The 72,089-nt window shown below is 44.3% G+C and overlaps 1 long non-coding RNA gene across 1 annotated transcript; it reads right to left on the bottom strand.

Moving 5' to 3' along the window:
• Window positions 1-20,852: 20,852 nt before the first annotated feature.
• LOC121006023 lies at window positions 20,853-48,709 on the bottom strand. The gene is made up of 3 exons (XR_005780009.1): window positions 48,698-48,709; window positions 33,315-33,323; window positions 20,853-20,942 (listed from the first exon to the last, which is right to left on the bottom strand). It is a non-coding gene; the product is annotated as an uncharacterized LOC121006023 (long non-coding RNA).
• Window positions 48,710-72,089: the final 23,380 nt, after the last annotated feature.

Genomic DNA, 72,089 nt, shown 5'->3' with positions numbered 1-72,089 from the left:
GTCACCAAGCATCTCCACAATGTCCCACAGAAGCATTCAGCTGTCCATCTCCCAAACACTGGAGAGGAAGAGGAAGTACCCCCCTACCCACCCGCGATCCCTAGCCCTAAATGTCAGCATTTCTAAATTACTGGCCTTTGAATTGCTGTCATTCCGTCTGGTGGAGATGGACAGTTTTAAAGGCCTTATGGCGGTGGCTGTCCCACAGTACGTCATGCCCAGCAGCCACTACTTTTCCAGGCGAGCCATCACTTCCCTGCACAACCAAGTAGGGGACAAAATCAGGTGTGCACTGCGCAAAGCCATCTGTGGCAAGGTGCACCTCACTACGGATACGTGGACCAATAAGCACGGTCAGGGACGTTATATCTCCATAACAGCACACTGGGTAAATGCAGTAGCGGCTGGGCCTGAGGCGGATAGCAGTTTGGCGCATGTCCTTCCACCACAGAGGATTGCAGGGCGCTTCAGTTTGCCTCCTGTTGCTTCCTCCTCCTACTCCTCTTCCTCTTCCTCTACCGGTTCCTCATCCGGTCAGCGTAACACCTTCACCACCAACTTCAGCACAGCCAGGGGTAAACGACAGCAGGCAGTTTTAAAACTTATCTGTTTGGGGGACAAACCCCACACTGTACAGGAGCTGTGGATGGGCCTTGAACAACAGACCGATGAGTGGTTGGTGCCAGTGAGCCTCAAGCCCGGCCTGGTGGTGTGCGATAATGGGCGAAATCTCGTAGCAGCTTTGGGACTAGCCGGTTTGACGCACATCCCTTGCCTGGCGCATGTGCTGAATTTGGTGGTGCAGAGATTCCTTAAAAATTACCCCGATATGTCAGAGCTGCTGCATAAAGTGCGGGCTGTCTGTGTGCACTTTCGGCGTTCTCACCCTGCTGCTGCTCGCCTGTCAGCGCTGCAGCATAACTTCGGCCTTCCCGCTCACCACCTCATATGCGACGTGCTCACAAGGTGGAACTCCACCTTTCACATGCTGGCCAGACTGTGCGAGCAGCAGCAGGCGATAGTGGAGTTTCAGCTGCAGCACGCACAGGTGAGTCGCTCTGCGGAACAGCACCACTTCACCGCCAATGACATGTTAATAAATTTCTGTAATTTTTCTGTTACATTCTTGGGTTGACATTTTACAATTTTAGATGTGAATAAACCCCTGCTCTGCATAGGTGACAGGGAATACAATTTCTGAAATTCTTCTTTAATTGATTCGCGCCACCTCCTTTCATTCAAAGCTTAAACTTTAACAAGTTGTACCACATTTGCGCTTCAATTATTTGTCCCACATTTCCACTTTACTCATTTGGACAACATTTGCTCTTCAATACTTTGTCCCACATTTCCACTTTACTCTTTTGGCCAACATTTGCGCTTCAATACTTTGTCCCACATTTCCGCTTTACTCTTTTGGCCCACATTTGCACTTCTGTAATTTGTCCCAGATTTGCGCCTAAATAACTTTTCCCATATTTCAGCTAGATCCCAATTTTTTTTCCATAAATTTATCTCCCTTAAATTTGGTCTCTTTTTCTCACGCTCCCTCTCCGGCGTGGAACCCTGATTCGCCGATAACCGTGATCAACATGGTAGGCTCAGAAGAGAACATCGAAAGTTGATAGAGAAGATATCCAAATGGATGGTGGATGTCACTGGGGCAACTCTACATAGGTGACAGGAACATAAATTTTAAAATATCATCAATTACATTGTCAGGTGACATTTTCAAAATTTTGCCGGATAGAAACCCCTGCTCTGTATAGTTGACAGGGAATAAAATTTAAGAAATTCTTCATTAATTGATGCGCGACACATCCTTTCATTCAATGCTTAAACTTTAAAAAGTTGTCCCACTTTTACGCTTTAATACTTTGTCCCATATTTACGCTCTATATTTAAAAATTTGAAAAAATTAATCCTCCCTTGGATGTGGTCTCTCTTTCTCACGCTCCCTCTCCTGCCTGGAACCCTGATTTCCCGCCACCCGTGATCACCATGGTAGGTGCAGAAAAGAAGATCAAAAGTTGATAGAGCAGATATCAAATTGGATCGTGAACATCACGGGGACGTGCGACATGGTGGGGCAGTAAGTGTGCACATGCCTACACGAACTGACTGACAGGGGTCAGCCCCTGCAACTTCTGGGTCTCCAAATTGGGCACATGGCCTGAGCTTGCCCTTTACCCCTTGGAGGTTCTGGCCTATCCTGCAGCCAGTGTATAGTCTGAACGTGTGTTTAGCACAACTGGAGGGGGTTATCACAGGTTATATTTCCCAATGTTTTGGGGTGTACCCTAATTTAAAAAAATAAAAAATACATTTAAAACCAAAAAGCAGTGTAGGCTACCTCCTCCTCCTCCACCGCTGCTTCCACCTACACCGCCACATCCACCGCCTCCTCAACCTCCTACTCCATATGGACCTCGTCCTCCTAGATCAAAATTATTATTTTTTATTTTTACATATTTTATGTTATTTAAAGTCATTTCCCTATCCACATTTGTTTGCAGAGCACTTGCCATGCTCTTAACCACATTTTAATGCCATTTACAGCCCTCTAACCCCTTTCATTACATTTTTACAGCCATTTTAGTTCTCAAAAGTTTGGGTCCCCATTGACCTCAATGGGGTTCAGGGTCAAGTTCGGGTCCTGAACTCGAACTTTTTTCTGAAGTTCGGCTGAACCCGTCGAACCCGAACATCCAGGTGTTCGCTCAACTCTAGTTAAAAGATATTAACACTATCCACTATAACAGTGACATCTACAGCATCCTGCCCCAAAAACAGTGACCTCCACATCCCCCACCCCTTAATACTGCCCCCTCCCACAGTGCCCCGTCCCTTAAAATTGGACCTCCACAGCAGCCCACCCCCTTAACTTTGACCTTTACTGCAGCCTTTTCCTTTAACAGTGACTTACAAACATACCACCCCCTTGACAGTGACCTGCACAGGGGCCCGCCCCCTTAACAGTGGCCTTTCTGGATCACTCCAGAAAGCAGCACTGTACTGTTTGAGTGTGAGCTGCAGGGAGAAAGTCACTCTCCCTCCGACCTTTGCAGCTGACAGAATGTCACGGGACGCCGGGGCGCTCACTCGTCTCAGCGCCGCCGGCGTCCCGTTTCTGTGCAGGAGCGCATGTCTCCTCCGCGCGGCCGGCGTCCCCAGTTTCCCCAGCAACCAGGCGGGGTCTGAGCACCGAGCTGAACACTCGGTGCTCGGCTGTACTTCCTACTGCGGGTCATGTGAAGCTGGCCACGTCACATGACCCCAGCTAGTCAGTATTTAACAGGCAGCCTGCTGGCCACAGGTTGCCTGTTAATTCTAGGTTCCTGCCGATTTGTTGGACTACTGAATACTCACCTGGATCCTGTTCCCTGAAGATCCTTTGCCTGCTCCTCCTGTACTGCATATCCCTCCTGGTATTTTGACCTCGGCTCCCACCTGACTCCTCTTTGCGGACTCCTCTGGTACTTCTCTACTCTCCTGGTATTTGACCTCGGCTTCTCCTGACCATTCTTTGCTTTATCCTCTGTACTGCGTAGCTCTCTTGGTTCTGACCCGGTCCATTCACGTTCCGTATTTTGTCTTGTCTGTATTCCCTGCACATATCCTAAGTAAGGGACTGTCGTCCAGTTGTCCCCTGTCATCAGTACTCGTGAGGCAAGTAGGCAGGGCCAGGGGTGAGGGTGGAGCGCAGTGGTCACTATCCTTCCCCCTGTGTGTGTGTGGACGCGACCGTTACACAGAAGTAGATTTTTATCTTCATTTTTTAAATCCCTGTCGGCTGAGGAGTGGAGGGGGCGTGGCTTATCGCGACCTAGAAGTTGATTTTTTACTTCATTTTTTCAATCTTATTCGGCTGAGGAATGGGAGGGGGTGTGGTCTAATCTGATCTGGGGCGTCTCCTTTTGAACAGCTCACTCTAAGACAGCAGCACTATGCTGTCTGAGTGTGAGCTGCAGGGAGAAAGTCACCCTCCCTCCGACCTCTGCAGCTGACAGAATTTGATTTTTACCTTCATTTTTTCAATCCCCGCCTGCTCAGGAGTGGGAGTGGGCGTGGCCTAACCAGATATGGGCGTGGCTTAGCGGGACCTAAAAGTTGATTTTTAACTTCATTTTTTCAATCTCAGTCAGCTGAGTGGGAGGGGGCATGGCCTAACCAGATCAGGGGCGTGTCCTTTTGAACAGCTCACTCTAAGATGGCAGCACTGTGCTGTCTGAGTGTAAGCTTCAGGGAGAAAGTCAACCTCCCTACCACCCCTGCAGCTGAAAGAAGTTGATTTTTACCTTCATTTTTTTCAATCCCCGTCAGCTCAGTTGTGTGAGGGGGCGTGGCCTAACGAGATAAGGCATGTGGCTTAGTGGGACTGGGACGGAGTTTTAAGTCTTTTGAGGGTGGACACATTGTGGCTGGGGGCGTGTCTGGGCTCCTTCCTGCAAGAGTGACTCCCCTCTGGGCACCTTACTGGATCATTTGCATATCAAATAAACTGGATTTTCAGAGGATAAAAACATCTATTGCTGGAATAAAGGCACATCTTGAAATAAGGTACTAAGTGCTATTAGGCCATGGATTTACTTCAATAGCGATTATACAAACGGATTCCAAAAAAGTTGGGACACTATACAAATCGTGAATAAAAACTGAATGCAATGATGTGGAGGTGCCAACTTCTAATATTTTATTCAGAATAGAACATAAATCACGGAACAAAAGTTTAAACTGAGAAAATGTACCATTTTAAGGGAAAAATATGTTGAATCAGAATCTCATGGTGTCAACAAATCCCCAAAAAGTTGGGACAAGGCCATTTTCACCACTGTGTGGCATCTCCCCTTCTTCTTACAACACTCAACAGACGTCTGGGGACCGTCTGGGGACCGTCTGGGGACCGTCTGGGGACCGAGGAGACCAGTTTCTCAAGTTTAGAAATAGGAATGCTCTCCCATTCTTGTCTAATACAGGCCTCTAACTGTTCAATCATCTTGGGCCTTCTTTGTTGCACCTTCCTCTTTATGATGCGCCAAATGTTCTCTATAGGTGAAAGATCTGGACTGCAGACTGGCCATTTCAGTACCCGGATCCTTCTCCTACGCAGCCATGATGTTGTGATTGATGCAGAATGTGGTCTGGCATTATCTTGTTGAAAAATGCAGGGTCTTCCCTGAAAGAGATGACGTCTGGATGGGAGCATATGTTGTTCTAGAACCTGAATATATTTTTCTGCATTGACGGTGCCTTTCCAGACATGCAAGCTGCCCATGCCACACGCACTCATGCAACCCCATACCATCAGAGATGCAGGCTTCTGAACTGAGCGTTGATAACAACTTGAGTTGTCCTTGATCCTCTTTGGTCCGGATGACATGGCGTCCCAGATTTCCAAAAAGAACTTCGAATCGTGACTCGTCTGACCACAGAACAGTCTTCCATTTTGCCACACTCCATTTTAAATGATCCCTGGCCCAGTGAAAACGCCTGAGCTTGTGGATCTTGCTTAGAAATGGCTTCTTCTTTGCACTGTAGAGTTTCAGCTGGCAACGGCGGATGGCACGGTGGATTGTGTTCACTGACAATGGTTTCTGGAAGTATTCCTGAGCCCATTCTGTGATTTCCTTTACAGTAGCATTCCTGTTTGTGGTGCAGTGTCGTTTAAGGGCCCGGAGATCACGGGCATCCAGTATGGTTTTACGGCCTTGACCCTTATGCACAGAGATTGTTCCAGATTCTCTGAATCTTCGGATGATGTTATGCACAGTTGATGATGATAGATGCAAAGTCTTTGCAATTTTTCGCTGGGTAACACCTTTCTGATATTGCTCCACTATCTTTCTGCGCAACATTGTGGGAATTGGTGATCCTCTACCCATCTTGGCTTCTGAGAGACACTGCCACTCTGAGAAGCTCTTTTTATACCCAATCATGTTGCCAATTGACCTAATTAGTGTTAATTGGTCTTCCAGCTCTTCGTTATGCTCAAATTTACTTTTTCCAGCCTCTTATTGCTACTTGTCCCAACTTTTTTGGGATTTGTTGACACCGTGAAAATTGGAATCAATGTATTTTTCCTTTAAAATGATACATTTACTCGGATTAAACGTTTGATCTGTCATCTACGTTCTATTACAAATAAAATATTGACATTTGCCATCTCCACATCATTGCATTCAGTTTTTATTCACAATTTGTTTAGTGTCCCAACTTTTTTGGAATCCGGTTTGTAATTGTGACAGATTTACTTTAAAGGGATCCTGTCACCTGGATTTTAGTGACAGAGCTTTTAAAATCATCACATCAGTCTGCTCGTTTTTGTCACGGCTGAGGATGGGGGAAATCCTCAGCCGTGCGATGCCAGTTGATGTTTTGGCTGCTCGGCCAGGACAACAAGATTAGGGAGCAGGTCACCTCCTAAAGCGTCCTTAACCTGACCCTAACTCCTAGCTGCATGGGCCGACCTTGAAGGTAGGAGGACCCATGCTCCGGAACCTCGGATCCCTAACTCACCCTCCGACCGGTCCCTGGACTAGGAGTCAAGGTAAGACGGCCTGTTCCTACTGGACACGGAGGAACAGGGGTCTCACTAGCCAAGCTGCAGGAAAAAGGGGAACACAAACAAACTTACGGATATGGCAGGTGAACTATCCGAGTTCCACCTACCTGCCACAGCCCTGCTGACTGGATCCGTGTGCAAACAGGAATCCAGATCCATAAGCTGCACTAACACAAGATAGAACAGGAAAACATCAAATAGACATCACACATAAACTTAACAAAACTAAAATGTGACATATGGTTTATGAACCACAAGGGTGGCTCTCACAGGCAGTTGGTATACACAGGAGGTTGCTATCAGCAAGCATGCTGAAGCAACCTACTGAACCCTGCCAAACACCAAGGCTATATAGGCCTAAGAGGCCACACCCAACAGTCAGATCCAGCCAGTGACATCACACACACTGGGAAGGGAGTTAACCCTTCCAGAACCAAAGAAGGGAAACACACATACATAAAGGAAAGTGCACACAATAACATACAACACAGTGCACACAACACACACACCTAACAAAAAGGTTGCTAGGTGTGACCGCATGCCAGGGCAGCAAGCTGCCTAGCAATGCTCAGGCTACTCTGCTGCTAAACCCCAACACTGGTTGCCCGCGGCAACCACAAGTGAGACCACAGACAAGCGGCCCTCACCCGTGGTTGAAGACCCATGCAAAACCGCCGGCAACTGCATGCGGTAAGAAGTCACGGTCATGGGCCTGGCCGTGACAGTTTTGTATTAAAATATACTAGTATTACTACCCTGTGTTGTCCTTTGTCTAGAAAATCGCTTTTATTAATATGGTAATTGCCTGAGTAAGGAGCCCAAGGGGCTGTCCCTCTGGCCGTTGGAGCCCAGACACGCCCCTTCTCCTGGAGCCCAGCACTGCCCCACTGCTAATTTATTCACTCATTGCCGGCTGGCGCATGTGCAGTGCGTCCTGTGAGGCCGATTCCAGGCGCTGACATGTGTATCCACGGCGCATGCGCGAGCTTATGGCGCATGCGCGAGCTTATGGCTCAGCGAATGCATTCCGTGGATCCACATGTCAGCGCTCTTGTTCAACACAATTTTTTGGAAAATTCAGGTTGAATTCATTTGAACCAGTCAATACTTACTACAAGTAAAGTAGAAGAAGAGACAGAGATACCATATTTACAAATTTATATGCCACTTAGGGACAGCAGAAAACTGATTGGAAGCTACTATATGTACTGTCATACAGTAGAAGAATAGAGCAGTTTGATAACTAGGGATGAGCGAATCGACTTCGGTTAAAACATCCAAAGTCAATTCGCTTAAAACTTTGTTCTAATACTGTACGGAGCAGGAGCTCAGTAAGCGTATTAGAATGTATTGGCTCCGATGAGCCGAAGTTATTGGTTCGCGAAGTCTCGCGAAACTTCACGCAATAACTTCATAAAATTAATTTGTACTGTAAAAAAACATTTCCCGGTTCCAAGCTACCACTTGGAACTGAACCCAAGTTCGGGAAATAGTCTTTTACAGTACAAATTAATTTCTGAAGTTATTGCGCAAAGTCTCACGAGACTTCCAAAGCAATAACTTTGGCTCATCAGAGCCAATACATTCCAATACTCTTACTGAGTTCCTGCTCCGTACAGTATTAGAACGAAGTTTTAAGCGAATTGACTTCGGATGTTTCATCCAAAGTCGATTCGCTCATCCCTGCTCCGTACAGTACTAGAACGAAGTTTTATGCAAATCGACTTTGGATGTTTTATCCAAAGTCGATTCGCTCATCCCTAATGATAACCTATAGATTCTACACTCTACAAAATGTTAAGAAGAAACACAAACAACTTGCAGACGAGTGCAATTTTAGTAAAGAAGTCAAGATATGCTACATTTCAAAGATTGATATAAAAGTTACTCCAATAATAACATCTAAAGTAACCATTTTCAACAGAATTGCTTTGGTAAGGAAAACAAAGTCAATGGTGCCCCCTAGTGGATTTCCTAAAAACTTTATACAAAAAGTGACTATTACAAAGAAAGGTGTAGCAAGTCAGTATTATTAAATGCAGATACATCTCTGAAATGAAAGAACATGTTGAAGCCAAATTGTGTATGGGAGGTCCAAGTTCATATACCAAAACTGAACTTACAAGAAGAGGAATAATGTATTACTTAGGGAGGTATAAATTCTAGCATGTTCTGTTCTCTGCCCATGTCTATCAAGTCTCTTCAGTTTAGGGATCTTAAATTAGTCCAACCTATCATCTACATAGTCGTCATTTTGTCAGTATGATATGATTTGTTTTTCTACATTCAGATCTGAAGCAGAATTAAAGGGGTATTCCAGTTATATAAAGTTACCCCATCTCCACAGGGCAGCACAGTGGCTCAAGGGTTAGCACTGGTGCCTTGCTGAACTGGAGTCCTGGTTTAGAATCCGACCAAGGACATCATCTGCAGATAAGTAAAGAAAAGGTCCCGGAGACAAATAGAATTCCTCTGTCAGCTCTTCTTTATTGTTCACGTATGGTTGACAGACATAACCACCAAGTACACGGCAGGAACATTGACGCGTTTTGGGTGAGTACATACGACTAAGGGTACTCACCCGAAACGCGTCAATGTTCCTGCCGTGTACTTGGTGGTTATGTCTGTCAACCATACGTGAACAATAAAGAAGAGCTGACAGAGGAATTCTATTTGTCTCCGGGACCTTTTCTTTACTTATCTGCAGCCTGCTACAGGAACACTCCCCTAGGGCCTCTGGAGCCGGGACTACACATTTGACCAGGGAGGTGAGCTGGACAAAGTTTTTCATATTTTCAAGGACATCATCTATCTGAAGCTTGTATATTCTCCCTGTGTTTATCTGGGTTTCCTGCAAAAACTTCAAAGACATACTGATAGGGAACTTTTATTGTGAGTTCCATTGGTGACAGCAAATGATAATGTCTGTAGAGTGGTGTGGAATATGTCAGCGCTATATAAGTGAAAAAAAAATAAAGATTGGTGGGGGTCCTACTGCTGGGACATCCACGTCTCCCATGAATGAATGCAGCAGCTGGTCGGGCATGCATGCAGTGGCTCCATTAATTTCTATAGGATTTCCAGAGATAGCTGAGAGCAATGGCTGCAAATACACACGTGTGGACATGGCCTAAGTTGACTATTAAAGATAAACAAATTGATTCTGCACAAATTGAATTCATTACAAATTTAAACAAAAATTTAAATGTTGGTGAATCCAATAGGGATTGATCAAAATGGTGGCTACCATTTTAAAGATCAGAAGACAAAGAAAACACATTATGCCTAAAAGGGATAATTTTCAGACTATGAACACAACTTTACAGGGCAATTGGGGAACCTTCAAGTAAATTTATTGGGACTCAATCAAATCTAACTGCCGATTCCACCAAATTGGACCAAAAAACATATTTTGAGAAATTTGCTTGTCTCTAACGACCATGCATTCTTCTTAAATTTAAATAGTTTTACTTTGCAAAGGGATCCGTTACGTCATGTATTGCCAATATAAAGAAAGATGTTAATAATTACATCCAAATTTCAGGCCCTGCGTTGATTTCAGAAAGCAGGTAATATACAGTGATCAGCTAATTGCGATTTTACCTGAAATGGGGTTTTCTAGATGGGAAACCCTAAGCTTTCTATAACATTTCCTCTGTTTATATTGTTGCGCAGCAAGCCCTGTTACTAGAAAAAGGGGCTCAACATGTACATCAATGCTAGAGGCAGGCCACATGACCGCTATAAGTCACTGGAGAGGAGGGCTAAGATATTGTCTGCATCCTTCATTTTAACACTGCAGGTGGTTATGTCATCTAGGGCTGCAGGTATCGACTATTTTAGTAATCGAGTATTCTTTTGATTAATCCAACAATTAATCGAGTACTCTAATAACAAAAAACTAATTAAAAGAATGTTTTTTTTTAATATAAGCCCCCCACCATGCCATCAGCTGCCCACCATGCCATCAGGTTCCCCCTAGTGCCATCAGCTGCCTTCTCAGTGCCATCAGGTACCCCCTCAGTGCCATCAGCTTCTCCCCAGTGCCATAAGCTTCCCCCCCAGTGCCATCAGCTTCCTCCCCAGTGTCATCAGCTTCCCTCCTAGTGCTATCAGCTGCCCCCAGTGCCATCAGCTGCCCCCTAAGTGCCATCAGCTCTCCCATCAGGGCCATCAGCTGCCCCCTCAGTGCCATCAGGTGCCCCCTCAGTGGCATCAGCTTCTCCCCAGTGCCATAAGCTTCCCCCCCAGTGCCATTAGCTTCCTCCCCAGTGTCATCAGCTTCCCTCCTAGTGCTATCAGCTGCCCCCAGTGCCATCAGCTGCCCCCTAAGTGCCATCAGCTGCCCCATCAGGGCCATCAGCTGCCCCCTCAGTGCCATCAGGTGCCCCCTCAGTGCCATCAGTTTCTCGCCAGTGCCAAAAGCTTCCCCCCCCAGTGCCATCAGCTTCCTCCCTAGTGCCATCAGCTGTCCCCCAGTGTCATCAGCTTCCCTCCTAGTGCCATCAGCTGCCCCGTCAGTGCCATCAGCTGCCCCCCCAGTGCCATCAGCTGTCCCCCCGTACCATAAGCTGCCCCCCAAGTGCCAATATTTGTTCCCCAGTGCCACCATCTGCCCCCCCCCAGTGCCACCAGCTGCCCCCCAGTGCCACCCGCTTGCCCCCCAGTGCCACCAGCTTGCCCTCCAGTGCCACCACCTGCCCCCCAGTGGCACCGTCTCCACCTCCTAGCCATGTCCCCAGAACCAGTACTTACCTTTCCTGTAGGGGCACCTCTCTACAGCTCCTCCATCTTCTTCTCCATGTGCTTCACTGTCTTCCTGACTTCACACAGCGTCGGGTCATAGTAAGCGCTGACGTGCACTATGACCTGATGATGTGTCAGGATACAGTGCAGTGCGGTACGGGACAGCGGGTGACCAAGGTGCGGTAAGTAATAGCAATCGCATCACTCCTGCTCCTTAGTCACATGACACAAACAAATTCTTACGATAAAATTGTCGAGGAAAAATTGTTAGGAAACATTCTTTCCTGTATATTTACTGGTATATAAAGTGCAAGTGCTGCCAAAAATTACAAGGAAGAGGCACTCCGATACAACCTGTATATCACATAAAGGAGGGCCTCATTCAGATTGTGGTACAATCGTTCAGGTAGTGGGACTCATACACTCATAAAGCCTATGCACTAAGGGAAAGGGCTGCCAAAAATTACAAGGAACCAGCACTCCAATACACCCTTTATTACACATAAAGGAGCGCATCATACACACCCTTGAAAAATTATGATTGCTGTCCTGCTGGTGACCCTCAAAAACATTAGGAGCAAAGGCCTGCTGGTGACCCTCTAAAACATTAGGGGTGAGGGCTTGCTGCTGATTTGACAATCTAAAACATTAGGGGTGAAGGGGCAAGGGCCTGCTGCCGAGCTGTTCATCTAAAGAAAATTGGGGGCGAGGGCCTGCCGCCGAGCTGACCATCTAAAACATTATGGGGGAGGGCCTGTTGCTGAGCTGACCATATAAAAAAATTGTGGGCGAGGGCCTGCTGCCGAGATGACCATCAAAAAAATTTTGTGGGCGAGGGCCTGCTGCTGAGCTGACCCTCTAAAACATTATGGTTAAGGGCCTGCTGGTGACCCTCAAAAACATTATGGGTGAGGGAGGGCCTGCTGGTGACCCTCTAAAACATTAGAAACAACTTTAGGAGCAAGGGCCTGCTGGTAAACCTCTAAAACATTAGGGGCGAGGGCCAGCTGCTGATCTGACCATCTAAAACATTAGGGGTGAGGGTCTACTGCTAAGGCCTCTTTCACACTTGCGTTGTCCGGATCCGGCGTGTACTCCACTTGCCGGAATTACACTCCGGATCCGGAAAAACGCAAGTGTACTGAAAGCATTTGAAGACGGAACCGTCTTCCAAATGCTTTCAGTGTTACTATGGCACCCAGGACGCTATTAAAGTCCTGGTTGCCATAGTAGGAGCGGGGAGCGGGGGAGCGGTATACTTACAGTCCGTGCGGCTCCCGGGGCGCTCCAGAGTGACGTCAGAGCGCCCCATGCGCATGGATGACGTGATCCATGTGATCACATGATCCATGCGCTTGGGGCGCCCTAACGTCACTCTGGAGCGCCCGGGGAGCCGCACGGACGGTAAGTACACTGCTCCCCCGCTCCCCGCTACACTTTCCATGGCTGTCAGGACTTTAGCGTCCCGGCAGCCATGGTAACCACTCTGAAAAAGCTAAATGTCGGCTCCGGCAATGCGCCGAAACGACGTTTAGCTTAAGGCCGGATCCGGATCAATGCCTTCCAATGGGCATTGATTCCGGATCCGGCCTTGCGGCAAGTGTTCCGGATTTTTGGCCGGAGCAAAAAGCGCAGCATGCTGCGGTATTTTCTCCGGCCAACAAACGTTCCGTACCGGAACTGAAGACATCCTGATGCATCCTGAACGGATTACTCTCCATTCAGAATGCATTAGGATAATCCTGATCAGGATTCTTCCGGCATAGAGCCCCGACGACGGAACTCTATGCCGGAAGACAATAACGCAGGTGTGAAAGAGCCCTAAGCTGACCATCTAAAACATGAGGGGTGAGGGCTTGCTGCTGAGCTGACCATATAAATAATTTTGTGGGCGAGGGCCTGCTGTCGAGCTGACCATCTAAAGCATTATGGGTGAGGGCCTGCTGGTGACCCTCTAAAACATTTGGAGCAAGGGCCTGCTGGTGACCCACTAAAACATTAGGGGAAAGGGCCAGCTGCTGATCTGACCATCTAAAACATTAGGGGTGAGGGTCTACTGCTAAGCTGACCATCTAAAACATGAGGGGTGAGGGCTTGCTGCTGAGCTGACCATATAAATAATTTTGTGGGCGAGGGCCTGCTGCCGAGCTGACCATCTAAAACATTATGGGGGAGGGCCTGCTGCTGAGCTGACCATATAAAAAATTTGGTGGGCGAGGGCCTGCTGCCGAGCTGACCATCAAAAGATATTTGTGTGCAAGGGCCTGCTGCCGAGCTGAACATCTAAAAATTTAGGAGTAAGGGCCTGTTGCTGAGCTGACCCTCTAAAATATTATGGTTGAAGGCCTGCTGGTGACCCTCAAAAGCATTATGGGTGAGGGCCTGCTGGTGACCCTCTAAAACATTTGGAGCAAGGGCCTGCTGGTGACCCACTAAAACATTAGGGGAAAGGGCCAGCTGCTGATCTGACCATCTAAAAAATTAGGGGTGAGGGTCTACTGCTGAGCTGACCATCTAAAATTTGAGGGGTGAGGGCCTGATGCTGAGCTAACCATATAAATAATTTTGTTGGAGAGGGCCTGCTGCCGAGCTGACCATCTAAAAAAATTGTGGGCGAGGGCCTGATGCCGAGCTGACCATCTAAAATATTTTGTGGGCGAAGGCCTGCTGCCGAGATGACCATCTAAAAATTTAGGACTGAGGGTCTGTTGCTGAGCTGACCCTCTAAAACATTATTGTTAAGGGCCTGCTGGTGACCCTCAAAAACATTATGGGAGAGGGCCTGCTGGTGACCCTCTAAAACATTAGGAGCAAGGGCCTGCTGGTGACCCTCTAAAACATTAGGGGAGAGGGCCAGCTGCTGATCTGACCATCTAAAACATTATGGGCGAGGGCCTGCTGTCAATCTGACCCTATAAATACCTTTGTGGGCGAGGGCCTGCTGCCGAGCTGACCAGCTAAAAAATTTTGGGGGCGAGGGCCTGCTGCCGAGCTGACCATCTAAAACATTATGGGAGATGGCCTGCTGCTGAGCTGACCATATAAAAAAATTTGTGGACGAGGGCCTGCTGTCGAGCTGACCATCTAAAAAATGTTGTGGGCGAGGGCCTGCTGCCGAGCTGACCATCTAAAATATTTTGTGGGCAAGGGCCTGCTGCCAATCTGACCATCTAAAACATTATGGTTGAGGGCCTGCTGGTGACCCTCAAAAACATTATGGGTGAGGGCCTGCTGGTGACTCTCTAAAAAATTTACTAATTTGTCACTGATATTTCGGAAACTCAAACATTATACAGGCGATGTAGCGCAGGTAATGTAACTGTCCACAGCGGACACCATCTACGGAAAAAGTACACTGGATGTCACAGATATTTTTAGGCTGCGCACATGTTAGACAGGAGATGTAGCGCAGATAATGTCACTGTCTGCAGCTGGCAAACAATTGCAAGCTATTTAGCGCAATATATATTGCTGCCACACACAATAGTCCTTAAAAGGACTTTTGGGTCTCTAACGAGTTTTAGCAATTTAGCGCAGGTTTCGCTAAAAATATATATTGCTGCCACACACAATAGTCCTTAAATGGACTTTTGGGTCTATAACAAGTATAAAAACAAAAATATTGCTATTTCAATCCCTACACTATCTCTCCCTTCTGCTATCCAGCTCTCCCTGACTAATACTGAGCCGAACACGTGTCTTTGGGTGCTATTATAGCACCCGATGACGCGTTCCGGCCAGCCAATCACTGTAATGGCAGCAGCCAACATGGCTACGTCATTACAGTGAATAGCAGTACTTACCTGCACATTTATTGGCTCGTAGCATCCAACAAACGTGCGGGGAGGAGACTCGGGCATCGCGCTCGAGCACACTAGTAGTCATATCAGTATATTAAGTATGCACCCCCTATAGCCATGCCTCTGTAGTGAATAAAAAAAAAAAAAAGAGGATAAGTTGTATGTGTAATTTTGACACTTTTACGATACATACCAGATTTTGGCTTTCAGAACTGCATGTAGAAACTTGACCATGTGGCCATACACTAAGGCTTTAAGCACATCCGTACTTTGGTCCGCAAAAAAACTGATTCACAAAATATGGATACCTTCCTTGTATAGTCAATTCACTCCTATCAATGAAAAGTACTATTCTCTCCCACAATAGGTGTCCGCAATGCTTGCTCATAGACTTCTATTATGATGGATGAAAACAAAATGCCGCTAAAGGTTTCCATTTTGAATTTTGTATTACCAATTCCGTTATTTTCCATAATAAATATGTTATAACGGAAAGCAATAATGGCATTCATAACAGTGATGTGAACCCACTCTTGTGGCAGCAGTTGAGCAAGATGCACACAGCGATACATTAGACCACCCTTTAATACTGAGGCACAGTAATTATTATTATTATTATTTATTAAAGCGCCATTCATTACATGTACAAATGAAAAGCTGTATACGGTACATACATAATACAAACAATTGCAATAAGCATAAACAAGATGAGTTGCAAACTGGTACAGAAGGAGAGAGAACCCTACCCACGAGGGCTTACAATCTACAAGGTATGGGGGAAGGACACAGTAGGTGAAGGTAAAGCTGGTCATAGGGGTATAGCAGCAACAGGGTTACTGTAGGTTGTAGGCTTGTCTGAAGAGGTGGGTTTTCAGGTTTCTTTTGAACGTTTACACTGTAGTTGAGAGTCTGATATATTGGGGTAGAGAGTTCCATATTATAGGGGATGCACAGTAGAAATATTGGAGGCGATTGTGGTAAGAGGTGATAAGAGGAGAGTAGAGTAGGAGGTCTTGTGAGGATCGGAGATTACGTGTGGGGGTGTATCAGGAAAGTAGCTCAGAGATGTATGGAGGGAATAGGTTGTGGACAGCCTTGTATGTATTTGTTAGTATTTTGAACTGAATTCTCTGGGCAATGAAGAGCCAGTGAAGGGATTGGCAGAGGGAAGAGGCAGAGGAGTAACGGGGTGAGGGGTAGATTATTTGGACAGCAGAGTTGAGGATAGATTGGAGGGGTATGAGAGTGCTAGATGGAAGGCCACAGAGGAGGATGTTACATTTGTCTAGGTAGGAAATTATGAGGGCATGTGCAAGCATTTTTTCAGACTCCTGGTTGAGGAATGTATAAACTAACAGTATAACAGGGATTGTGGCAGCAGTTTAACAAGATAAATGCATCAATATTAGACCACACTTTAATACTGAGGCATAGTAATTCTATGTATAAGATAACTGGGATTGTAGCAGTAGTTCAACAAGATGCACAAGGTGATTACACTCAACCTGCACTGTCCCTGCACTGTCCTACACTCTCCCTATGCAATGTTCTTTAATAAATAGCTTTCCGAAACACTATCCCTAGCACACAAGTGCTTTTCACATCTTTACCTATGCTCAGCTCACATTGAAATGGAGGAAACCGCATGAGATGTGGCTTTTATAGGGCTTTGACAGGGGATAGCTATCTACTGATTGGCTGGCTGAATGGCATTAGTGATGAGCGGGAGGTGCCATATTCGATTTCGCTATATTTTGCGAATATTCGAATGAATATTCGTATTATTTTCGTCGAAATCGAATATTCGTAATTATTTTATTTTTCGCTAATAATATGCGATTAAATTATTCGTACGATTTTTTTTTTTTTTTTTTTCCTGTATAAGGCAACGTTCCTATGACTATGGCTAGGCTAATATGTGTATTTTACGAAATTTCTTAATATTGCTCTAACTTCGTCTTTTAGAATATTCGCAATATTCTAAAAGACGGAGTTAGAGCAATATTACGAATATTCTAAAAGACGAAGTTAGAGCAATATTAAGAAATTTCGTAAAATACACATATAGATTGTAATTCAGCTAATATAGTGCTATAAATAAAAAAATTGCCACTTTTTTTGCCTTTTCTGCACTTTAGTTTTGGGAAATATGTACACTATTAAAAAAAAAAGAATATAGCACTATATTAGCTAAATTGCAGTCTATATGTGTATTTTACGAATATTCTTAATATTACTCTAACTTCGTCTTCGTACGATTAAATTAATCGTACGATTTTTATTTTTAGATTGTAATTTAGCTAATATACTGCTAAAGTAATTTTTTTAATAGTGTACATATTTTCCAAAACTGAAGTTCAGAAGAGGCAAAAATAATTAGACTAAAGGAAAAAGGATTATAGCACTATATTAGCTAAATTACAATCTATGTGTATTATACAAAATTTCTTAATATTGCTCTAAGTTCGTCTTTTAGAATATTCGTAATATTGCTCTAACTCCTTCTTTTAGAATATTACGAATATTCTAAAAGACGAAGTTAGAGCAATATTAAGAAATTTCATAAAAAACGAAGTTAGAGCAATAATATTCCACTTTGGCATACTGCTCCCCGACAAGCGTCCCCGTCACCATATGAACACCTGTGGGTTAGAATATACCATCGGATCTGAGGTTTTACGATCTCAGGGAAAATTCAAATCCGATGGTATTTTCTAACCCACAGGCGTTCCCATGGTGACGGGGACGCTTGTCGGGGTGTTTGTTGTATGCTGAAGTTGATTAAATAACGATTTTGTCATGCGCTCGGGCACACATATTAACCATTACGATTTTTCTGTTGTAATATTCGTGAACTCGAATATTATAACCGAGATTATTGGTTTCGATTAGAATAGGACGGATATTCTAAAATTGAATATACAGCAATATATTCTTTATTTCGAATATTCCGGTCCATCTGAAAACGTGATTCCTTCCAGCTTCAATTCAGTTGCTTGTGGGCCAATGGCTCATTGACCCACAAGCAAGAAGCAGGGAGGAATCATACACTGCTCAAAAAAATAAAGGGAACACAAAAATAACACATCCTAGATCTGAATTAATTAAATATTCTTCTGAAATACTTTGTTCTTTACATAGTTGAATGTGCTGACAACAAAATCACACAAAAATAAAAAAATGGAAATCAAAGTTTTCAACCCATGGAGGTCTGGATTTGGAGTCACACTCAAAATTAAAGTGGAAAAACACACTACAGGCTGATCCAACTTTGATGTAATGTCCTTAAAACAAGTCAAAATGAGGCTCAGTAGTGTGTGTGGCCTCCACGTGCCTGTATGACCTCCCTACAACGCCTGTGCATGCTCCTGATGAGGTGGCGGACGGTCTCCTGAGGGATCTCCTCCCAGACCTGGACTAAAGCATCTGCCAACTCCTGGACAGTCTGTAGTGCAACGTGACGTTGGTGGATAGAGTGAGACATGATGTCCCAGATGTGCTCAATTGTATTCAGGTCTGGGGAACGGGCGGGCCAGTCCATAGCATCAATGCCTTCGTCTTGCAGGAACTGCTGACACACTCCAGCCACATGAGGTCTAGCATTGTCTTGCATTAGGAGGAACCCAGGGCCAACCGCACCAGAATATGGTCTCACAAGGGGTCTGAGGATCTCATCTCGGTACCTAATGGCAGTCAGGCTACCTCTGGTGAGCACATGGAGGGCTGTGCGGCCCTCCAAAGAAATGCCACCCCACACCATTACTGACCCAATGCCAAACCGGTCATGCTGGAGGATGTTGCAGGCAGCAGAACGTTCTCCACGGCGTCTCAAGACTCTGTCACGTCTGTCACATGTGCTCAGTGTGAACCTGCTTTCATCTGTGAAGAGCACAGGGCGCCAGTGGCGAATTTGCCAATCTTGGTGTTCTCTGGCAAATGCCAAACGTCCTGCACGGTGTTGGGCTGTAAGCACAACCCCCACCTGTGGACATTGGGTTTTCAATTCATGTATGTGTAGATCTTGAGACACAGATGGTCCGTGCTGACTATGCACCTCATAAAAAAATATATATATAAATAAATAAAAAACTTTTTTTTTTTTATTCTCTATCTAAAGTGGAAATGAATAAGGGAATTTTGCATACATGTGAGAGACTATTGATACAGATACATCAATTCTACATATTAGGGACACTGTTATGGGGGGGATCTGTGGATGACACTGTTATGGGGGGGGATCTGTGGATGAAACATATAAAGATGCTATATATGTGTCATCCACAGATCCCCCCATAGCAGTGTCATCCACAGATCCCCCCATAGCAGTGTCATCCACAGATCCCCCATAATAGTGTCATCCACAGACCACCATTAGTTCAAAACCTACCGAAAGCACACCTTTTGGTTCAAAATATTTTTTTTCTTATTGTCCTCCTCTAAAACCTAGGTGCGTCTTATGGGTCGGTGCGTCTTATAGGGCGAAAAATACGGTATATGTTTTTTTTTTTGGAAGAGGTGCATTGTCAGCACGGGCCATCTGTGTCTCAAGATCTACACACACATGAATTGAAAACCCAGTCATTTATAGTCTGAGCACCTACCAAGATTAGGGTATTAATTGATCTCTGCCTAGATTTGGAACTAAGAGACTGTTCACACATTGCGGCTTTCCTGGAGGTGCTCTTTTTTTATTGTATTCAAGATACGCCGTGTATCCCTCTATGCAGATGACATACTGGTTTTCATCCATCAAACAGACACCACTCTCCCTCGTATAATGGACCTGGTTGGTCTCTTTTCCGATCCGTCTGGATTGGAGATTAACTGGGATAAGACCGTTCTCCTCCCTATAGATGAGCTGCGAGGTGAATGGGAAAATCAGTTAACGATCTCTGACTCTATAAAGTACCTGGGGATAACAGTTTCTGCCAAACCTCAGGAATATTTACAGCTCAACCTGATTCCCTTGCTGATGAAGTTGAGAGCTAAAATTAGGGTATGGCAAAAAATTCTGCCAGCAAGAGCGGACAGAATCTCATTAATAAAAATGGTAGTGCTGCCCCAGGTTCTTTATGTCCTGCGCAACTCGCCTGTATGGATCGCAGATAAGTATTTCAGATTGATAGAGCGGATGCTCAATGATTTACTATGGGGGAGGAAGCGCGTGAGACTGAAGACACTTTACTTTTCCATGCCCTACAATCGGGGAGGTCTTAACCTTCCCTACTTCAGGGGCTATTTTGTGGCCTCCCAACTCTGCCTTTTTAACGACTGGGAAAATAGCCCTTTCTGTAGTAAAGTGGTGAAAGATTCTGGCCTTTCTGATTTTTTTACAGTACTGGAATCTGACTACTTATCAAATACATTAAGTGGGTACACACTTTTTTGCAGAATGGCTATAAAGACTTGGCTGGCCATAAGGAGTTGGTGTGGAGTTAAGGCATCACTTATCTGCACCCCATTATGGCATAACCCAAAACTTTTTAACTTAAATGACCTAAGCTGCTGCCAGTATTGGAGGACCAAAGATGTTCAGTACTTACATCAAGTAGTCAGTGGTGGACAAATTTTGCCCCTCACGGAATTTAAGCAAATCTAGGGGAGGTGGCTTGGTACGCATATTTTCAATTGAGGTCAGCACTTTCTAGCACTCCAAATAGCCACTTTTTTACTATAGATACTCCCGTATTTCTACAGGATTTAATTTGTAAGAAAATTGTCACGAGAATTATATCACATTGTTATAGACACTTAATGGATAATTTCTTTTTGGATGTTCTCTCTCCAGGACAGAGAGCCTGGTCTTCTCTTCTTTCAGAGGTGGGCCCTCCAAACTGAGAGAACATAGGGGAAAACTTAAAGTTGGTTTCACATAATTTTAACCACACCGTTGTACAATTTAATATTTTGTACAAAATTTACGTGACACCCATATGGTTATATAGAAGAGGACTCAGGGCCTCCTCTGACTGTCCACGTTGTGGTGATTCCGAGGCAGATCACTTACATCTGTTCTGGGATTGCCCAATGGTGAGTAGGTATTGGAGCTTGGTCCAAAAGAACCTGGCGCATAAACTTAAAATTGTTGTCCCTTTGTCCCCCAGGATATGGGTCCTGGGAGATTTATCTGAGGTTAATTATCAGCCTATAAAATGCCATCTGTTGATTAAGGTGATGTTCTTGGCTAGGCTCCTTATTTCTAGATCTTGGTTTTGCTCTTCCGCCCCAGATTGCAATAACTGGCTGGGCTTGGTTGAGAAAGTGAAAAGTTATGAGAAGATCCTGTACAAACAAAGAGGATCCTACTTAAAGTGGAATAATTTATGGAAAGATTGGGATACGGTTAATTAATTAGGACCCTTCCTCCTTTGTTTTTGTTTTTTTTGTTTTTGAAGGGTGAACCCTGCCATCCTCCTCAGTAGGAGACCTCCACTTGATTTTTAAATGTTCTCACAATTACGGACACTTCTATGTAATTATTGTTAATTATGTCCATAGATTAGAATTGACGGACTTATGGACTTTATATGTAATATGGATATAAATTTTGTATTATAATAATAAAAAAAGATAAAAAAAAAAAGATACGCCTTTGTATTTTTATATTGTGTTTTTAATTTCACTTGTCTGCAGAGTAGCTTTGTGTATATGAGCAAGCTAGTTAGCAGAAAATGGTATTAAATATATGCACCGAACTTGAGATGTTAAATATCATGTTGGTGGTGGCAAGTAGATTTTGAGGTGTGCGACCCGGGGTTAATTGTTCCTCTGTCCACATACATATGTGGTGGAGGGTGGTGAAGTCTTACCTATGTACTTTTAACCGGAATTGAAATAAAGACTACGCAGATTCTCAATCTTTTTCAAGCTCTTTACATCAAGACAGCATTAATTATAAGAAGGTGACAGTGACATTTATGACTGTGGGTAAACACATTGTAGTCGTGATATCAAATAGCCTGTGTAAAAACACAACGCACTGACGGATTTCTTTCTTAATTAAAACAGTCTCTAAAAATGATCTCTTTTTGGTGGCAGATGTCTTCTGAGCCTGGAGAATTGTGTCCACCATTTTGGGCATATTGAGTGGGAAGAATCACAAAAGTTTCAGTTTTGCTGAAATTAAAACCTTTTGGGGAAATAATAATGAAATTGATTTGTGTAGAATTAATTCACCGGTCTCTAGTATATGTCCTAATTTTAGTTCTACAGATTTTTTACAGCCTATATTTTAACATATTTTGTTCAGGATATTAACCCAAGTACAGCCTAAAACTGAGCAGACTGAATAAAAATAGCACTAAACTGTCCAGATGTCCCTGAGAACAGGAGCTGCAATATAATGATCTAGAAGACCTTACATATACAGAAAGATGCACACTATAGGGACAGGGAGTTTGGAGTGTGTAAATTCAAGCATAATGTACTCGCTAACCTTGACTTTTTAAAATTCAGTTGCTTCATACCTCTAAGGCCTCATGCACACGACCGTGCCGTTTTTTGCTGTCCGCAAACCGTTTATCCCCAAAAAACAGAAGCCGCCGGTGTGCCTTCCGCGGACCGGAACGGGCGGCCCATTGTAGACATGACTATTCTTGTCCGCAAGACGGACAAAAATAGGACATGCTATATTTTTTTTGCTGGGCCTTGGAACGGAGCAACGTATGCGGACAGCACACTGAGTGCTGTCCGCATCTTTTGCAGCCCTATTGAAGTGAATGGGTCCGCATCCGAGCCGCAAAAACGGCAGCTCGGATGCGGACCATCACTACGGTCGTGTGCATGAAGCCTAAAACAGATGGAAGAGATTAAAGTTAAAGGTGTTCTCTGGGATTTTAATATTGATGACCTATCCTCAGGATAATTTATCTATATCAGATCGGCGGGGGTCTGATCAGATGTATGAAGGGAAGGCGCGTGCAGTGTGCGCATGCTGTCTCCCTACTCTCTTCCTGCTCACTGCTGCTATATCTATGGTGAGCAGGAAGAGAGAAGGGAGATGGCACTGCACACACTGATCATACAGCTGATCGGCAGGGGTGCCGGGTCTCCAAACCCCTCTGATCTGATATTGATGATATTGAGGTCATGAATAGTAAAAGCCCAGAGAACACCTTTAACAAAAGTAATGTCACAGTATCTAAAATTACTTATGGTAAGTTGGTAAGTATGTGGTAAAGGTCTAAATACATAGTGAATCTGGTTGTCCAAATGCATGTATGTATGGAAACAGAGAATATTTTATAGTGGAGACTGTGCTAATCCATCTCCACTGCAGCAATATTTTCTTTTATTAACCATCAGCTTACTATTTCCTAGTCTACTAACATTATGAGTGTGGGTTATCTACAAATGCTACCGTCTATTCTTTATATATATATTGTGGGGATTCGCTCTGGTAGTTAGGATAAGCAGGCGCAGTACAGAGGCAAAATACAAGTTCGTAATTCAAACTTCAGTGTTTATTCACACATGATGCCAAAAACAAAACTTCCCTTTTGCAGTGTTGGTGTTACTTCACACCCAATGGCAAGTTAATAAAACAGAAGTCACCTTGGTGGCAGTTCTGCTTCAGAAAGTTCAAATACAGGTTTTAGGCAGCCTGTTCCCCTGACACACGGTTCTCTGTGCAGCCAGCCAGTAGCGCAGGGACAACACGCGAGGTGCACGTGGACCGATGAGGGGTCAAGTAATAAAACACAGTTCATCAGTTTACTCACGGTTAGCAGAAAGCCTCCCTGGGCTGGCAGCACAGTGTTGAGGTGGACAGCACAAAATCCTCCGGGGCACGCACTGTGGTAGGGAGCATCAGCCAAGATGGTGGTTGAGGTGCCCTTTATGTTAAGAGTGCTTAGGGTGCTTGTTGCAGCTGAGTCCCTTGATGGTATTTGTCGTGACGCCAGTACCGTTAATGGTGGTACAACCAATAGTGGTAATAATGAGGTAGACAGTGGTAAGGTGCAACTCACAACTTTTACTGATATTGACTTTGGTTGCAGCAGTACAAAATACAGTCTCTTGTTGATATTAGAGTTAATCTGCAGATCCACTGTTCCTAGGCTTTCTTAGGCTTGATTTGAGCTGTAGTTAGGGAGTACCTTATTCCTGTTGATGTGCTCAGTCCTATACCTTGTCCTTTCCCTCCAAGCTGAATATTGGGACAGGTAGCTACTCTGTTTCCCAGAAGTATGGTGTGGCTGCCAGAAGCTATAAGTCCTCCACCATGCGCAAAGGTGTCTGTGGCCCTAAATAATGGCTATTATCACCGATGAATCTTTAGGAAGCTTGTTTCTATTCCAGGGAGGCAAACTCTCTCCTACTGATCAGGGATGCAAGGGTATAGTCCGGCCACAGAATGAAAATGCTCTTCTGCCCCTCACACCTTGGTACTACCTCATAGCGAAGTTGGGTCCACTCACTAATCTGTGGTGTGGAGTCTTCACTCTGCATTCTCTCCCACTAATCTAATCTGATCTACTCAGATCTGCTCTAAAACTGTCTCACTAGGCCTGAACTAGGTATATATAGAACCTAAGTTTTATCCCCATCTAGTGGTGGGATGTATAAATTACACCTAATCTGCCTGGTAACAGGGATTTTGCAGATAAATTAGTACAAAGTCACATAATACAGCATAATACAATTTTTAGGGTCAAAAGTGCTTTTAAGCAGTGCCCACACACATGTAGTGGGACGCTGCATCTGCTCTCCAGCCCAGCACAGGCCTCAGATCCCAGCACACAGATCTCCTAAGCTCCACTGTCATACGGAGGTAATCCTCCCCACCTGGCAGTTCTGGCTGTCTTTTATACCTGGCAAAACCCGACCTGGAAAGTGGGGAGTAGTCACTCACCCAGCACTTTGACGACTCCAAGTAAGAGCCGTCCCGGATCAGCTATTACAGCCATGCTTAGTATGAAGGTGTCAAACAACAACTGCTGCTGACACATAAAAACCGGCCAGGAACCTCTGTGACACGTACCTATCATCCACGATGATTCCTTGTACCTTCTTACTATATATATTGTAGGAAGGAACAAGTAGTTGTCATTGATGGGCGGTATGTGTCACCAAGGTTCCTGGACTCAGTGAGGTAAGAGGCGTTTTTAGTTTTTTTCCTGAAATGTCATTATTGCAGTCTGACACTACAGCTGGTTAGTATGGCTGTAAAACTGATCCAGGACGGCTCTTACTGGGAGTAGCCAAAGTGCTGGGTGGGTAGCTACTCCCCACGTTCCAGGCCAGGTCTTGGGAGGCTTATAAAAATCAGTCTGGACATGGCCTCTTCAATGAGTTATTTTTTATTTTACTTCTAGGGATCCCTGTACATTTCAGATACTAATAAATAAAATGTATAGTACTATTTATATCTAAACGTGTACTATGTCTATTATATACTTTGCCGTTAATTCTTTAAACGCGCCTGTTAGCACTGTTCATTATGGTTCATGATTTGATTTAAATGCTACAGTAAAGATTCAGACTTACTAGTGACTGATGAGCAAATTTCCTGAAATTTGATTCGGATTCGATTTGGCTGAATCAGTGGACCAATTAAGGTCAGAATAAGTTTGATCCAAATGAAAGTGCCCCAATTGCCCTGACAAGTTGTGGATAACATTATGGGGTTTCCTATGACTCTTTAGACTCTTGATACATTTCTAAAATTCTGATTCAGTTTTAACACTTTTTTTTTTGGAAATTCAGGTTGAATTCAATTGGAACCAGTCAACACTTACTACAAGTAAATCAGTAGAAGAGACAGAGATACCATATTTACAAATTTATATGCCACTTAGGGACAGCAGAAAACTGATTGGAAGTAGTGATGGACGAACATCGGCCGGAACGTTTCACGAACCGCACATTCGCGGCGGGCCTCATTCACTTTAAAGGCAGGGAAACCTGAAAAACCTTCAGGTCATATTTGCAGCCACAAAATACTTACTAGAAGTGCACAAATAGTCCCACAACATGGACAGTGACATACCAGAGGGGGATCAATGACAAAAAAATATATTTTAATCAGGGGCCATTTTTATGCATCTTAAAGGGAAACTCTCAAAAATGTGCCCTCCTGGAGCCTAGAAATTTTAAATTTTAGGCCACAGGAGTACAGGCCCCAAAAATTAGGCATTCACCTAACAGAAAAGGTATTTTATGCCGCTGTATATACATAAGACAAGGACCATTCTTTGTTCTGGGTGGTGGCGGATATGTATGGGCTGGCATGAGGAAATTCAATTACACGTGGTCCTCACAGGTGTTGAATTCCTACGAGATCCATGTCTCATTCATTTTTAGAAATGTGATGTAGTCCGTAAGCTTGGCGAGTGTGTTTATCGGTCACGATCCCCCCCCCCCCCCCCCCCCCCGCTGCGCTGAATGTCCTTTCGGACAGGACACTCGACGAGGGGCAAGCCAAGAGTTCCATGGCAAATTGTTCTGGCTCTGGCCACAGGTCAAGCCTGCACACCCAGTAGTCCAGGGGTTCCTCGCTTCTCAGAGCCTCCACATCGGCCGTTAACCCGATGTAGTCAGTCACCTGTTGGTCTAGGCGTTCCCTGAGGCTGGATCTGGAGGGCGGCTGTCGATGGGTTGGCTTCAAGAATTATCTCATATCCGAAGTGACCAACACATCTTCAAACCGCCCTCTTCTTGCAGGCTCAGTAGGATTGGTACCCGCACCTGTTTTGCTGTGGGTGGAAATTACTCTGCAAGCACCCGCAACAGCAGAATGCAGCATCTCTTGCAGCAAGGCCTGGAAATGCTACAATCTTCCAGCCCTCTGTGATGCTGGTAACATGCCATTTTGTGTTTGTACCGGGGGTCTAAGTACGTTGCCACCCAGTACTGGTCCTTGCCCATTATGCTTTTTATACGGGAGTCCCTCTTCAAACACTGGAGCATGAAGGCCCCCATTTGCACTAAATTGGAAGCGGTGGAGCACCCTGGCTTCTGCTTAGCACCCAGGAGAATGTTGTCCTCAGACTCCTCCCCCCAGCCACGAACAACACCAGGAATCCCCAAAAAGTTTAAAGTGCCCCTCAAAGCCTGCTCTTCTTGCTCCTCCTCCTCCCCCCAGCCACCATCCTCCTCTGACTCCTTTTCACACTCCTGCTGACTTGTCTCAGATGGAATAGCCCCCCCCTGGGAATTCATTCAGCATTGCGACTTCCTCATCTTCCAGCTCCTGCTCCTCGACAGCTTGATCAATGACACGACGCAATGCACGCTCCAGAAATAAGGTGTAAGGTACGATGTCACTGATGGCGCCCTGGCTGCGACTGACCAAATGGCCGCAGAGGTTTACATGCATCGCACATGAACAGCCACTGGCGCGGTAAAAAGAAACCAAGTTCCCCAGAACCTGTCCTGCCGCAGAGTTTGTATGAGTAGTCATTAATGGCACGTTGGGCTGTTCTAGCACGTCGGACTGTCACAAATCAGACATCTGATGGGCAGGTGGTGTCACCGCTGAACGTCAGCAAGGCGAGCCATGTCCATGTAAGATCTTCTAAAATGGCCAGATATGTTCCTGGCCTGCCGCAAGACGTCCAGGACCCCGGGGTATTTGGCAACGAAACGCTGCACGACTAAGTTCAGGACGTGTGCAATGCACGGCACGTGTGTCATTTTGCCCAGTTTCAGTGCGCTCAGAAGATTGGCATCGTTATCGCACACCACTTTACCAACTGTCAAATTGAGCGGGGTTAGCCACTGATCGGCCTAAGACTGCAGAGCTGAAAGCAGTGCAAGACCGGTGTGGCTCTTGGTTTCCAGGCACAACAGACACAGCACAGCATGGTAATGTCTCACCTGGCATGTCAAATAGATTATGGGGAGCTTGGGGGATGCAGCGGAAGAGGTCGTAGCAGTGAAAAAAGGAGTCAGCTGAGGAGGAGACAGAGGATGGAGTAGGAGGAGGAAAAGAGGCAGGCCTGCATGCAATCCGTGAAGGTAACACCAAATCCACATGGGTGCCACAGGTTACATGCTTGATGGCCGTCAGAAGGTTCAGCCAGTGGGCAGTAAAAGTTATGTACCTTCCCTGCCCGTGTTTGCTAGACCATGTATCTGTGGTCAGATGTATCTTGGCACCGACACTGTGTGCCAGAGATATATTCACTTGCCGCTGAACGTGGCCATATAGCTCTGGGATGCCCTTCTGGAGATGGGAGGCCAGGTGCCTTCTTAAGGCGGTCGTCCCTAGGTAAGTGTTGGGCTTACCGCGACTTATGCGTTGACAGCACAGGCTGCAGATGGCAACACTATTGTCAGCAGCTGACATGTTAAAAAAAAGTCCACATTGCGGAGCCATGGGAGAGTCAAGATGTGACCGTGCATGGTGGATGGCTCGCTTCTGATACATTTGCAGTCTGCTTTTTTGCCTCCGGTGCACTGAGAGTTCTGCCTGTTTCTCCTCCTTCTCCTCCCTATCTGCTGCTCCGTCTCTCCCTCCAAACTGCCCTCCTCTTCCCTACTTGTGGGCACCCATGTGACATCAATTTACACGTCATCATCGTCACCTTAACCACCACTGACATTAGAGATCTCGGAGTAGGCAGCAACAGCGGAGACCACCCTCCTTGGGCTGATATGGGTACTGTCGTCAGACCGCTGCTACCGCCATTGCTACCTCCTTTTCCTCATCCGATGCCAAGAATGGCTGCGCATCGGTAAGGTCTTGGAATAGATGGGAAAATAATTCCTCTGACTCGAATGGAGGGGATATGGTGGTGGTGGTGGTGTCTTTGGGGGTGCACACAGAAGAGAGTGAGGAGGGTGTAGATACAGAGGATAAGGAGGGTGCAGAAGCGGAAGGCTGAGTGAGCCACTCAACCAACTCTGGTGCATCCTTTGACGTAATCACACGTACCTTCTCCAACTTCCCACTTAGGCTCTGGCCTGGTGCACCTGCCCGACCCCTACCACCCCTGCAGAACGGCCTGACTCTTCCTCTGCCTGTCATTATCAAAATCGCCCTGTACCAAAGTCCCTAGAGAAGAGCAGTATTTTGTGGAAGCAGGTTTATCGCAGGCCTTAATCAGTTTTTTTGGGGGGCAACAGGTTTATCACACCCATTGCAATTAGTTATTCCAATAACGTTTGTCCCTCTATATAGCTGCGTTATCGCAGCAGAACCACACACAACTGCTGCACAATACAAATGCACTATAATTTACTTTCTATGTTAGAAAGTATATTATATCACACCCCTCAGTATAGCACACCTATACCAGTCCTTAAAAGGACTTTTGTGGCCATATTCGCTAGTGTTTGGTCTCCCTAACAGTCTGTCCCTGCTCCACACAGCAACCTCTCCCTATAATGGCAAAACACAGAATGTAAAATGGCTGCCAGATCGGGTTCTGTTATAGGGTGGGTGTGTGTCCATGTGCTGAAGCGTCTCAATTCGCTGTCCTGTCCCACCTGATGGATGTGTCATGTGTCAAAGTTCGGCTGAATGCAAAAGAATATGGCGCATGAGAACATCGCCATATGTTCGGCGAATCGCGAACGAGCAAAGTTTGCCGTGAACCGCAAGGCCAACTCTAATTGGAAGCTCCTGTGTGCACTGTAATACAGTCGAAGAATAGAAGAGTATGATAACCTATAGATTCACATATTTCCCTATAATTTTAAGTTACATTAACATCTAGTATACTCTACAAAATGTTAGAAAGAAACACAAACAACTTGCAAACAAGTACAATTTTAGTAAAGAAGTCAATATATGCTACATTTCACAGATGGATATAAAAGTTACTCCAATAATAACAAGGTAACAATTTTCAACAGAATTGCTTTGTGAGGAAAACAAAGTCAATGGTGCCCTCTAGTGGTCTTCCTAAAAACTTTATACAAAAAATTACTATTACAAAGAAAGGTGTAGCATGTCAGTTAATTGCAGATACATCTCTGAAAGGAAAGAACATGTTGAAGCCAAATTGTGTATGGGAGGTCCAAGTTCATGTACCAAAACTGAACTTACAAGAAGAAGAATAATGTATTACTAAGGGAGGTATAAATTCTAGCATGTTCTGTTCTCTGCCCATGTCTATCAAGTCTCTTCATTTTAGGAATCTTAAATTAGTCCAACCTATCATCTACATAGTCGTCATTTTGTCAGTATGATATGTTTTGTTTTTCTACATTCAGATCTGATGCAGAATTAAAGGGGTATTCCAGTTATATAAAGTTATCCCATCTCCACAGGGCAGCACACTGGCTTAAGGGTTAGCACTGGTGCCTTGCAGCCAGGGACGTAGCTATAGGGGTGCAGAGGTAGCAGTCGCTACCAAGCCCAGGAACCTGAGGGGGCCCAAAACCCTTGTGCCACATAAGAAGACACTGGTATTATAGGAAGTACATGCTAGTCAAGTTACACTTCGACTGGTGGGAAGGGGTAAGGTCAAAGTGCCGTTTCAATTTTTGCCTCAGGCAGCATGAAGTCTATGTGCTTCCCTGCTCCTGGCCACAAAGCACTGAGGGAAGGGGGGCCCCGAGCTGAATCCTTGTAGCAGGGCCCATTAACTTTTAGCTACGCCCGTGCTTGCAGCAGTGGAGTCCTGGTTTAGAATCTGACCAAGGACATCATCTGCCTGAAGTTTGTATATTCTCCCTGTGTTTATGTGGGTTTCCTCCCAAACTTCAAAGACATGCTGATAGGGAACTTTTATTGTGAGTTCCATTGGTGACAGCAAATGATAATGTCTGTAGAGTGCTGTGGAATATGTCAGCGCTATATAAGTGAAAAAAAATAAAGATTTGTGGGGGTCCTACTGCTGGGACATCCACGTCTCCCATGAATGAATGCAGCAGCTGGTCGGGCATGCATGCAGTGGCTCCATTAATTTCTATAGGATTTCCAGAGATAGCCGAGAGCAGCTTAAGGGTCCATTCACACATCCGCAATTCCATTCCGCATTTTGCGGAACGGAATTGCGGACCCATACATATCCGGAATTGCGGACCCGCACTTCCGGGTCCGCAATTTCGATTCTGAAAAAAATAGAACATGTCCTATTCTTGTCCGCAATAGCGGACAAGAAAAGGCATATTCTCTTAGTGCCGTCAATGTGCGGTCCGCAAAATGCGGAACGCACATTGCAGCTGTCCGTGTTTTGCGGATCCGCGGATCCGTGGATCCGCAAAACACACACGAATGTGTGAATGGACCCTTAGGATTCTGATACAGAATGGCTGCAAATACACATGTATTTAAAACTGTGTGGACATGGCCTAAGTTGACTATTAAAGATAAATAAATCAATTCTGCACAAATTGAATTAATTACAAATTTAACCAAAAATTTGAATTGTGGTGAATCCAACAGAAATTTATCTAAATTGTGGCTACCATTTTAAAGATCAGAAGACAAAGCACATTCTACCTAACAGGGATACGTTCTAGGACACCCGAGTTTCATACACAACTTTACAGGGCAACTGGGGCACCTTCAAGTAACTTTATTGGGACTCAATTAAATCTAACTGCCGATTCCACCAAATTGGACCAAAAAACATATTTTGGGAAATTTGCTTGTCTCTAATGACCATGCATTCTTCTTAAATTTAAATTGTTTTACTTTGTAAAGGGATCCGTTACGTCATGTATTGCCAATATAAAGAAAGATGTTGATAATTACATCCAAATTTCAGGCCCTGCGTTGATTTCAGAAAGCAGGTAAGGCTACTTTCACACCTGCGTTCAGGTGTCCGCTCGTGAGCTCCGTTTGAAGGGGCTCACAAGCGGCCCTGAACGCAGCCGTCCGGCTCTAATGCATTCTCAGTGGAGGCGGATCCGCTCAGAATGCATTAGTCTGCCGGCGTTCAGCCTCCGCTCCGCTCAGTGAGCGGACACCTGAACGCTGCTTGCAGCGTTCGGGTGTCCACCTGGCCGTGCGGAGGCAAGGGGATCCGTCCAGACTTATAATGGAAGTCAATGGGGACGGATCCGCTTGAAGATGACACAATATGGCTCAATCTTCAAGCGGATCCGCCCCCATTGACTTTCAATGTAAAGTCTGAACGGATCCGCTCAGGCTACTTTCTGACTTAGAAAATTTTCTAAGTTATAATGCAGACGGATCCGTTCTGAACGGATGCAAACGTCTGCATTATCGGAGCGGATCCGTCTGATGAAACATCAGACGGATCCGCTCCGAACGCTAGTGTGAAAGTAGCCTTATATACAGTGATCAGCTAATTGTGATTTTACCTGAAATGGGGTTTTCTAGATGGGAAACCCTAAGCTTTCTATAACATTTTATCCGTTCATATTGTGCAGCAAATGGGCTCAACATGTACATCAATGCTAGAGGCAGGCCACATAGCTGCTATAAGTCAGCGGAGAGGAGGGCTAAGATATTGTTGTCTGCATCCTTCATTTTAACACTGCAGGTGGTTATGCCATCTAGGGCTGCAGGTATCGACTATTTTTGTAATTGAGTATTTTATCAAAAAATTTGCATCAAGGATTTTTTTTTGTCGAATTACTGTATTCAATTGAGTAATCGTTTCAGCCCTAATGTCATCCTGTAGTTTGGGGTGCAGTAATGGTCCAAAATGTGGCTATGCCTCCCTCACAGCTATGTATGCTATTGTGGTTATAGCACCCTGTAAGAAATCTTCTGTCCAGTGGCTGACATGCAATACCATGAACGTGTCTTCATATGGCTACAGAACAGAATCAGTAATCTTTTGTTTGCTAGGTCATTCTAGGTACTTTAGAAGGCCCAACATGAAGATAAAGGGACATTAATCTGTCAGGGAAAAAGGGAAGTGTGGTGAGATCCAGGCCATGGCTGCCAATTCCTTTACAGTCCGTACAAATAAGGCACTTTTTTCAGCGTCTGTGAAAAAAAAATAGATGTGTCTGTAATTTCTTTTTGAGGCTGGTGGTATTTGAGCAGATCATTATCATCATTTTCTGGTTAACACTAAAGACTACTTCAGTAGTAGTCATATCAGTATATTGAGCGGAAGACCTGTGTTACTCATAATCTTTATCATTTAGCGTGGTTTTCCAATTTGTCCATAAAAATGTTGCCCATGATTTTTAAATAAGTTGTCCTGAAAAGAAAAAAGTCAGGTTAGCAACCCTTCTCTAAAGCTGCTACAGTCATATTGCTACAGCCAGGACAAGGCAATTGTCAAACCTATGAAAAACGAACTAAGGTTAAAAACGACTCTTGTTTTTACTTTCAAAAACTATTCCTCCCCACCCTACCGAGACAGAAGCATGCTTGGTTTGGCTAGGTGTGAATGTTTCCATAGGGAGCGGGAAGTAGGCCACTGACAAACACCTCTGGCAGCAGCTTGCCTCCCTTGAGAACAAAGCAATCAAATGCAATATACTCAATATTATTTTCAGCTGGCATCTGCTAAATTGACATTGGCCAAAATTGGCAGGCCCAACCAACGTAAATATGTGTATGGCCACATTAAATCTGTACAGTATACAGACTGCATATATAGTATGGCTGCCCTTGTAATGAAGGGTATTATTGCATACTTTGGAGCAGGGCACATTGGTGGGGCCAGTGCAGAAATTACAAGATTATGCCTCACCTTTCTTAGCATTAGTAATGAGGCCCCCTTAGTGCCTTCAACACAATAGTTTTACCCTCTTAGTTTCCCCACACAGTAGGTATGCCCAGATAGTGCCCCATCACAGTAGTTATGTCTCCTTAGTACCCCCTCACAGTAGTTATGCCCTCTTAGAGATCCAACACAGTAGTATATCTCCTTAGTCACCACTCACATTAATTATGCCCCTAAATTCTCACTCACAGTAAGAATGACTCCTTAGTGCTCCCCTCACTTCCATGTTGCCCCTTTAGTTCTCCTTACAATAGTGTTTCCCCTTTAGTGCCCCTCAAAATAGTGCAGTTCCCTTAGTACCCCCCCTTAATATAGTGCTGCTACCTCAGTGCCTCCTCACAATTGTGTTGCCCCCTTAGTGCACCCTCACAATCCTGAAGCCTCTTTAGTTTTAATAAAATGAAAAGTAATTCATCCTAGCCCAGTTTCCTCAATAAATAGAGCATATTATGACCCGGCTTGTGCTTTTTCTTGCCCAGCAGATGTGATTACTGTACATCACTGCATCAGAGATCACAGGCCAGTGAATGGTGGAGCAAGGAGCTGATGGCTCCTAAATGCACTATTGTATTAACTGTGTCAGTGCTGGGCCAGCCCTCCTGGGAGTGCAGGACAGTGTCTAAAATCCAGGACTGTCCATCTGAATCCAGACATGACATAATTATACAGGAAGCAGCAAGTTTTTGCTAATTGTATGTGTACAGCCACACAGGTTTCTGCATGCAGTTTTGACAGCCATAACCAGGAGTCAATTAGTGCATAGCTAAAGGCTCATTATTGCAAAAATTCAGCTTGGTCCCCCTTCCCTCAGTGCTATGTGGCAAGGGGCAGGGGACTCTCTATTGCCTGAGGAAAAATTTGAAAAAACAGCACCGCCCACCCCTAAATTCTTGACCTCACCCCTTCGATCCAGCTAGAGGTGCAACTTGAAGATTCTGGTCCCCGGTGCAAAATCTATAACAGAGCCCTCCCAATATGCACTTTCTATAATACTGGTGTCTTCCTATGCAGCACAAGGGTCTTTGGGCCCCTCAGGCCCCTGGCCTGGTAGCAACTTCTACCTCTGCACCCCCTATAGCTATGCCTCTGTAGTGAATAAAAAAAATAAAAAAAAGAGAGGAAAAGTTGCATGTGTCCATGATCATTTTTACACTTTTACGATCCATACCAGATTTTGGCTTTCAAAACTGCATGTAGAAACTTGACCATGTGGCCATACACTAAGGCTTTAGCACATCCGTACTTTGGTCCGCAAAAAAACAGATTCACAAAATATGGATACCTTCCTTGTACAGTCAAGTCACTCGTATCAATGGAAAGTACTATTCTCTCCCACAATAGGTGTCCGCAAGACATGTTCTATAATGTGCAGAATAGCCATAGAAATCCACAAAAAACATAGATGGTCCCACAGAAATAAGTGGGTCAGTGTGATATCCACATAAAATGCAGTGAGCACATGGGAAAAAAATACAGTCACGTGCATGAGGCCTATATGTAACAGTATAAGTGACTCCTATCAAGTTTTATTTTGGGTTATGGGTTGAGAAAATTCAGAAGAGGAGATCACACATGCATAATACATCTCAATCCCGACCATTTAGTTCAGTGCTGAGCTAATTGATATGTAATATCTGTAGAGAATGAGACTGACTTTTAACCCTCAGTTCCAGTTTTCTGAGGAGCTATTCACATTACTCCATGTAATGCATAATAATGTTTCTAAATATCATTTTAATTGAGGCAGTCAATCAAAATGCTCTACTGCTTAATGAGCAAAGATGTGCAGCAAACCTGGGGACACATCAAAGTTTTTGATTTAATTTCACTTAAATGAAAATATAACTTTACTTTTCAGAAAGCAGAATATCTAACTTATAAGCTGCAGTTCAGAGCCAGGACCCACCCTACATTTATGCTAGGCTCAAATAATCGAACAAAAATTTACACAAATACTTAAAAGGGTAATCTGAGATTAGAAAAATAAACAGAAACAGCGCCACCTACTACTGTGAGTTAAGTCTGGTATTGCAGCTCAGTCCCATTTAAGTAAATTCAGTTGAGCAGAAGCACAAAGCATAAAACTGAGTGGAACCGATTCACTTATAAAACCTACAGCTTAATGGGGTTTTCTGGGATTTAAATATTGATGATTGATCCTCAGGATACGGTAGGTCGGATGAGCACTGCGGCCTATTTATAATATATCAAGCACAGTGCCGTACATTCTACAGTTCCTGTGCTTGGTATTACAGCTCAGTCCCATTTACTTGAATGGGACTAGACCGCACAAAGATCATGCGACCGATGGTTATGACATCACACCCTAAGAAGAGGCCATGGCTCTTGTCCAAACTATCCTGAGGATCGGTCATTCAGACTATTAATCATATAGCTGACTCAAACACTGAAACCTTGTGTAGGCGTTGTTGTATTATATCAAGGAAAAACTCAAACTTCTATATTCCCATTACCCCTTTTGTCACCTTTCACACTCTCATACGTCTCGCAAATTTTATCACTACAGTAAACTAGGAGTGACAAATTGTCACTGCAGAGCTTTTAACTGATGAAATGTCTGATCAATGGCATCTCTGGTGGTTGGGCCACTGTCTCACAGTGAAACAGATGCTTTCTGATGATTAATCAGAACTACCTACCTCTGTTTGTATCTCATCTACTTTAGTATAAAACTAATGTAACCTTACATTTCTAGAGATCAATAAAAGAATGTTCCCTCTTTGGGATTCAATGTGAATTTTGTATATTTGCAGCATTTATCAAACACAAAATAGTATATAGCTCTCTGCCAGCAAATAAGGAAACTACAATTCATATTATGGTTGTAACTCATGCATGTCCGCAGGTCTTAATGTGACCTTCTGCAAACCTTTGAATGCACATATCCAACTGTTCAATGTTAGAGGACAGCAAGTTGTGCAGCAAGTACTCAAACAAGGAGCTTAATGACAAAATTCACAACAGGTGTTTGATCCATGAATCGCCCAATAAATGTCCTGGTTCAACTTCTATCTCCTCTCTCCCCCTTTCTTTCTTTTTCAATATCTTTTTCTATCTTATCTTTTTTATGTATAAAAGGCATATGGTCCAGACAACCATGGTCCCCCTTGATACTTTGATATACTTTGCTAAGCAATTATTAGGTCTTTACTTAACACCTCTAGGAGTCATATAGGGGACTGAGATCATTGCTATACCGCATGATATTACTTATGGATCTATAAAGATACGTCAAATAGTTAATATATGTAATGTATATGACCTGTGATATCAACTTTGTATACTACTATATATGGCCAAATGGTCATTGTTTGTTTTGAAAAACTCTGAAAATAAAGAATTTACAAAAAAAAAAAAAAAGAATTGGTTTTTAAACAGTCCTCCTCATCATGCTGTTCACATTTTTACATCATGAGACACCTAACAATTGATCAACAGTACCTCGCCATTGCGAGGTTTCAAGCAGGATGTTCTCAGATGGAAGTGGCCACTGAGCTGAGAGTGTCACAGAGTGTCATCAGCAGGTTGTAACAGAGATACAGAGACTGGAAGAGTCACAGAAAGGCATAGAAGTGGACGTCCTTTGGCCACATCCCACACTGATGACCGCTTAATTGTGAACAATGCCCTGGGGAACCAGATGATGGTTCACCTGATAGGCTGGGAAAGGAAAGATTTCACTGTTGGATCAAGACGGGAAAAAGGCTAGCCCTCCATACACAGCTTTGTGGATTGCATATACCAACTATGAAAGCTGCATTTGATGTACACCGTGCCTGTGTGACATATCCATTGACTGCTGTAGTAAAGTATAGGGAAGCTGTTACAATTAACCCAGTCATCTCATTACTTCATCCAATATTATCAAAACACAAATAGCTGAATATGTGTTTATATATCAAATAGCGCACCAAAAATATGAGAATACACATATAATATAACATGATCCTTTATTGTTAAAAAGACATACAAAACACAAAATCTGACATAATGCATAATTTAGATAAAAGAAAAGGTATCCCACGGCGCAAAAACCACCCAGTAGTTAGAGTGATATGGGTTATTATTTATTTGAGCAAATGGTACAACGCGTTTCGGGGTTTAACCCCTTCTTCAGGTACAATTGGCTTGCATACATACAGATAAAATTGCATACATTTAAATACAGTGTAAAAAACCCGCCAAAAACACACAAGGGGCGGGGTAGGGGCAGGTCAGTGGGCGGTACTGGATGAGCTCTCAGAGCTATGTGAACAAAGGGTTTAAAATACTTTGCTACTTATCAAACTTGGTTTTAATATATAGACTTGGTGTCCCTATTCAAAGGCAGATCGTTCCTAGTGTTGCGATTTCTACTTATGATACGGATGCAGAGGAAGTTATATAGGAAAGTTTGAGGTGGTGCAGACCTGGTGATGTGATCACATGACTGTTAACATGTGACCGCCGACGAGGTAGGATCGTGGGCGTTCTTGCAGGACCTGGTGATGTCATGCAATGCGATCACATGACTATACCATGTGACCGCCGTCTAGGGAAGATCGTGGGCGTGAGGGGGAGGCGGCCGCTGGAAGCGATTGGCGGTCGCAAGCGGCAGTGGCCGGTCACATGCTGGGAGACGTCACACTCCATCTCTTGGCAACCAGACGCTGCTGTTGCGTCAGAGAGGGGGAGTGTCTAATTGAACTGGCTGAAGAGCGGTACATATCTATACTGTACAGACTGGAAGCAATGGGACCTTTATAAAAAGCCTGATTTTGGACTAAAATAAATAGATAAATAGATAGATAAATAGCATTTAAAAATGACATTTGAAAATGATGGAACTTATATTGGGCTATATTAGGGAGTTAAATAATTAATGGGTCAGAGGGTGGATGTCCAATTGGAAATGAACTGAACTAAGGTGGGTGTATGATATTTGATGTATATGACATATCTAATCATTTCTTGGGGATGGCGGAAGGAGCAGGGTATAAGAGAATAAAAATAAGTGTGATTACTACGTCGCTATAGTGTCTAATTTATTGGATGACAGAATTATAATGACTGGAGGAGGATCCTTGAGTGGACCTCTAAGGACCGGGGATGTGTTGGGGGGGGGGGGGGGGGGGTTTGACGGAACATGATTGTACACAGGTGGTGTGAGAAGGAGGATGGGACATATCAGGGGGAGGGGGGGTGGTTGGGACTGTGGTGTTTGCATGAGTTAGAAGGGGAATAGTGGATTTTAAAAATTGATTTCGAAGGCCTCATTCAGGCCATATGGATTGAGGCACTTTAATTTGTATATCCAGAACATCTCGCGTTTCCTCAATGTCTGGATATTATTGTATCCGTTAGAACGGACTTGCTGGATCGGGGTAACCGTGAATCCCAAAAAAGAGCCTTGGTGGTGGACGGTAGCATGTCTGGAGATACTATGCTGGAGGAATTATTTCTTCACATTGGATCTGTGTTTGTTAAGTCGATTGCGCAAGGTCTGTATGGTGCGCCCTACATAACGGAGATTACAGGGACACGTGATGAGATAAATGATGTTGGATGATCCACAGTTTAGTTGGTCCTTGATTTTGAAACATTCGTCATTTCGGCCCATGAAAGAGGTGGTATTATTCAGAGATCTGCAGCAGAGACAGTTGGTATTAAGACTCCGGGGAGCTATAGATGTAACCAACCATTGCTTCCAGTCTGTACAGTATAGATATGTACCGCTCTTCAGCCAGTTCAATTAGACACTCCCCCTCTCTGACGCAACAGCAGTGTCTGGTTGCCAAGAGATGGAGTGTGACGTCTCCAAGCATGTGACCGGCCACTGCCGCATGCGACCGCCCATCGCTTCCAGCGGCCGCCTCCCCCTCACGCCCACGATCTTCCCTAGACGGCGGTCACATGGTATAGTCATGTGATCGCATTGCATGACATCACCAGGTCCTGCAAGAACGCCCACGATCCTACCTCGTCGGCGGTCACATGTTAACAGTCATTTGATCACATCACCAGGTCCTGCACCACCTCAAACTTTCCTATATAACTTCCTCTGCATCCGTATCATAAGTAGAAATCGCAACACTAGGAACGATCTGCCTTTGAATAGGGACACCAAGTAACATAGTAACATAGTAACATAGTAACATAGTACATAAGGCCGAAAAAAGACATTTGTCCATCCAGTTCGGCCTGTTATCCTGCAAGTTGATCCAGAGGAAGGCAAAAAATCCTGTGAGGTAGAAGCCAATTTTCTCCACTTTAGGGGAATAAAAAATTTCTTCCCGACTCCAATCAGAATAACTCCCTGGATCAACGACCCCTCTCTAGTAGCTATAGCCTGTAATATTATTACGCTCTAGAAACACATCCAGGCCCCTCTTGAATTCCTTTATTGTACTCACCATCACCACCTCCTCAGGCAGAGAGTTCCATAGTCTCACTGCTCTTACCGTAAAGAATCCTCTTCTATGTTTGTGTACAAACCTTCTTTCCTCCAGACGCAGAGGATGTCCCCTCGTCACAGTCACAGTCCTGGGGATAAATAGCTGATGGGATAGATCTCTGTACTGACCCCTGATATATTTATACATATTAATTAGATCTCCCCTCAGTCGTCTTTTTTCTAAAGTGAATAACCCTAATTTTGATAATCTTTCAGGGTACTGTAGTTGCCCCATTCCAGTTATTACTTTAGTTGCCCTCCTCTGAACCCTCTCTAGCTCTGCTATGTCTGCCTTGTTTACAGGAGCCCAGAACTGTACACAGTACTCCATGTGTGGTCTGACTAGCGATTTGTAAAGTGGTAGGACTATGTTCATATCACGGGAATCTATGCCCCTTTTGATGCAACCCATTATCTTGTTGGCCTTGGCAGCAGCTGCCTGACACTGGTTTTTGCTGTTTAGTTTGCTGTTTATTAAAATTCCTAGATCCTTTTCCATGTCAGTGTTACCGAGTGTTTTACCATTTAGTATGTACGGGTGACTTGCATTTTTCAGTGTTAAACCTCATCTGCCACTTATCTGCCCAAGCCTCCAATCTATCCAGATCCCTCTGTAGTAGTATAATGTCCTCTTCAGTGTAAATTACTTTACACAGTTTAGTGTCATCTGCGAAAATTGATACTTTACTATGCAAGCCTTCTACAAGATCATTAATAAATATATTGAAGAGAATAGGGCCCAATACTGACCCCTGAGGTACCCCACTAGTGACAGTGACCCAATCTGAATGTGTACCGTTAATAACCACCCTCTGTTTTCTATCACTCAGCCAGTTACTTACCCACATACAGATGTTTTCTCCCAGTCCGAGCATTCTCATTTTATATACTAACCTTTTATGCGGTACAGTGTCAAATGCTTTGGAGAAGTCCAGATATACGACATCCATTGATTCGCCGCTGTCAAGTCTAGAACTTACCTCCTCATAGAAACTGATTAAATTAGTTTGACATGACCGATCCCTCACGAAGCCATGCTGATATGGCGTTATTTGCTTATTTCCGTTGAGATGCTCTAATATAGCATCTCTCAGAAAACCTTCAAACAGTTTACCCACAACAGATGTTAAACTTACCGGCCTATAGTTTCCAGGCTCTGTTTTTGGCCCCTTTTTGAATATTGGCACCACATATGCCACGTGCCAATCCTGTGGGACATTCCCTGTCAGTATAGAGTCTGCAAATATCAGAAGTAAGGGTCTGGCTATGACATTACTTAATTCCTTTAGGATACGGGGGTGTATGCCATCCGGTCCTGGCAATTTGTCTATTTTAATCTTTTTAAGCCGCTGATGTACTTCTTCCTGGGTCAGACAGGACACTTTTAATGGGGAATTTATTTTTGCATTCTGCATGTCATCTGACAATTTATTTTCCTCAGTGAATACATTGGAGAAAAAAATATTTAACAGCTTTGCTTTCTCCTCGTCGCTCTCTGCGACTCCCCCCTCATTACTCTTTAAAGGGCCAACACCTTCAGCTTTATACTTTTTAACATTTATATAATTGAAGAACATTTTAGGGTTGGTTTTACTCTCTTTGGCAATTAATCTCTCGGTCTCTAGTTTGGCCGCTTTTATTTGTTTTTTACATGTTCTATTTTTTTCCTTATAGTTTTTCAGTGCTTCCGTGCAACCCTCCTGTTTTAGTGTTTTATATGCTTTCTTTTTGTCATTTATTGCTTTCTTTACAGTTCTATTTATCCACATTGGTTTCTTTTTGTTCCTTAACCTTTTATTACCATACGGTATGTACCTCTGACAATGAGTTTTTAGGATGTTTTTAAAGATATCCCATTTTGTGTCTGTATTTGTGAGGACTTTGTCCCAGTTAGTTTGGCCTATGGCCTCTCTTAGTTGGCTAAATTTAGCTTTTTTGAAGTTTGGTATTTTTGTTCCTCCCTGTAGAAACGCTCTTTTGAATGATAATTGGAAGGTTATTACTTTATGGTCACTATTTCCCAGGTGTCCCCCGACCTGCACGTCTGTTGTTCTGTCAGGTCTATTGGTTAATACTAAGTCCAGTATGGCCGTCCCTCTAGTCGGGTCCTGAACCAGTTGGGAGAGGTAATTGTCTTTGGTTATAGCCACGAACCTGTTTCCCTTATGAGATATACAAGTTTCAGTTTCCCAGTCTATATCTGGGTAGTTGAAGTCCCCCATAATAACCACCTCATTATGATTTGCCGCCTCGTCTATCTCGGTTAGTAGTAGATTTTCTGTGGACTCTGGTATATTAGGTGGTTTATAGTAAACTCCTATTAGTAATTTATTGTTGTTTTTAGCTCCATGTATCTCTACCCATAGTGACTCCACATGTTCATGTCCCTCACTTATATCTTCTCGGACTGTCGGCTTTAGACAGGACTTTATATAAAGGCAGACCCCTCCCCCTCTCCGGTTTTGACGATCCTTTCTAAACAGACTGTCTATATATTAAAACCAAGTTTGATAAGTAGCAAAGTATTTTAAACCCTTTGTTCACATAGCTCTGAGAGCTCATCCAGTACCGCCCACTGACCCGCCCCTACCCCGCCCCTTGTGTGTTTTTGGCGGGTTTTTTACACTGTATTTAAATGTATGCAATTTTATCTGTATGTATGCAAGCCAATTGTACCTGAAGAAGGGGTTAAACCCCGAAACGCGTTGTACCACTTGCTCAAATAAATAATAACCCATATCACTCCAACTACTGGGTGGTTTTTGCGCCGTGGGATACCTTTTCTTTTATCTGAACTACTGGCTTTCTGCGGGATTCCAGGCATCCCTGAACAGAAGTATCCATCCCGGGCTGCACACCATCCGTTGTGAGGAGTTCATGGCACTTTGATATACGTCTACATTAGAGTTGGGCCTAAACTAGCACAACTCTATCAGGTGAGCCTCCCCAGTGGAGATACCTATTTTATCTACTTTCTTTACGTTATTACCCTATGGTGCGCCATTCTTTTTTTTTGTTCTATAGTGGAACGACGCCTGTTTCTAATAATGCATAATTTAGCAGCAATGCAGGAAAGTGACATAGTGAAAAACGGTCCCCCCCAGAAGCCACAAGAAGGTCAGCATATACAGTCATGGCCGTAAATTTTGGCACCCCTGAAATTTTAAGAAAATGAAGTATTTCTCACAGAAAAGTATTGCAGTAACACATGTTTTGCTATACACATGTTTATTCCCTTTGTGTGTATTGGAACAAAACCAAAAAAGGGAGGAAAAAAAGCAAATTGGACATAATGTCACACCAAACTCCAAAAATGGGCTGGACAAAAATATTGGCACCCTTTAAAAATTGTGGATAAATAAGATTGTTTCAAGCATGTGATGCTCCTTTAAACTCACCTGGGGCAAGTAACAGGTGTGGGCAATATAAAAATCACACATGAAAGCAGATAAAAAGGAGAGAAGTTCACTTAGTCTTTGCATTGTGTGTCTGTGTGCGCCACACTAAGCATGGACAACAGAAAGAGGAGAAGAGAATTGTCTGAGGACTTGAGAACCAAAATTGTCCACAGTGCGCAACATTATCAAGAAGTTTGCAACCCATGACACTGTAGCTAATCTCCCTGGGCGTGGACGGAAGAGAAAAATTTATGAAAGGTGTCAACTCAGGATAGTCCGGATGGTGGATATGCAGCCCCAAACAAGTTCGAAAGATATTCACGCTGTCCTGCATGGTCAGGGAGCATCAGTGTCAGCGCAAACTATCCGTCGACTTTTAAATTAAATGAAACGCTATGGCAGGAGACCCAGAAGGACCCCACTGCTGACAGAGAGACCTAAAAAAGCAAGCCTACATTTTGCAAAAATGAACTTGAGTAAGCCAAAATCCTTCTGGGAAAACTTCTTGTGGACAGATGAGACCAAGATAGAGCTTTTTGATAAAGCACATCATTCTGCTGTTTACCGAAAACGGAATGAGGCCTACAAAGAAAAGAACACAGTACATACAGTGAAATATGGTGGAGGTTCATTGATGTTTTGGGGTTGTTTTGCTGCCTCTGGCACTGAATGCCTTGAATGTGTGCAAGGCATCATGAAATCTGAGGATTACCAACCATTTTGGGTCGTACTATAGAGCCCAGTGTCAGAAAGCTAGGTTTGCGTCCGAGATCTTGGATCTTCCAGCAGGACAATGACCCCAAACATATGTCAAAAAGCACCCAGAAATGGATGGCAACAAAGCGCTGGAGAGTTCTGAAGTGGCCAGAAATGAGTCCAGATCTAAATCCCATTGAACACTTGTGGAGAGATCTTAAAATTGCTGTTGAGAAAAGGCGCCCTTCCAATAAGAGAGACCTGGAGCAGTTTGCTAAGGAAGAGTGGTCCAAAATTCCGGTTGAGAGGTGTCAGAAGCGACTGACTTCAGTTATTTTTTCCAAAGGGTGTGCAACCAAATATTAAGTTAAGGGTGCCAATAATTTTGTCCAGCCCATTTTTGGAGTTTGATGTGACATTATGTCCAATTAGCTTTTTTTCCTCCCTTTTTTGGTTTTGTTCCAATACACACAAAGGGAATAAACATGTGTATAGCAAAACATGTGTTACTGCAATACTTTTCTGTGAGAAATACTTCATTTTCTTGAAAAATTTCAGGGGTGCCAACTGCCAACCTTCACGGCTATGACTGTATGAGTCTCAATGGAGTGTGCAATCTCTGTAGGAAAAGACACAAACAATGTTTATTAATGCTAACCACATAAGAACACCCATTATGCTACAAACATACTTGCATAGGCCTATACTCATGCTGATAAACATGTGCCAAGGATCCCAAACTAGAGATGCCAAAGAAAGTTGTATGACACACTCTAAGCAAAGTGAAACAATGAGGGGGGACGGGACCATTTTTCACTATGTCACTTTCCTGCATTGCTGCTAAATTATGCATTGTCAGATTTTGTATGTCTTTTTAACAATAAAGGATCGTGTTATATTATATATGTGTGTTTTCATATTTTTGGTGCGTCATCTCATTACTTCCTGCACAACTACTACACAGCAACATGTTGACATCATGATAACCCGGACCCTGCCTTGCACCTCAAAACCTTCACCACCAAGGGCACCTCAACTGACGTCTTCTGATGAACCCAAACCAGAGTGCCCCCTATAATTTGGAATGCTAGGTGGAATTTACCACGGTCTGGAGTTCTTATAGGGGTTGTCTGAGATAATTCAAATCTGATACAGGTCCTGCAGTAGTTTAACATAAAAAATAAATAAAAATCATCTTATACTCCAATCCTCCTGCTGCTGCTTATTTACAAACTGTAGCTGGGACATGTCTGTATATGGCACTAGACTGCTGCAGCCAATCACTGTCTTCAGTGGTCTAACATTGAGGACAGTGATAGGCTAGTGACATTCCGTACACCTGCACATGCCTATGCATGTCACAGTGTCGTTCAATATCTTAAACTTTTTTTTAAAGAATCATCTTATACTCCGATCCTCCTGCTGATGAATGCCACGCAACTTCAGGTGCATTTTAGACCATTCAAAACCGTTTACATCATTATGGTTTGCGTTCTAGATGACTTGCAAGGGTACCCAACCATAGGCATCATCGTTTTACATGGGCCAGGGAGCATCTACTCTGGATGAAGTGGCAGGGGCAATATTTAAATTTGCGATATTTCGCGAATATTTTGTAGAATATTTGTCATATATTTGTGAATTTGCGAATTCGAGATTATATTCTTTATTGCGAAAATTGGCAATGCATTATTCGCGTAATGCGCGCTAAATACTGGCGTGGGGTAGGCAACTTTTCTATTGGTTGCTAGGGATGTTGTTAAGCTGTAACAAAGCCTTCTCATTGGCCCACAAGCTAAAAGAAGGGAGGGATGTACGGTGTTAAAAAATCAAGCAAAAAAGAACAGAATATTCGTCATTACGAATATATAGCACTATATTCTAAATATTAGCAAATTCTCGAAGTGCCGATATTCACGAAAAAAAAATTGCTTTTCAAATATTCTCGCTCAACACTAGATGAGGGACCAGTGGGCCTCAGTGCTGTTCACTGATGAAAGTCGATTCTCGCTGAGCAGAAATGATGACCGACGACGATGGTAAAGATGTCAAGGAGAGCACTATGCATCAGCCACTGTTGTCACCAGACGAGCCTTTGGTGGTGCTGTTACAGTGTAGGCAGGTGTATCTAGTCAATACAGAACTGCCCTACAGTTTGTGAATGGTATAGTCAGGTGTGTACATAGAAATCACTGGGTCCCATAGCAAGAATCTAAATTGGGCCCCCATTCCCCTTTTATAGCCCCTCCCACTACCCATTCCAGGCCTCTCCCTTTGTTCCATGAACTATTCTTGCTGCTGCATTTTCGAATTTATGCCATCAGGGCCGGATTGGGATTACAAAACAACCCTGGCACACAAAAGAGCTATAATAGATGCAGTGTGTACAGATGTATAGTATATACAGCAGTGTACTGTTATGTGAGGTACAAGGTATAATACATGCAGTGTGTACAGGTATATAGTATATTCCGTAGTGTACTGATATGTGAGGCACGGAGTATAATATATGCAGTGTATATAGTATATACAGTAGTGTAATACAGATGAATCATCGCTACCGCTCCCTTATTTCGCAATTCGTTACTAACTAAACGCAATTTTATCTCCTCCAGTGTATCAATACACACCAATGCCAGTAAATGGCGGTGTTGAGTTAAAGTACTAGATTAATCAGTAGTACCGTACTTTATGTGAATTTCTAGTAGTGTAACTGGATGTACAGAGATGTATCTGGCTCCTGATACAGCCCGTAGTCATCCCGACACTGTACAGGACCGGGCGCTATAGGGGATGGCACCTGAACAATCAATTATTAAATAAAAATAAAAAAATGGGTGAGCGGAACCACACAGACCTACAGTACATCGGGGTGGGGAGCCGCAGGTACGGTACTGTACCCCACTGCACCCGACTGTACTGTCCTGTACCCCACTGCACCCGACTGTACTGTCCTGTGCCCCACTGCATCTTATTGTCTACTGTATGTACAGTACTGTACATGTGCTGTGTATTAATATCGCTATCCGGCTCCTGATACAGACCGTAGTCATCCTGACACTGTACAGGAGCCGGGCGCTATAGGGGATGGCACTAGGGTTGAGTGAACCCGAACTGTAAAGTTCAGGTTCGTACCGAACTTTACGGTGTTCGGTACCCGAACCCGAACATTTCAGTAAAAGTTCGGGTTCGGTGTTCGGGTAATATTAATATACCATCGGATCAGAGTTTTCTCCAATCCGATGGTATATTTTAACTTGAAGCGTCCCCATCACCATGGGAACGCCTCTATGTTAGAATATACCATCGGATTTGAGTTAGATCGTGAAAACAGTGTGGCACCTGAGGGGTTAATTGTGCGGATCACAGCCCCCTGTAAGAGATCAGGTGCTGCCAGGCAGCAGGGGGCAGTTATGTACACAGTTCTTAGTATATTCTAACTTGAAGCGTCCCCATCACCATGGGAACGCCTCTGTGTTAGAATATACTGTCGGATCTGAGTTTTCACGATCGTGAAAACTCAGATCTGAAAAAGCTAATACTATTATTTTCCGTTATAACCATGTTATAACGGAAAATAATAAAGTTAAGTTTGGGTCCCCATTGACTTCAATGGGGTTCGGGTTCGGGTCCAAGTTCGGATCAAGTTCGGGTCCCGAATCCGAACTTTTTTAAAAAGTTTGGACACTACTAGAAATTTACATAAAGTACGGTACTACTGATTAATCTAGTACTTTAACTCAACACCGCCATTTACTGGCACTGGTGTGTATTGATACACTGGAGGAGATAAAATTGCATCTGTACATCCAGTTACACTACTAGAAATTCACATAAAGTACGGTACTACTGATTAATCTAGTACTTTAACTCAACACCGCCATTTACTGGCACTGGTGTGTATTGATACACTGGAGGAGATAAAATTGCGTTTAGTTAGTAACGAATTGCGAAATAAGGGAGCGGTAGCGATGACTCATCTGTATTACACTACTGTATATACTATATACACTGCATATATTATACCCCGTGCCTCACATATCAGTACACTACGGAATATACTATATACCTGTACACACTGCATGTATTATACCCCTGAATCCGAACATCTAGGTGTTCGCTCAACTCTACACCTGAACAGTCAATCATTAAATAAAATAAAAAAAATGGTGAGTGGAACCACACAGACCTACAGTACAACGGGGTGGGGAGCCGCAGGTATGGTACTGTACCCCACTGCACCCGACTGTACTGTCCTGTACCCCACTGCACCCGACTGTACTGTCCTGTGCCCCACTGCATCTTCTACAGTGCATCAACACTTCAGCCAGTAAGCCAATAAAATAGTAACAGAGGACAGGAGGTCAGTGGGGCGTTCTCACAAAAACCTTTGTTCAATTCTATTTAATAAATATCAAAAAATGGCAGCATACGGGGGCAGAGCTAGCGCCAGACGTGGATGGCTGTGTGCGTCTGAGCTCCGTCTTGAAGACATATCTTTACTACTGCTAACGTTAACCTCCTCATCATCAGAAGTCATTCGTAGCAAGTGGCGAGATGGACAAATTTATTAAGAAAGCGGCGTCCATACACGCCGCCAAAGAATCCAAATTGGCGCCGGCCTCACAGCTTGAGCCTGAGGATGAAAGCCAGGATAATGCAGAGAGAGAAAGCGACTCCGAAGATACAGGAAGCCGCCTAAACCTCCCGATTTCGAGGAAATATCTGAAGTCAGCCCTAACCAAAGCTTTAGAACCGCTGGTAAGCGAATTGTCCTCCATGTGCCAAGATATCAGACATATTGGGGGCAGGGTGGAAGACCTAAAAAATGCACAAACCGCCATGCTAGAATTTCAATTGGCTGCTTCAAACAGCCTTCACTCAGTGCAAAATCATCTTAACTCCATGCATGCCGCACTGGAGGACCAGGAGAATCGGGGTAGGAGGAATAACTTAAGATTCTGGGGCCTGTCAGAGTCTATACTTACCGCCAAAATACCTGAGGCGATACTGGCCCTGTGTGAACAGCTTCTGGGTCCGGAACACCCCGTCCCGAAAATTGAAAGAGCCCATAGGGCCCTCCGCCCAAAACCTAAACCATCTGAGCCGCCCAGGGATATAATTTGCCGCTTCTTAAACTTCCAAGATAAGGAAGCCATTTTAGAATGTGCCAGGAAGCTACAAGAAGTGTTGTTCAGAGATCAACGAATCCACATCTACCAGGATTTGGCTCCTGTCACCTTGAAAAAGCGCAAAGCGCTCAAGCCCCTGACAGAGTGGCTCATTCACCATAAAATCCTTTATCGCTGGACTTTCCCATTCGGCCTCTCATTCCTTTACAAGGGGACCCGGATCACGATAAGAAGCCATGCTGACTTAGAGCAAGCTTTTCAGCACTTGGAGATTCCCTGTATGGATATCGAAAATTGGGACTTTATTCAAGATGTCGCCTCCCTACCAGAAGTTCCTAAACCGAACCCCTTTGAGCCCAGGAGGACCCCAAAAGCCCATCGCCAGAGAAAGAAGACTAATTCCCTAACACCTAGACGTCTCTCCACGGACATTTTCTGATTTTTCCTTTCCAATTACAGTCGCCAAATTGATGGGCATATCCCGGTGAAGAGGAGGAAGATGTGGATCCATTCTTTTCATCCATGAGTATCTGATGCACTGGACTTCAGTTTCGCTCCCTTCTTTTTCTCCTTCTTCTTCTCCCCCTTTTTTTCCTTATACCCCCCCCCCCTCCCCCAATCTCGTCTCTTACCTCTTCTCAGGGATATCCGTAAGGTTGTGCACGGTAGAGGGAGGACTCTAGTATATAACTTTACATAGAGCCAGTTCTGGCCTTAATCCACCAGTCCTCTCCTGCCTGACACACACTGTTTATGCTTGAATTGCCGGTAGTTCCAGGGCTGGAAACGGGCTCTTTGGCCTACTTCCACGCTCTGGTTCTATTATCTTTTTTTTGTAAAGATATGTCCGTTTTAGGGTTCTCAACCCAATTTCTCCCCCACTGATATTAATGCAGGTCTACTACTTATGTTCTTTGTTCCTTTTTTCTAGTTTCACTGTTCTGTATGTACCTCCGTCACCAGCAGGTCTTATGAGGCGGGTATTGGTGCACCTGAAGGGGTTAATTGTGCGTATCATAGCCCCCTGTAAGAGATCAGGGGCTGCCAGGCAGCAGGGGGCAGACCCCCCTCCCTCCCCAGTTTTAATTTCATTGGTGGCCAGTGCGGCCCCCCCCAGGCCCCCCTCCCTCTATTGTATTAATATAATTGGTGGCCAGTGCGGCCCCCCCGGCCCCCCTCCCTCCCTTTATTGTATTATCATTGGTAGCCAGTGTGCGCCCCCCCGGACCCCCCTCCCTCTATTGTATTAATATCATTGGTGGCCAGTGCGGCCCCCCCCTCCCTCCCTTTATTGTATTATCATTGGTAGCCAGTGTGTGGCCCCCCCGGCCCCCCCTCCCTCCCTTTATTGTATTATCATTGGTAGCCAGTGTACAGCCCCCCCCGGCCCCCCCTCCCTTCCTCTATTGTATTATCATTGGTGGCCAGTGTGCGCCCCCCCCGGCCCCCCTCTATTGTTTTAATATCATTGGTGGCCAGTGTGCAGCCTCCCCCCCCCCCCCCCCGATCATTGGTGGCAGCGGAGAATTCCGATCGGAGTCCCAGTTTAATCGCTGGGGCTCAGATCAGTAACCATGGCAACCAGGACACTACTGCAGTCCCGGTTGCCATGGTTACTTAGCAATTTTAGAAGCATCATACTTACCTGCTGCGCTGTCTGTGACCGGCCGGTAGCTCCTCCTACTGGTAAGTGACAGATAGTTAAGCAATGCGCCGCACAGACCTGTCACTTACCAGTAGAAGGAGCTCCCGGCCGGTCACAGACAGCGCAGCAGGTAAGTATGACGCTTCTAATATTGCTAAGTAACCATGGCAACCAGGACTGCAGTAGCGTCCTGGTTGCCATGTTTACCGATCGGATCCCCAGCAATTAAACTGGGACTCCGATCGGAACTCTCCGCTGCCACCAATGATCGGGGGGGGGGGAGAGGGGAGGCCGCACACTGGCCACCAATGATATTAAAACAATAGAGGGAGGGCGGGGGGGGCGCACACTGGCCACCAATGATAATACAATAGAGGGAGGGAGGGGGGGCTGGGGGGGCCGCACACTGGCTACCAATGATAATACAATAAAGGGAGGGAGGGAGGGGGGGCCGGGGGGGGCCGCACTGGCCACCAATGATATTAATACAATAGAGGGAGGGGGGGCCGGGGGGGCCGCACACTGGCTACCAATGATAATACAATAGAGGGAGGGAGGGGGGGCCGGGGGGTGGGGTGCACACTGGCCACCAATGATATTCAAACTGGGGAGGGAGGGGACGCTTCAAGTTAGAATATACTACAAACTGTTTACATGACTGCCCCCTGCTGCCTGGCAGCCCCTGATCTCTTACAGGGGGCTATGATACGCACAATTAACCCCTTCAGGTGCGGCACCTGAGGTGTTAATTGTGCTGATCACAGCCCCCTGTAAGAGATCGGGTGCTGCCAGGCAGCAGGGGGCAGTCATGTACACAGTTTGTAGTATATTCTAACTTGAAGCGTCCTTATCACCATGGGAACGCCTATGTGTTAGAATATACTGTCGGATATGAGTTTTCACGATGTAAACTCAAATCCGATGGTATATTCTAACATAGAGGCGTTCCCATGGTGATGGGGACGCTTCAAGTTAAAATATACCATCGGATTGGAGAAAACTCAGATCCTATGGTATATTAACTCCTGACTTTACATTGAAAGTCAATGGGGGACGGATCCGTTTGCAATTGCACCATATTGTGTCAAACGGATCCGTCCCCATTGACTTGCATTGTAAGTCAGGATGGATTCGTTTGGCTCCGCACGGCCAGGCGGACACCAAAACGACTTTTTTTTCATGTCCGTGGATCCTCCAAAAATCAAGGAAGACCCACGGACGAAAAAACGGTCACGGATCACGGACCAACAGAGCCCGTTTTGCGGACCGTGAAAAAATACTGTCGTGTGCATGAGGCCTAAAGCCCATATAATTCTGATCCCAAAAGAGGGTAAGGATCCTACACTTTGCCCTAGCTATAGGCCCATCTCTCTCCTTAACTTAGACCTCAAACTACTGGCCAAAATGTTGGCTAACCGCCTAGCTTCTATACTCCCTTCCCTGATCCATAGAGATCAGACCGGCTTTGTTAAGGGGAGAGAGGGTAAGGATAACACCGCTAGAGTCCTCAACATCCTCAAAGAAATCCATGCCCCTTGTCCTTCTTAGGACAGATGCTGAGAAGGCATTTGACAGAGTTAAATGGTCTTTCATGAAATCTGTACTGTCTTCTCAAAAATTCCCTGACCCCTTCCTATCAGCTATTGATGCCATGTATTCCAAAGCCTCAGCCTCAATCTCCATTAATGACACTATTTCTTCCCCCTTCCAGATAAGTAATGGTACTAGGCAAGGTTTCCCCCTTTCCCCTCTCCTCTTTGTATTAATTATGGAGCCCCTCTTACAGACTATCAGACTAGACAAAGAAATTAAAGGTGTTCAGGAACACAAGACAGCGGCTTTCGCTGACGACTTGTTGATCATGGTTAGTAACCCAAGCATCGCACTCCCTAAAATCTACCAACACATAGAAACATTTAGCAAGTTCTCCAACTTCAAGATCAACCATAGCAAGTCTTTAATTATAACAAATAATCTGACCCAAGAAAGAGTCAAGAGAGCCACCCCATGAATGCACATCCGACCATAAAAGGATATAAAAATATATAAATTTTATTGGACACAACAACACACACGCATTAAAAAATTGTATACAATGTAGAACAAAGTGCGGTATGCAATAAAATATATGTAACCGACACACACAGGTCCACTGTATTATAACATATAAATATATGCGTTATCAACCAGCATATAAAGCAAAACAATAAATCACATAAAGCAAATATAAGGTAAGATGAGGCCACTAGACTAAAGATACAAACAGACCAGTATGGGGTCAAAATATCAAGAGCCAAACCTACATAGCCAGCTGGTGCAGTGGACCTGGAAACATAGCAAGCGCCCAACGCGTGTCGCCGGAGCAATCCGGCTTCCTCAGGGGGTGAAGGACTGTGTGTTGGGGCGCCAGTTAATATAGGGTGTTGAATAAGTTATAATTATAAAGAAAAAAATAAGGGGTTGGGTCAGCACAACCTGCTGCAGGTGCAGATCACTATGGCGAAATACATATACAAACGGAAAATGCAAATGTGATCGCACACTACATCCAGCACTCTGCCCTCCATGCTGGATGAGACATTGGTTTATATTTTGGCCAAAGCATAGTAAGCCACTCACCGCGTCAAGGCTGTCTCATGAGTGGTCCCTAACTATTGTTCCTACCTGTTCATGGGCCATGACAGCCACATAAAATCCAGGGAATGCAGGTCAGCATGCAAGCCAAGTACACTTTGCTTGTAACCCCGTCCGGTGCCATTACAGCTTTCATCGGATCCAGGGATGCAAGTACCAACATGCATGCTGAACCTACCATATACTTCTCCTGGAGCCAGATGGCTAATGGTAGGTTCTATACAAGCAGACTCAGTTTTATACTGACTTTAAAACCAGCCTCAAGGACAGATTAACTGGTCAGGTGTGCAATGACTCCAAGGAGATCGCCACGCCTCCAATATATACTACAAAGAAAAAAATAAGGGGTTGGGTCAGCACAACCTGCTGCAGGTGCAGATCACTATGGCGAAATACATATACAAACGGAAAATGCAAATGTGATCGCACACTACATCCAGCACTCTGCCCTCCATGCTGGATGAGACATTGGTTTATATTTTGGCCAAAGCATAGTAAGCCACTCACCGCGTCAAGGCTGTCTCATGAGTGGTCCCTAACTATTGTTCCTACCTGTTCATGGGCCATGACAGCCACATAAAATCCAGGGAATGCAGGTCAGCATGCAAGCCAAGTACACTTTGCTTGTAACCCCGTCCGGTGCCATTACAGCTTTCATCGGATCCAGGGATGCAAGTACCAACATGCATGCTGAACCTACCATATACTTCTCCTGGAGCCAGATGGCTAATGGTAGGTTCTATACAAGCAGACTCAGTTTTATACTGACTTTAAAACCAGCCTCAAGGACAGATTAACTGGTCAGGTGTGCAATGACTCCAAGGAGATCGCCACGCCTCCAATATATACTACAAAGAAAAAAAAAAATAAGGGGTTTTTCTTTTTTTCTTTGTAGTATATATTGGAGGCGTGGCGATCTCCTTGGAGTCATTGCACACCTGACCAGTTAATCTGTCCTTGAGGCTGGTTTTAAAGTCAGTATAAAACTGAGTCTGCTTGTATAGAACCTACCATTAGCCATCTGGCTCCAGGAGAAGTATATGGTAGGTTCAGCATGCATGTTGGTACTTGCATCCCTGGATCCGATGAAAGCTGTAATGGCACCGGACGGGGTTACAAGCAAAGTGTACTTGGCTTGCATGCTGACCTGCATTCCCTGGATTTTATGTGGCTGTCATGGCCCATGAACAGGTAGGAACAATAGTTAGGGACCACTCATGAGACAGCCTTGACGCGGTGAGTGGCTTACTATGCTTTGGCCAAAATATAAACCAATGTCTCATCCAGCATGGAGGGCAGAGTGCTGGATGTAGTGTGCGATCACATTTGCATTTTCCGTTTGTATATGTATTTCGCCATAGTGATCTGCACCTGCAGCAGGTTGTGCTGACCCAACCCCTTATTTTTTTCTTTGTAGTATATATTGGAGGCGTGGCGATCTCCTTGGAGTCATTGCACACCTGACCAGTTAATCTGTCCTTGAGGCTGGTTTTAAAGTCAGTATAAAACTGAGTCTGCTTGTATAGAACCTACCATTAGCCATCTGGCTCCAGGAGAAGTATATGGTAGGTTCAGCATGCATGTTGGTACTTGCATCCCTGGATCCGATGAAAGCTGTAATGGCACCGGACGGGGTTACAAGCAAAGTGTACTTGGCTTGCATGCTGAACTGCATTCCCTGGATTTTATGTGGCTGTCATGGCCCATGAACAGGTAGGAACAATAGTTAGGGACCACTCATGAGACAGCCTTGACGCGGTGAGTGGCTTACTATGCTTTGGCCAAAATATAAACCAATGTCTCATCCAGCATGGAGGGCAGAGTGCTGGATGTAGTGTGCGATCACATTTGCATTTTCCGTTTGTATATGTATTTCGCCATAGTGATCTGCACCTGCAGCAGGTTGTGCTGACCCAACCCCTTATTTTTTTCTTTGTAGTATATATTGGAGGCGTGGCGATCTCCTTGGAGTCATTGCACACCTGACCAGTTAATCTGTCCTTGAGGCTGGTTTTAAAGTCAGTATAAAACTGAGTCTGCTTGTATAGAACCTACCATTAGCCATCTGGCTCCAGGAGAAGTATATGGTAGGTTCAGCATGCATGTTGGTACTTGCATCCCTGGATCCGATGAAAGCTGTAATGGCACCGGACGGGGTTACAAGCAAAGTGTACTTGGCTTGCATGCTGACCTGCATTCCCTGGATTTTATGTGGCTGTCATGGCCCATGAACAGGTAGGAACAATAGTTAGGGACCACTCATGAGACAGCCTTGACGCGGTGAGTGGCTTACTATGCTTTGGCCAAAATATAAACCAATGTCTCATCCAGCATGGAGGGCAGAGTGCTGGATGTAGTGTGCGATCACATTTGCATTTTCCAAGTTATAATTATATTCACCTGTGCAACAGGAACTGTGGTCGATGCATGAGCATATCAAATTCCAGTCAAAGCAGGAAACCGGAAGTGTGAGTCACATGCTCGGCTGGTGGAACGCATGGTGGAACGCATATGCGCTCCACCAGCCAAAGCACAGCCACATAGCAAGAGAGGACATTGAGGGCACATATATTTAAACTGAAGCTAAACATTGTTGAATAGAGGCATTTACAGCCAAATAGGCAAGCCAGGCAAGCTAGTGAGAAATCGGACGGTATTTACAAACCGGATGTGAGTAATCACATAACCGGAAGTGAGGTGCCGCTGTGGAACGCATGGTGGAACGCATATGCGTTCCACCAGCCAAAGCCCAGCCACATAGCAGGAGAGGGAACTGGGGGCACATATGTTTAAACTGAGGCCAAACATTGTTAAATAGAGGCATTTGCAGCTACATAAACAATGCCAGGCAAGCTAGTAAAAAATCTAGACAGTATTTGCAAACCGGATGTGAACACAAAACCGGAAGTGAGGTGCCGCTGTGGAACGCATGGTGGAACGCATAGTGCGCTCCACTATGAATAATGGAGCGCACGATGCGTCCAGCACACGCACAGAGGCACGGCAGCATATTGAAAAAGATAGGTGAGGCGGACACCAGGAGGATGGGGGTGATGTAGTAATGTTATGCAGGACAGAACTCAATCAATATAACTGTCACTGCAATGATACAATGAGTGCATAAACAGCCACTAATGTATGCATAAATGCTAATCATGATAAATAATAATATAATAACACAGATACATGACAATGGGCACACTAATGGAAAATTAGACATATATATACATACAAAGTGTACAGAATACATAATATAAGTATGCAATATATGAAGAGGACATGGACTGGACATATTATAATATAATTAGTGCGTATAACGGTATACATATCAAGCATATCTGACACAGTGAGGCCTCTATCGATTTGACGAACAGATTTAGAGCACGTGGCTACCCGAAGAAAGTAATATCAGGGGCCTTTGAAAGGGCGAAGACAACTGATCGCCTGGAACTGTTGAAATCTAAACCTAAACCCCGGAGCACCCAGGTCCATCTTATCACCAACTATAATAACCAATGGCGTGATTTATATACAATACTAAATGCACATTGGCATCTCCTACTGGCGGATCCCAAGCTGAGCGACCATGTAAACCCTACTCCGAAGATCATTGCACGTAGAGCCCCAAATCTACGGGACAAATTGGTACGTAGCCATTTCCAGAGGCCCACACAGGGGTTGGGGAGGGGTGTCAGATTGCGCGGTACATACCCATGCGGAAATTGCAATATCTGCCAATATATGATCTGTGCTGATTCCTTCTCTACCTGCAGGCTTCCGGCGGCGATATCTTTGGATCATTACATCAACTGCCGTACAAGAAATGTAATCTACGCACTCATTTGTGAATGTGGGAAGCTATATGTGGGACAGACCGGTCAGGAAGTACGCAAACGTATCCAACAACATCTATCAAATATTGCCTTGGCCCGACGGGATAGGACTCAAGCAAAGAAACCACTAACCTCAGTTGCTGCACATTTTCTGGATTGTCACCAATGCATAATTTCCGGACTTAGGATTGCGGGACTTGATCTGGTACGCATGAATTTGAGGGGAGGATCGGCTACCTCTCAACTATTGCGTCTCGAGTCCAAATGGATTTTCAATCTTGATACAGTCGCTCCGCATGGATTAAATGAGGAACTCACGTTCACTGGTTTTTACCACACTTGACATGGGGGGTGACCTTTAAACCCTCATGTTTGGGGCTATTCACTATTCCCCCGTTTAGACAGCCGGGGTTTATCAAACAAGCCATGGCGGGCATACAGAAAAGCAGCGTTTATTATTTTTTGTGCCATTTGAGCACCAATAGTGGGGGCACACTAGGGGGTTCCTGCTTTTTGTGGAGGCATCTATCCCATCTTATTCCATAAGGGTGCTATCCAACCATTGCATTGAGGTAGACAGTGGCCACACATTACGGCATGGATTGGGCATTGAGTAACCATTGCCTCTATGGGGGCTTTATTTTTGGGGGGCTATAGTTAGGATATAGCCCATAGAAGGCTGGTGTTTACAGGCTCCTTTTATTTTCTCACTTTCATCCACTATTTCACACGCACGGTTCGGGCATCTCAGTCTCCACCATTCTTTTCACTTCCACTTTCGTGGTCTTTGCACGCTGGTTTCACTGTATCACAACCTCTTTTCTTCTGCCCTTCTTTTGTAGGTCCTTATTGGATCTCGGATATATTTTTTATTAGGGTCATTCATTATCATGCATGTATACTGTATAGCATACATGTATATTATCGCTCACTTTTTAATGCTTATGTTTTTGTAGGCATGTATATTGGGATTTCTGATAGCACTAGGTATACAGGCGATGGTGTCAGATATGCTTGATATGTATACCGTTATACGCACTAATTATATTATAATATGTCCAGTCCATGTCCTCTTCATATATTGCATACTTATATTATGTATTCTGTACACTTTGTATGTATATATATGTCTAATTTTCCATTAGTGTGCCCATTGTCATGTATCTGTGTTATTATATTATTATTTATCATGATTAGCATTTATGCATACATTAGTGGCTGTTTATGCACTCATTGTATCATTGCAGTGACAGTTATATTGATTGAGTTCTGTCCTGCATAACATTACTACATCACCCCCATCCTCCTGGTGTCCGCCTCACCTATCTTTTTCAATATGCTGCCGTGCCTCTGTGCGTGTGCTGGACGCATCGTGTGCTCCATTATTCATAGTGGAGCGCACTATGCGTTCCACCATGCGTTCCACAGCGGCACCTCACTTCCGGTTTTGTGTTCACATCCGGTTTGCAAATACTGTCTAGATTTTTTACTAGCTTGCCTGGCATTGTTTATGTAGCTGCAAATGCCTCTATTTAACAATGTTTGGCCTCAGTTTAAACATATGTGCCCCCAGTTCCCTCTCCTGCTATGTGGCTGGGCTTTGGCTGGTGGAACGCATATGCGTTCCACCATGCGTTCCACAGCGGCACCTCCCTTCCGGTTATGTGATTACTCACATCCGGTTTGTAAATACCGTCCGATTTCTCACTAGCTTGCCTGGCTTGCCTATTTGGCTGTAAATGCCTCTATTCAACAATGTTTAGCTTCAGTTTAAATATATGTGCCCTCAATGTCCTCTCTTGCTATGTGGCTGTGCTTTGGCTGGTGGAGCGCATATGCGTTCCACCATGCGTTCCACCAGCCGAGCATGTGACTCACACTTCCGGTTTCCTGCTTTGACTGGAATTTGATATGCTCATGCATCGACCACAGTTCCTGTTGCACAGGTGAATATAATTATAACTTATTCAACACCCTATATTAACTGGCGCCCCAACACACAGTCCTTCACCCCCTGAGGAAGCCGGATTGCTCCGGCAACACGCGTTGGGCGCTTGCTATGTTTCCAGGTCCACTGCACCAGCTGGCTATGTAGGTTTGGCTCTTGATATTTTGACCCCATACTGGTCTGTTTGTATCTTTAGTCTAGTGGCCTCATCTTACCTTATATTTGCTTTATGTGATTTATTGTTTTGCTTTATATGCTGGTTGATAACGCATATATTTATATGTTATAATACAGTGGACCTGTGTGTGTCGGTTACATATATTTTATTGCATACCGCACTTTGTTCTACATTGTATACAATTTTTTAATGCGTGTGTGTTGTTGTGTCCAATAAAATTTATATATTTTTATATCCTTTTATGGTCGGATGTGCATTCATGGGGTGGCTCTCTTGACTCTTTCTTGGGTCAGATTATTTGTCATATGTTGTTTTGCCACCCTTTTCACTCCCTGCAGTATTTGGTGTGCCCCTTGTCTCTTTAAATTTAAGTCTTTAATTATATACACTGGCCTATCTAACTTTCAAAAAACCCGTTTGGAACACAACTCCCCTTTTAACTGGTCTCTTCCTCACCTAACATATTTAGGTATTAAGATAAGTAATGATCCCTCCCAACTTTTTGCTTTAAATTATACCCCTCTTTTGAACCATATTTCTGACACCCTTAAAAACCTCGACCTGCCAATACTATCCTGGTTTGGTAGGAAAAACATTCTTACTTCCTTAGTTTTACCCAAACTGACATACTTACTACAGGTCCTCCCTATCCCAATCCCACCCTCTTATTATGCCTCGCTTAGATCAATATTCAGTTCCTTCATTTGGAACAAGAAAAAAGCCCGCCTCTCCTACAAGGTCCTAAATAGACCCAAGTCACTAGGTGGTATAGCCCTTCCGGACCCGGAAATGTACGATAAAGCCGTTCTTCTCTCTAGACTGGTGGCTTGGCTGAGGGCCCCTCCTCATAAATCCTGGGTTCAGATAGAACAAACTCTGGTTAAATCCTCCTTCAGAGCTCTCCTCTTAGGTCATAAATGCCTCCCCCCTATGCCTCCGGATGCAACCCCTCTGTTTAAAGCCACGATTAATACCTGGAAATGGTTCCCGTCCACACACTTTCAGGTCCTTTTCCCTACGCCACTTCTCCAGGTTCGGGATATTTTACAAATAGCTCCCAAAGCTCTCCTTGACAGCTTACCCACACACCTTAGAAACTCCTGCACATTTCTGAGAGAATTATTCCATGATAATACGCCTTTGTCACTAAATGGGCTAAGGGAAAGCCTTTCAATCTCCCCTTCACTTACACTCAAGAATCCATTATACTTCCTCAAGGCATACTTATCTCAACATATCTTCTTTGGAGATCTAATGAGACCGCTGAGTTGGTTTGAAGGTCTGATCAGCAGTTTGCAAGATCCTCCAAAAGTGATTTCACAACTCTATAGCAGAATTAGATCCCCAGCCTCATTTATTTCTCCATCCTTCATTGGTCTCTGGGAAAGAGACTTGAATCGTACCTTTTCATGCAAAGAAGTTGTTATAGTCTTGAACTCCCCAAACCAATCGTCGAGATGTGTAAGACTCCAGGAAAACGGGTATAAGATTATCACTAGATGGTACAAGACCCCGGATACTGTCTCCAGATATTCGGCTTCTGGCTGTGACAGGTGCTGGAGATGCTCGGTTGACAGAGGCTCCTTCTTACACATTTGGTGGGAGTGTCCAACTCTTCTATCATGGTGGGAAAAAGTTTTCCAAATCAGCAGCCATGTCTGTGGAGCTGATTTCCTCCCTTCTCCGGAGATAGCGCTTTTAAACGTTTATCCGACCAAACATAAAACCTCTAATCTGAGCCTCTTCAAGCACCTGTTATTCGCGGCCAGATTCCTCATCCCGAGATTCTGGCTTTCCACAGATCTCCCACCTATAGAGCATTGGCTTTCAAAAGTCGACCAAATTCATAGATTTGAAGAAATCTCCTCCTGGGAATTGAGAAATTTCCAATCTTTCGCGAGAATCTGGCTTGACTGGAAATTATTTAGAAATTTCACCATCTAATTATTCCTGAGATAAATTCCCAGTATCTGCTCTCATTTCACCCCCACACACTTGGCTTTAAATAGTATGTTCTCCTTTCTTTCTTACTTTGATACCTTGACGCATCCATACCGCCTCCATCAGGTTTTCTGACCTATGTCTGATCTAATGTACTAAATATTTCTTATGCCTATGTACACATTCCTGCTTCTATTGTGACGTCTTTGTTATTTGTTGAATCTGTCTGGAAGTTGCATCCTCCAAGATTTTCTTGTATACTGATTTTCTCAATAAAGAAAATTTATTTAAAAAAAAATGGCAGCATACCGGTATGATAACTCATAAGAAAATTTGCTCCATTTAATAAATATGGAAGATTCAGCCAATTATATGAGAGTTCCCACGGTCATGTGAACCAATCACCGTCAAGTTCCCACGCTATTAAGGTTAATTCGTTATTTTTTGACGACCTGTCATAACCAATTAACCTTAATAGCGTGGGAACTTGAAGGTGATTGGTTCAAATGACCATGGGAACTCTCATATCATTGGCTGAATCATCCTATAGTTATCATACCGGTATGCTGCCATTTTTTGATATTTATTAAATAGAATTGAACAAAGGTTTTTGTGAGAACGCCCAACTGACCTCCTGTCCATCAACTTTTCCTCTATTACTGCTTTATCGGCTCACTGGTTGACGTGATGATGTACTATACTGTACATTATATCACCAATAAAGAATGACTCACAGGGAATGTGAGTACACGTGCTAAGCCTGCACGTACGATGTAACACCAAAAAAGAGAAACAAGGCTAGCACAGATAATGATGGATGTAAACTTTATTATAGTCTCAACAAGAGACAAAAGTGTATTAAAATGCACATAAAAATGATACAATGGTAAGTGGGGAGCACTCAGAATAATGGAGCACCACTGGATAACAGAACGTATCAAGGCTAGAGGGATGATAAAAATATCCTAAAATATGTGTGTATGGCACAAAGCCAAATATCAAATATATAAAACCTAGTCAAGGCTCACAGGCCTAAATCAGGGTGAAGTACAATACATGCCAAGATATAAAGTGCATAATGCAGAGAATGACAAAGTGCATAAGTAAATCACATAGAAAAAGCCATACAAAAGCCATGAAGTGAATACCTGAGTGGTGAACCAACAGAGCCCCAACGCACGTTTCGCGTAACCAGTAAGCTTACGCAAAACGTGCGTTGGGGCTCTGTTGGTTCACCACTCAGGTATTCACTTCATGGCTTTTGTATGGCTTTTTCTATGTGATTTACTTATGCACTTTGTCATTCTCTGCATTATGCACTTTATATCTTGGCATGTATTGTACTTCACCCTGATTTAGGCCTGTGAGCCTTGGCTAGGTTTTATATATTTGATATTTGGCTTTGTGCCATACACACATATTTTAGGATATTTTTATCATCCCTCTAGCCTTGATACGTTCTGTTATCCAGTGGTGCTCCATTATTCTGAGTGCTCCCCACTTACCATTGTATTGTTTTTTATGTGCATTTTAATACACTTTTGTCTCTTGTTGAGACTATAATAAAGTTTACATCCATCATTATCTGTGCTAGCCTTGTTTCTCTTTTTTGGTGTTATACTGTACATTAGAAGAGTTCTGGGATGGTTCTCCTCATCGACCCTGTTTATTTATTCTTCATTTAGTTACTGTAATACAGTACATGCACTGTACTGTACTGTGGTTCGGACGTGCAGGGCAACAAAAGCTGTTTTCTCAAACTACTGTACAGGCGTCTCGCTAATTTGTGGATTCTGAATGGTGACAAGCATAGCGCTGTAGACGGTACAGCATGCCGCACTATTATTGTTGGCTGCTGTTTGCAACAAAATTAATAATGGAAATATATACAGTATATATATATATAGTAAGCCGTTCCCATCAAATACAGTGTAACTACTGACTTTCTTGTGCATACAGTACCTAATGTACCGCTGGGGCTTACGTGGCTATGTAACTACTGTAGGTTATTTTTTTTTTATTATTACATTTATCGCTGCAAACAACCAAACCCCCTACCCACCCCATTATCCATCTACAGTCCTTTAATGTTCTGCTAGGAAAGAATGTGCATTGCTTTACTTTGCATAGCGGGGGATGGGCAGACAAAGCCGTCCTTTGGTAGATAGGTGCAGGGAAACAAAAGCTGTTTTCACAAACTAATTTACATTCTCCAGTGTCTCGCTAATTTGTGGAGGGGTGGAACAATATACTGTAGTATAGAAACAAATATTCAAAAGGAATTACACAGTAAAGGAAATAAAAATAATACAGACAATCATTGAAATAATTCCATTGTTCAAATTATTTTTTATTATTTAGCACTCAGCAAAGTAAAGGACATTTAATGACATATCTGCAAATGAATATAATCTATTAAATTCGTATAAAGCAATAATATTTCTTCATGAATCATTTTTTATTTACAGTATAACCGTTTTTATTCCTATATATATATATATATATATATATATATATATATATACACTGCGTGCAGAATTATTAGGCAAATGAGTATTTTGACCACATCATCCTCTTTATGCATGTTGTCTTACTCCAAGCTGTATAGGCTCGAAAGCCTACTACCAATTAAGCATATTAGGTGATGTGCATCTCTGTAATGAGAAGGGGTGTGGTCTAATGACATCAACACCCTATATTAGGTGTGCATAATTATTAGGCAACTTCCTTTCCTTTGGCAAAATGGGTCAAAAGAAGGACTTGACAGCTCAGAAAAGTCAAAAATAGTGAGATATCTTGCAGAGGGATGCAGCACTCTTAAAATTGCAAAGCTTCTGAAGCGTGATCATCAAACAATCAAGCGTTTCATTCAAAATAGTCAACAGGGTCGCAAGAAGCGTGTGGAAAAACCAAGGCGCAAAATAACTGCCCATGAACTGAGAAAAGTCAAGCGTGCAGCTGCCAAGATGCCACTTGCCACCAGTTTGGCCATATTTCAGAGCTGCAACATCACTGGAGTGCCCAAAAGCACAAGGTGTGCAATACTCAGAGACATGGCCAAGGTAAGAAAGGCTGAAAGACGACCACCACTGAACAAGACACACAAGCTGAAACGTCAAGACTGGGCCAAGAAATATCTCAAGACTGATTTTTCTAAGGTTTTATGGACTGATGAAATGAGAGTGAGTCTTGATGGGCCAGATGGATGGGCCCGTGGCTGGATTGGTAAAAGGCAGAGAGCTCCAGTCCGACTCAGACGCCAGCAAGGTGGAGGTGGAGTACTGGTTTGGGCTGGTATCATCAAAGATGAGCTTGTGGGGCCTTTTCGGGTTGAGGATGGAGTCAAGCTCAACTCCCAGTCCTACTGCCAGTTTCTGGAAGACACCTTCTTCAAGCAGTGGTACAGGAAGAAGTCTGCATCCTTCAAGAAAAACATGATTTTCATGCAGGACAATGCTCCATCACACGCGTCCAAGTACTCCACAGCGTGGCTGGCAAGAAAGGGTATAAAAGAAGAAAATCTAATGACATGGCCTGCTTGTTCACCTGATCTGAACCCATTGAGAACCTGTGGTCCATCATCAAATGTGAGATTTACAAGGAGGGAAAACAGTACACCTCTCTGAACAGTGTCTGGGAGGCTGTGGGTTGCTGCTGCACGCAATGTTGATGGTGAACAGATCAAAACACTGACAGAATCCATGGATGGCAGGCTTTTGAGTGTCCTTGCAAAGAAAGGTGTCTATATTGGTCACTGATTTGTTTTTGTTTTGTTTTTGAATGTCAGAAATGTATATTTGTGAATGTTGAGATGTTATATTGGTTTCACTGGTAAAAATAAATAATTGAAATGGGTATATATTTGTTTTTTGTTAAGTTGCCTAATAATTATGCACAGTAATAGTCACCTGCACACACAGATATCCCCCTAAAATAGCTAAAACTAAAAACAAACTAAGAACTACTTCCAAAAATATTCAGCTTTGATATTAATGAGTTTTTTGGGTTCATTGAGAACATGGTTGTTGTTCAATAATAAAATTAATCCTCAAAAATACAACTTGCCTAATAATTCTGCACTCCCTGTACAGTACAGACCAAAAGTTTGGACACACCTTCTCATTCAAAGAGTTTTCTTTATTTTCATGACTATGAAGGCATCAAAACTATGAATTAACATATGTGGAATTATATACATAACAAACAAGTGTGAAGCAACTGAAAATATGTCATATTCTAGGTTCTTCAAAGTAGCCACCTTTTGCTTTGATCACTGCTTTGCACACTCTTGGCATTCTCTTGATGAGCTTTAAGAGGTAGTCCCCTGAAATGGTCTTCCAACAGTCTTGAAGGAGTTCCCAGAGATGCTTAGCACTTGTTGGCCCTTTTGCCTTCACTCTGCGGTCCAGCTCACCCCAAACCATCTCGATTGGGTTCAGGTCCGGTGACTGTGGAGGCCAGGTCATCTGGCGCAGCACCCCATCACTCTCCTTCATGGTCAAATAGCCCTTACTTTCAAAGTTTTCCCAATTTTTCGGCTGACTGACTGACCTTCATTTCTTAAAGTAATGATGGCCACTCGTTTTTCTTAGCTGCTTTTTTCTTGCCATAATACAAATTCTAACAGTCTATTCAGTAGGACTATCAGCTGTGTATCCACCTGACTTCTCCTCAACGCAACTGATGGTCCCAACCCCATTTATAAGGCAAGAAATCCCACTTATTAAACCTGACAGGGCACACCTGTGAAGTGAAAACCATTTCAGGGGACTACCTCTTGAAGCTCATCAAGAGAATGCCAAGAGTGTGCAAAGCAGTAATCCAAGCAAAAGGTGGCTACTTTGAAGAACCTAGAATATGACATATTTTCAGTTGTTTCACACTTGTTTGTTATGTATATAATTCCACATGTGTTAATTCATAGTTTTGATGCCTTCATAGTCATGAAAATAAAAAAAACTCTTTGAATGTGAAGGTGTGTCCAAACTTTTGGTCTGTACTGTATATATATATATATATATATATATATATATAAATTGCATGCTTGAGAAAGGCTCTGTGTTTTGAGCCGAAACGTCGCTTCACTGTGCCACTGTGGCCTAATAAACCACAACTTTTTCTACTGGAAGTGCTGTTCGTTTCTATATTTATATATATATATATATATATATATATATATATATATAACAACACCCTACAGTACTTTACTGTACAGCCTATTGCGCTCCCTGTGTCATTGTTCCGAATCCACAAATTAGCGAGACGCTGGAGAATGTAAATTAGTTTGTGAAAACAGCTCTTGTTTCCCTGCACCTGTCTACCAAAGGACGGCTTTTTCTGTCCATCCCCTGCTATGCAAAGTAAAGCAATGCACATTCTTTCCTAGCAGAACATTAAAGGACTGTAGATGGATAATTGGGAGGGGGGGGGGGGGTTTCGTTGTTTCGCACTAGCCACCAATGATTTTTATAGGGAGGGGGGGGGCCGCACTGGCCACCAATGATTTTAATACTGAGGAGGGAGGGGGGTCTGGCCCCCTACTGCCTGGCAGCACCTGATCTCTTACAGGGGGCTGTGATCCACACAATTAACCCCTCAGGTGCCGTTATGTCCAAAGTTCTCAGTATATTCTAACTTGAAGCGTCCCCATCACTATGGGAACGCCTCTGTGTTAGAATATACTGTCGGATCTGAGTTTTCACGATCTAACTCAAATCCGATGGTATATTCTAACATAGAGGCGTTCCCATGGTGATGGGCACGCTTCAAGTTAAAATATACCATCAGATTGGAGAAAACTCTGATCCGATGGTATATTAATATTACCCGTACACGGAACCCGAACTTTTACTGAAATGTTCGGGTTCGGGTGCCGAACACCGTAAAGTTCGGTACGAACCCGAAGTTAACAGTTCGGGTTCGCTCAACCCTAGTGCCATCCCCTATAGCGTGCGGCTCCTGTACAGTGTCGGGATGACTACGGTCTGTATCAGGAGTCAGATAGCGATATTAATACACAGCACATGTACAGTACTGTACATACAGTAGACAATAAGATCCAGTGGGGCACAGGACAGTACAGTCGGGTGCAGTGGGGTACAGGACAGTACAGTCGGGTGCAGTGGGGTACAGGACAGTACAGTCGGGTGCAGTGGGGTACAGTACCGTACCTGCAGCTCCCCACCCCGATGTACTGTAGGTCTGTGTGGTTCCGCTCACCCATTTTTTTTTATTTTATTTAATGATTGACTGTTCAGGTGCCATCCCCTATAGCGCCCGGCTCCTGTACAGTGTCGGGATGACTACGGTCTGTATCAGGAGCCGGATAGCGATATTAATACACAGCAAAATACCAATATCCACAGTTGTTCCAAGCGCCACCTGGTGTGTGCTAACCAAAATTGCACCCTTAGTTTTCTCAAAAGTCTATTACGCACTTCGGGTTAACAAAGGAAATTAGATATCGTTACGCGCTGCTGCGAGTCTGCTAGGAGCGCTAACGATGATACTACTGTATGAGGCAAACATCTAGAAAGGGACGCTGTCATGGTCCTAGTGGTGGTGTTGGTGGAGCCTCTGGTGCAGGAAGAGGACGTGGCCATTCTGCCACAGCTACATGTCCTACTGAAAATACTACCTCAGGTCCCAGTAGCCACCAGAATCTACAGCGATATTTGGTCGGGCCTAATGCCGTTCTAAGGATGGTAAGGCCTGAGCAAGTACAGGCGCTAGTCAATTGGGTGGCCGACAGTGGATCCAGCAGGTTCACATTATCTCCCACCCAGTCTTCTGCAGAAAGCGCACAGGTGGCGCCTGAAACCCATGCTCATCAGTCTGTCACATCACTTCCGTGCATATCGGGGAACCTTTCTGAGCCTCAAGTCATGCAGCAGTCTCTTATGCTGTATGAAGACTCTGCTGGCAGGGTTTCCCAAGGGCATCCATCTAGCCCTTCCCCAGTGGTGGAAGACATAGAATGCACTGACGCACAACCACTTATGTTTCCTGATGAGGACATGGGAATACCACCTCAGCATGTCTCTGATGATGACGAAAAACAGGTGCCAACTGCTGCGTCTTTCTGCAGTGTGCAGACCGAAAAGGAGGTCAGAGAGGAAGACTGGGTGGAAGACGATGCAGGGGACGATGAGGTCCTAGACCCCACATGGAATAAAGGTTGTGCCACTGACTTTCAGAGTTCGGAGGAAGAGGCAGTGGTGAGACCGAGCCAACAGCATAGCAAAAGAGGGAGCAGGGTGCAAAAGCAGAGCAGCCGTCGCCAAAACAGTTCACCTGCTACTGGCCACCGCCACCAGGGACCGAGCACACCAAAGGCAGCTTCAAGGAGTTCCCTGGCATGGCACTTCTTCACACAATGTGCTGACGACAAGACCCGAGTGGTTTGCACGCTGTGCCATCAGAGCCTGAAGCGAGGCATTAACGTTCTGAACCTTAGCACAACCTGCATGACCAGGCATCTACATGCGAGACATGGGCTGCAGTGGAGTAAGCACCTTCAAAACCAAGAAAGGGCTCAGGCCCATCCTGCTCCATCTTCTGCTGCTGCCTCGGCCTCCTCCTCTGCCTCTGGAGGAACATTGGCAGCTGCCGCCCAGCAAACAGAGGATGTGCCACTAACACAACCACCTCCGTCACCAAGCATCTCCACCATGTCACACGGAAGCGTTCAGCTCTCCATCTTACAAACCTTGGAGAGAAAGCGTAAATTCCCACCTAGCCACCCTCGATCCCTGGCTCTGAATGCCAGCATTTCTAAACTACTGGCCTTTGAAATGCTGTCATTCAGGCTGGTGGAGGCGGACAGCTTCAAATAGCTCATGTCGCTTGCTGTCTCACAGTACGTCGTTCCCAGCCGCCACTACTTCTCCAGGAGAGCCGTGCCCTCCCTGCACAACCAAGTATCGGATAAAATCAAGTGTGCACTGCGCAACGCCATCTGTGGCAAGGTCCACCTAACCACAGATACGTGGACCAGTAAGCACGGCCAGGGACGCTATATCTCCCTAACTGCACACTGGGTAAATGTAGTGGCGGCTGGGCCCCAGGCGGAGAGCTGTTTGGCGCACGTCCTTCCGCCGCCAAGGATCGCAGGGCATCATTCTTTGCCTCCTGTTGCCTCCTCTGCATACTCGGCTTCCTCCTCCTCTTCTACCACCTCCTCATCCGGTCAGCGACAGACCTTCACCACCAACTTCAGCACAGCCAGGGGTAAACGTCAGCAGGTCATTCTGAAACTGATGTGTTTGGGGGACAGGCCCCACACCGCGCAGGAGTTGTGGCGGGGTATAGAACAACAGACCGACGAGTGGTTGCTGCCAGTGAGCCTTAAGCCCAGCTTGGTGGTGTGCGATAATGGGCGAAATCTCGTTGCAGCTCTGGGACTAGCCAGTTTGACGCACATCCCTTGCCTGGCGCATGTGCTGAATTTGGTTGTATAGAAATTCATTCACAACTACCCCGACATGTCAGAGCTGCTGCATAAAGTGTGGGCCGTCTGTGCGCACTTTCGGCCTTCCCACTCACTTCCCTGCTCAGACATCTCCACTGCGCCTGTTCCTCGGAGCACTATGACATCATCGGCGCAGGCGCAGTGGAGATGTCTGAGCAGGGAAGCGGTCAGACATTCACTGCGCATGCGCGGAATACATACGCTCACAGGAAGGATCGCATTCCGGAGGAGATGGGAGGGCTGGAGGGACGCGCTGGGCGGTGGCAGTTTGTGAAGGTAGACCGAGCCTCTAGGTGCTAATGACGCCCCCATAGCACCTAGAGGCTCATTAGCATATCAATCTAAGTTCTTTTTTAAGCGAAACGGCTGCCCCAAAACCTATTATATTAGGATGGTTTGGTAGAGCAGACACTAGCGGATCGCTGGTGTCTGAAAGCTAATTATGTGAAACGAAGTGGTAGAAACCCTTTAAGGGTAACCTGCTGTTAATATATTTATCTGGAGTTGTAGGAGAAAATGTTCCTCCTCCGAAAATAAGTCTTCATTGGAAAGATTAGAGTACTTTGCCTCATCCTCCTAGTCCTAAGGCCTTGTGCACCAGGCTTAGGAAAAAAATATTTGCTACCTGTTATAATCTTCAAGGTGACAAAGCGTAAAGCATAATTAGACCTTGTTGTCAGAAGGCAATACAGGATAACGCCACCCTTCTATCTGCGGGAATTTTCATTACATAGTGGTGGGACTACAGAGTAAAGATACCCCTGCGCTTCCTTTGGTGTTCATGGCCAGAATACACAGAGTTAGTCTGTAATGATCGCTTAATGCACTCTATTTTGGCTCTGTGGTTATACCTGAGAGGGAACCCTATAGTAGCTGTTACTAATTTTATGACTATACAGCACTTTATATTTATGCGATACCCTAAGAGTATATATATCTGTTGGTATTTATTCTGCTAATACCCCGAGCACAAGCTGAGGGCGGCTTGCCTCTTAAGTAAGGGGGAATGTAATGTCCCGGAGTGCCTTTGCCACTTCTTTTTGACACCTTGCTACTGTCTCCTATGTGCTAATGTATATTATCTAATGTATTACATGTCATCTCCTAATAATGTGCATACTTATTCCTGAAACTGGTTATGTTCATGCAATTATCTGGTCTACCAGCAGATGGCGGAAACATTGGCAAGGTTAATTTCCCTGAAAAGAAACCTTCTGATTTCTTCCAGCCCTCTCTAGAGAGGGGAAGTTTAGGTAGTGATTAGGTCAGTCTACCCTACCCCCTCGTGGAGAGAGGTTGTGTGAGGAGTCTTGTCTGACTTAACCCCTGCTAGGGGAAGGCATCAGGTCTGGTCCTGTCTGCACAGGTTCTGTTAGTTCTACACCAGCCTTATCACTGGAGGTTGTGCACATCCAAGCTGAAGCTAGAGGTTGAGGTACTCCAAAGCCTGGACAAGAAGTTCCTAGGATTAAAGTAAGAGACAGACTACAGCTAAACTAAGTTCCAGCAGAAGAGGAAAGTTCCTATTTACTCCAGCCAGCATAGCTGAGCTAAGATTTTTGCAGAGAAGTATTTGCCTGCCAAAATTAAGCCAAAACCTGCTGATGACCAAGATACCATTTGGAAACTGTTTGGATTACCGTTTATGTCAATTAAAAGCAACTGTTCAACGTCACTACGACGTCTGGACTCCGTTCAATCTACTTATCCACAATCCAAGTTCACCTACCCCTTTTGCACTGCCTTGGACCACACCACATCTGGGATCCAAGGATATCCAGGTAGAAACACTGTGACAAGTGTAAATAACATCTACAGAGATTGTAGGCCACCCTACACCACTCTGGCATTCCTACCCTGGGTACCAACATTACCATCTACAAAAGGGAGCCTTGTGCTTCTGCTGCTTAAGTGCAGCTGGCGTCACGTTTACTTGCTTTATAAGAGGGACATATTTCATAGAAACCTCCTAAGGGGCAACAGATACCCCAGACGCTGTCAACCGCCCGCTGCAAAGCAAGTGGCGTTACGACAGGCCAGGGAC

The sequence above is a fragment of the Bufo bufo genome, chromosome 6 (assembly GCF_905171765.1).
Source record: "Bufo bufo chromosome 6, aBufBuf1.1, whole genome shotgun sequence".
Lineage (NCBI taxonomy): Eukaryota > Metazoa > Chordata > Amphibia > Anura > Bufonidae > Bufo > Bufo bufo.
The sequence above is the reverse complement of the archived record's forward strand: the minus strand, read 5'-3'. Positions and strand labels throughout refer to the sequence as shown.